Here is a 72,089-nt window from a genome sequence, read left to right on the forward strand (position 1 = left end):
GGATAATTCTCTACCTCCGCTGAATTGATAGGATTCCATACCTCCGCTAAATTCATAGGATTCTCGACCTCCGCTAAATTAATAGGATTTTCGACCTCCGCTAAATTCATAGAATCTTCTTGCTCGTGGTCATCTTTAGCTTTGGATGACTTGTCAGCTTTCTTGTAAATCCTACATAGAACCCAATCGTCGAGCTGCAATAACAAAAATGATAATGATAACTATAATTATAGTAAAATGAAAACTACTTAATTAAGTATACCAACACAGTATAATATTTTAATTAGGTTACCTACATGTTAACTAGAAAATAAAACAGATAACATGCTATAAAGATTTGTAAAAATTCTCTAGTAAACCTAATAATAGACCAAACAAGTAGACACTATAGAATTAAATTAAAATAGAAAAAATGAGAGATGAAATAGATAATTTACCCTCATGTCAGATGCATGTGTTTTGATCGTGCGCGATTCATTCACCCTAAATTCGTGCATAATCCAATTTGTTTTATTGCCTTTGGGAGGTTTACCTTCATAGAAAACCAAAGCCTTTCGAAATCCAACTTTAACATTTTTGTGTATAATAGGCTTGTCAGCTCCAGTAGCCTTCCAGTAGCCTGTTCCAGCAGCACGATTTGGCCTTTCACCATTAGGATATTTCCTAGCCCTTGGAGTAAAAAAGTACCATTCCTTTTCTCCCAAGATTGAATAGTTCTCTATTTGATTTGTCAAAAAAAAAAAAAGGGTAAAACAATTAATAGTTTTAAATGAGAAAGTTAAGAAAAGATTATCTATGATTTATATTAGAACTAAAAGAAATAAAAATGATTATGTTTTATTGAATTAATAAGGAATTGTTATAAAAAAAATAGCATAATTCAGTATTGAGCATCAATATCCAAGAGTAACTCAATAATGCAAAATGTAACAATATTATTGAAAGAACTATTTACGAAATTTTTCAAAAATAAATGGAAAAAAAAAGATACAAAAAGAAGTTTATACTAGGCAATTAATTGAGATCTTTTGTTGGAATTACTCTCTTATAGGCAGGGGTGGAGCATTCATCCGAATGAATTCAACGGAAAATATTACTTTTTAAGTATATATAATAGATATTGATTTCTTTTACTAGTTCGTGTGTTTACAATAGATAATTTATTTTTAGATATTTATAAAAAAGGTAAAAAGGGTATGTAAGTAGAAAAGATGTTAGATATGTATAATATAAATCTAAACAATCTTTTAGCAAAGAAAAAAGTAATAATTAAGATTTCGTGTTTAAATGTGATTAGAAAAGATTTCGTGTTTAAATGTGATTAGATCTAATGTCAAAAGAAATAAAAATAAATATGAAGAACATAATAAACAAATCTATGAACTACAAGAAAAGATTTATTTTACATATACATAAACTCTTAACAATTGAAAATTATTAGGCATGAACAAAACAAGACTAAAAGTTAATTCTTCATCATGTAGACAAAAACAACAATAATAATGAAAAATTGTGAATATGAACGAGTAAAACTACAAGAAAAGATTTCTTTAACATATACATAATCGGTAATTAGGAAGAAACAAAACCTGCAAGCTCATGAGGACAATACTTGTAGAGATTAACGTCCTTGATTATGTTGTATGGTAAAAGTTCGTTCATTACTTTTTTCTTGAGATAATGAAGAATAAGTTCTTCATCATGTGGACAAAAACGATAACCTGGTGGATAAACAAAGTTATTATTATCCCTTCTTCCAACCATATTAGGGTTAGGGGAATGAGGAGTACTCACATAACTCCAACTCTTGTTTGACTCCATTGATAGAGGAAAACTGTTTGACAAACAAACTTAATTCATAGACTTCTAATGTTTCACAAACAAACTTATACCTCATGGACTCTTATAATAGACTCCTTAATACTCTAATACGGTTAAAACCAATTATAAAATTCATTTGAATTTCAAAAAAAAATAATTATAAAAATGTTTGAATTTCAAAAAAAAGATAAAGATTAGGTAAAAATATTTAGGAGATATTTTCATCTTATCTAATTACTTAGGTTTTTTATATATTTTAAAGAAAAGAAAATGTGGCTATCTTCTAATTTAAAAAAAAACAGTCGGATCAACTCTTAATTAAATTTGCAAACGATCAACACAGTTTATCATATCGTTTTTACTAATTATCAATCATAAAATTGACCATTAGGGACTTTTAATTAAGATTTAGCTAACATCTAGAACTATTTAAAGTTTAGTTATTTTTAAATGAAAAAAAAAGATCCTTTATTTTCAAATCATTTTTTGGGGAAATTTTGTCATCTGATTTGTGTGTGTTTTATTTTCTTAAAATCAGTCTATTTACAATTTAATTACTTGATATGACTAGTATATATATATATAAAATTTAAAAGTAATTCTTTTTAGATTGTTAAAGTTAAGAAGCCCTGATAATTAGTTAAATATTTAATTAATCTCTTTTCAAAAGTTTTCAATTTCAAAAAAAATTCAAACATTAATTTTGCTAAAATATCAAAGGACCAGGTTTGATCCCTTTTAGGCAAATAAAATTGAGAAAATTTCATAAATAACAAAAGTAATTGACATGCTCTATAGCTATATTTTGCTTGTCGATATACAAACGGGGTAATTTATTATAAAAAAAATTTCATAAATTGTCTACAAATAGGTAGAGTAATCATAAACAAATTCTTCAACAAAAAAAAACCATATACAAATTCTGATTTTATACAATCAGGGATCGAAATATGCAAATTTTAGATTTATACAACCAGAAAACAAATTATACATATTCTGGACTTATACAATTAGAAAACCCAATAGCAAAATTTTACGAAACTATAACTACAGGTTAAAAATAATCAAAATTATAGCTATATTACATAATATACTCTAGATGTTTTCCAATAAAATTCAATACCTAATTTTATTTGGGACGGTCGACGAAAGCATAATTTGTGAAGCTTGGAGATTTAATCGTATATAGACATTTTTCATATGACAATTGCTACGTTGAATGAATTTAGGTGATACTCTTAAAAATTTAAGAGATTTCTTTAGTTATAAAATAAATAATTTACATCATACCAAGAGGAAGTCGGTCGGGAATTAATGCAATGATGAAAAGAAATATAATTTGTAGGGAATATTAATTGAGATGAATTAGGAGTTAATGGGGACTAAGACACTGGTAGTTGTAGTTTGCTCATAAAAGGGTGAACAGTTTTGGCACTGTATTGTTAGAAAAGGGTTATATGTACCTTCGTCATATTTTTTTGATATATTTTCCCCTGTAATTCAATTTTAGATACATATTTATTCTGGGACTATTAAATCGCATGTCCCCACTTTTATTAAATTAAATTAAAAGAAAATATTAAGTGAAAAAAAATATAAATATCCATGTAGACGTACCCCATAGGCATCACATAGGATAATAAAAGTGGGGACATGAGACTTATCAGTCCAATGGTAAATATGTACCTAAAATTTTATGGCAGGGGCAAATATTTTTATAAAATTATGACAAAGGGTAAATATGACCATTTTCTAAAAGTACAGAGACAAATATAACCCTTTTCCGATTAACCAATAAAACTAATGATCAATAACAAAAAAAGAAAAAGAAAATGAAGATTATCATTATATAACATTGTAGAAGCATATAAGAGGAGTTAAAAAGTTAGAACTCTATTTCGACTCAAATTCCATTTATATTTAAATTCACTTTATCATAATAATTTCTTAAAAGAGGATATTTTTAATTTCTCTTTCGTATCCTTATTCTTTATAAAATACAATGCACATTTTCTTCAAACGTGAATTGAAAAAAATACTTGAAAATCAATGAAATATTTTTTTCACACGCTTTTTTTTTTTTTTTTTTTTTTATCTTCTTTTCTTTCTTTTGTTTGTTTCTTATTTTCTCCAAAAAAAAACAACTAACATAAATTAAAAGCACGTGTAAGATATTTAAATTCAAAACATGATTAGATAAAATTAGTCGTGGAAGTTTTTACCACTATTGCTAATTTGCTATTATTAGGGTTGTGGTTGTTTTTGTTGTTGTTATTATTAACGAGACTTACCAGTCCAATGATAAATATGTACCTAAAATTTTATGGCAGGGGTAAATATTTTAAAACAAATATGACAAAGGGTAAGTATCACCATTTTCTAAGAGTACAGAGATAAATATGACCCTTTTCCGATTCACCAATAAAACTAATGATCAATAACAAAAAAAGAAAAAGAAAATGAAGATTATCATTATATAACATTGTAGAAGTATATAAGAGAAGTTAAAAAGTTAGAACTCTATTTCAACTCAAATTCCATTTATATTTAAATTCACTTTATCATAATAATTTATTAAAAGAGGATATTTTTAATTTCTCTTTCGTATCCTTATTCTTTATAAAATACAATGCACATTTTCTTCAAACGTGAATTGAAAAAAATACTTGAAAATCAATGAAATATTTTTTTCACACGCTTTTTTTCTTTTTTTTCATTTATCTTCTTTTCTTTCTTTTGTTTGTTTCTTATTTTCTCGAAAAAAAACAACTAACATAAATTAAAAGCACGTGTAAGATATTTAAATTCAAAATTAAAAAATTGCTTTTAATATTTTTTTTAAATATACGTATTTTTTCAAAAATAATTAAAAGTGAAAAGATAAGAAATTAATGAGTTTAAAGGGAGGAGAATTTAAATATTTTACAAAAAAAAAAGATGAAAATAATTAAATATATTTAAGTTTTACTGTTAATAATGATGTGTATTAACTAATTTCAAAATTTCCAATTAAAAAATGACATTTGTCTGATATTGATTAAAATTTCTCATATATTTTGCCTCTCACTTACTTCCAAGAGAGTGAACACATTCTCAATGCTGCGCCAACACAAAAGAAGAAGAAAAAGTATAGAAAATGTGTTTGGGGGGGGGGGGGGGGGGGGGATGAGACCCTAGTTATGTTAAGGTGTTGTCACGACCTGAGCCTACACCCTGGATGTGGCCGGCACTCGAGAACCATTGATGGTCCCCAAGTGAACCCTCATCCTGACTGACTACAAGTGGAAGACTAATTCAAGCATACAAAGCTTAAAACTGAATAAAAATTCATGAAACTTAAATACAAAGCTTTAACCCAAAAGAAAACTCTAAATAATATAATATATTCAACTCGCCCCAAAATGGGAAACTTAAGTCTTTAAAAACATTTAACAAAATAAATGAATAGACTTTTGAAACTCTATTGTTTATCTATGAAGCCTCTAAATGACAAAGATGGAAGTCGGGCGAGACCCACGACTTCCTAACAACTTATTTAACGGAAAGCTAAATGAAATATTCTGAAAGCAAGGAGGCTCACCGTAACTAGCTCGAACTACATGTGGTATCAACGAAGCTCTTGTTGATGACCCTGAATACCTGTATCTGTATCATGAAAGGATGCAGGCCAAATGGCTCAGTACGTGGAATGTACGAGCATGTAAGGGAAATTCTAAAACAAAAACATAAGCTTGAACTTGATAAAAAAAAAGGAAACATACTTACCTCTTTTCAAACTTACTCAACTCAAGGAATACTCAAGGAAAAACTACTCAACTTACTCAACTTAGAAGTACTCAAGGATAAGATACTTAACTCAGAGATTAGATACTCAACTCTGGATACTCAACTCAATATAAAACAACAATACACATGTAATATATGTAAAACTCTTAAAACAATAGAAATTAACTCAGTGTATTAAAGAATACAATAACAACTCAATTTATATAATAAAATATAATATAACTCTGTGGGAGTTTCTCTAACCGACAACCATCACTATGAGCCTAAGTGGTGATACAACGTCTTGCCCACACTGCTAGAACTGTCCTATACTTTGTCATCATATAGGACGTCTTAACTAAGTGGATCCACTAGTATATGCTAAAAAGCACTAAGGAATCATATAAAAAGTGTGATCCTTTCTACCCATGATGGCTACATGGTTTATGGAGGTCTGAGTTATCTGAACTCAAACTCGTCCCCATATTGGTGCTCAATACTACTCCCAAAATACTCAGCTCATATGTTTAAAGACATAACTTTTTCTTTGATTTGAGATAATTACTCAAAAATCTTTCTCTTAAAAGAGATGGTACTCAAACTTCTCAAAACTCTTTTAGAAATCTCAGTTTCCTCTCATCTTTAAATGTGAAAACATTTACTCTTGGGAATACTTAATCACCATATATCATTTTAAAGAAAATTAACTTTACTCTTACTCTTTACTCAATTCAAAGCTTAAGTCTTAAAACAAAGTTAAAACGTTTATAAGAGACTTCTCAAAATATGGTTCATGCCGAATTATGGACATGAACGACGCAATGCAATAACCATAGATAGAACTCAATTGGGACTCAAGAACTTCAATGATACTACTCATCTCTAGATTGCTCGACTCATAGGGTTCATGCGGAATTATGGGCATCAACAACTCAACTCAAGGACTTCATGGGTAACATGTAATAGTCCCATGATTAGAAATATAAACTCAAAAGGAATTAGGAACTCAATACTCAAGACTTAGAACTTGAAGATACTACTCCTCTCAAAGGTACTCAACTGATGGAGTTCATGCGGAAGTTATGGGCATGAACGACTCGACTCAAGGGTCAAAATATCAATAAGGAAATCAAGTACTCGACACTTCTCATTCTTATACTTACTTACTCAAAACTTAACTCAAATCGATAAGGGATCTCAAATGATTCACAATTGAACTCAAAGGCTTCCTTGAACTCTACTCTTAACTCTCTCTTGAATGTGAATTATGAATTCAAGAGTAATGATTCATGATATGAAGGGTCTCGTAATGACAAAATAAACTCATGAATATATTCTCCTCACTCTCATACTCACTTGCTCGAGTCTTGAAACAAGTTATTAGAAATTGTAAAAGACTCCTCAAAGGAATCAAAGGGACTTTCTCAAAAATGTTTGAGAGAACTCTCAAGACTTGACTCTCAACTCTTCCTTGAATGTGATTTATGAATTCAAGGTTGCAATTTGTGATAGCAAAGATCTCGTGATGTTTAGGAGTGTTTTTAGATAGTTAAACATGAAAAATGATCAAGAAATCACTGTCTAGAAGCAAGTCTGTGACGCCGAGATGCATTTTAATATTTGATCACGAATTAACTTTTGAGGCAGAGAGGTTCATGACCTCTCCGCAACGCGAAGAAATTTCTGTGAAAGGGGAAGGCAGGTCTGCGACGTGGAGCAAGGTGCCAGATTCGCCTGACTTTTTCCTTCTTCGTTTTCTAACTCTAATTCGCCTAAATTCGATTATTTTACTCAACTTCTCTTTAGATTCAGATACCCAACCTATGTAAATAAGAATCTACTCATAAACAACTCTACAATTGACATGATTTCCTCAAGAACTCAACAATCCCATCATAACTCAAGAACGACAACCAATTCCAAGAACACAATTCAAGATCATCAAACTTTCAACTTTCTACAACGAATTTTGCTGAAATAATCATGATTGGCGTGTGGGTGAACAAACCCAACACTATGAAAGCTTACATACCTGAAAGAACCATCTTCTTGAAGCAACTTGAAGGAAAATCTTGAAAGATAAACCCTTGCCTTAGCGTTTCTTGAATTCCTTGAGCGAAGAATTTTTGGAGTGGATGAGAGTTTGATTTATGAAAATAGATTTTCTACATGTTTAGGGCAATTTAGATAACCTCCTAAGGGTTTTTAGAACTAAAATACCCTTAAAGAAATAAATTAAATGAGCTGGGAGTCGGAATAATTTTTCACTAGGCAGTGAGGTCCGTATTGGCTCCGTAACGCGAAGCCATCGCACAACTGCTGCCAGGTTTGGGCGTCGTTAGTAAATCAGTCATCAATTTTTACTTAGAGCTTGAAATTTAGCAAACTCGGTGGCATTGGAAATAGGACTCGAAGGGCTTTAATTTTCCATCTTGTAGCTTACCTAACTCATTTTGTACTAGGAGTTATGGTCGTTTGAAGTTAACTCAAAACTTAGAAGAACTAGGAATGACTTGAATGCTTTTCTCTTTAGTTCTTCTTGGAACTCAAGGTGCTACATCTAGTGACCTTAACACTCAAGAAAATTTAAATTCCTTGGTGAAAACTTACTCACTACAAAGGATGGTTCGAGACTTAGCTCAAAATTTTCTGGGGTGTTACAAGTGTGTCGCTGAAATTTTGGATATAGTTTGAGAGGATCGAGGGGGGAGCTTACTTGTGCCTTATTTAAAAAAAATAAACTTTGACCTCCCAAAAGTTTGGCCAAACAGGCTATAAGGCCTCATTTGTTTTCAGATAAAACGTCTTAATGTGAATGCACATTTGAATATTAAGGTATGCATTATTATTTACATGTCTGAGTCTTAATACACATCTAAATATTAAGATCTAAATTCTTAATAATTTAGACTGTTTGTTTTTTTGAATATCTAAATGTATAAGATTTGCCTTTATTTAAACATTAATAAATATAAAAATTAATATTATAGTAAATTAATTTACTAGTATATCGATAAAATAAAAAAGTTATATGCCGATGGATAGCAATAATGGTTATGAATGTCAATTAGGGATGATGTTAGCTAATGATTGTGGTGTAGAAACAGTTAGCGGTTATTGTGTTGACAGTATTAGTTGATGGTGGTAGTAATTAGTGTTGGTGGCTAATAGTTGTGGTGGATAAAAATAATAGGTGGTGGTGGTGGTGATGGTGAATGACAACCAATGATACTTCAAGACCTACTGATGTTGTAGCAGTACCACATATGGTGCAACCTATAGCTGCCTGTGAGTCAACCGATATCTCAACTACAACAACAATCTACAGCTCAGCCAACAAGGAGGTCAACTAGAAGGATTCATCCACCATGTTGGATGACGGAGTTTGTCTCTCTAACTATTGATAATAATGCACCTTATGCACTATCAAATTAAATATCTTATGATCATGTTCATCCTAAGTATGGTGCATTCATATCTGTTATGTCTAGTGTTACTGAACCCTCTACGTATGCAGAAGCTATTAAAGACAAGCAATGGGTTGAAGCCATGAAAGTTGAAGTAGATGCATTACAACAAAACAACACATGGGACATAGTACCACTACCACATGACAAGACCTCAATTGGCTGCAAATGGGTTTACAAAATTAAGTACAAAGCTAATAGGGAGATAGAAAGATACAAGGCCAGACTTGTAGCAAAAGGCTACAGTCAACAAGAAGGAATAGATTATCAAGAGACATTCAGTCCAGTAATAAAAATGGTAACAGTCAGATCCATATTGTCTATTGCTGCCGCTAGAAAATGGCACATACATCAAATGGATGTATACAATGCCTTCCTTCAAGGTGACCTACATGATGAAATATACATGGACTTGCCACAAGGATTTCAAAGTCAGGGGGGATTGAGACAAGTATGTAGACTTAAGAAATCCTTATATGGACTGAAACAAGCACCACGACAGTGGAATGCAAAGTTAGCAGAAGCGCTATTGAGGTTCAACTTTGTGCAGAGCCAATATGACCATTCTTTATATACCAACAAGACAGAAAAGGGATTCACAAGTGTGTTGGTTTATGTAGATGATATGATTATCACCGGAAACAACTTACAACTGATCAAAGAAACAAAAATTACTTTACATTCAGCTTTCAAAATGAAGGATTTGGGTGAACTAAAGTACTTCTTAAGAATAGAGTTCGCAAGAGTTGAATCAATAATCGTAATGCATCAAAGAAAGTATGCATTGAAATTGATCTCAGAAACGGGACTCAGTGGTGCAAGGCCAGCCCACCTATAGACAATAACACCAAACTGACTACTAAAGAATATGATCAACACTTGAAGAAGAAGACAAAAGAATCAAGTGCTGAAGCAGTAGATGAAGTGATAGAGAATCAGGCAAGATATCAGAGATTAATCGGAAAATTGTTGTATTTAACTGTAATAAAACCTGACATAGCATATAGTGTGCAAACACTTAGCCAATTTCTATAACAACCAAAAAGATCACACATGGAAGCAACTCTCAGAATAGTCAGGTATCTCAAACAACAACCTGGCCTAGGAATTCTCTTGTCTAGTAACAAGAAAGATACAATCTCAACATTTTGTGATGCTGACTGGGCGTCATGCTCCTTCACAAGAAGATCAGTTACAGGATTCATTATAAAACTAGGTGATTCACTCATCTCATTGAAGTCAAAGAAGCAAAATACGATTTCAAGAAGCTCAGTAGATGTTGAATACAAAAGCATGACAACTACAGTGTCTGAACTAACTTGGTTAACTGGATTAATAAAGGATCTTGGAGTGCAACTACAACTATTAGTATGCATTTACAGTGATAGCAAGTTAGCGATTCAAATTGCTGCCAATCCAGTGTTCCATGAAAGAACCAAACATATTGACATTGATTGTCATTTCATAAGAGAAAAAATTCAGAAAGGGCTAGTTAGAACAGAGCATATATCAACCAAAGATCAACCAGCGAATATTCTTACAAAAGGCTTAAGTAGACTATAACATGAAGTTCTCATGACCAAGCTAGGAATGTTTAATATGTTAACCACTCCTAGCTTGAGGGGGGTTGTTGGATAGAATGAAAGCATAAGGCCCAAATGTAAACTGTGGACCAATAAACTAAGAGGTCCCATATAATTAGGTAGTTAGATTAGTTAACTATAAATATCTCCAATGTACTCCTAACGGCTGCCAAGTTTTCTTCTCTCTACACTCTTTAGTTCAATGAGATATTTTCTTCTTTCGCTCTTCCTCCTGTATGTTTCTCATACTTCACCTCATTCTCCACGGTGGTTAGCGACATATAGTAGTAAGTGGTGGAGTGGATTTGTTGATTATGATTAATGATAGTTATGATAATAATGGTTGGTAACAGTGAGATACAAATACTAACGAAATTCATCATATTTGTATTCAGAAGTTGTGTAATACCATTTATTCTATTATTAACACAATATTACATTTATTTTAATGTTAATTATTATTTTCAATAATTTTTTATTTATTTATTGTTTGATGTGATACACACACGCTGACGTGCAATGCATGTACACTAAAATAATTAGATAAAGGTGTGGAAGCAAATATAAAACACAAATTTACTCGTACAATCCAAAGTGATCAAGCCATGAAGATACTAATATTTGAAATACAAAATATGACATGGCTCGATAATATATTAAGTCTACTAAAGAGGAAGTATCCTCCAGGATAGTGACTCTTTAGGTACCCGACGTAGCTAGGTGCTTGATTGATGACGACTCAATATAATTAATAGTCTAAAGTTAAAATTTATAATATGTCATAATGTTAATTGTGATGACGACTCAATATAATTAATAGTCTAAAGTCAAAATTTATAATATGTCATAAATTTTAAGATAAAATTCGAAGTTATTTTTTTTAGTTCACTCTATCATTTTTTTTAGATGGTAAACTATAAATTTATAATTTTAAGATTAATTCTTACATACATTTTTTTAATGGACGTATAATCACAGTGGCAGATCCAGGATTTCCATTAAGGGAGTTCGGAAAAAAAAAGAATAGTGCCTAAGATTTGAACTTGGAACCTCAAGATGAGTTTTGAACCCCTCAATCACTAAGTCAACCTCTAATCTTTCATTTAGGAGGTTCAAAATCAATATATAGACATAAAAATTCTTTAAAATACTTTAAATATATAACATTATTTTTTGCCCAGGGGGTTTGGATGAACCCCTCGGCAACCTCTAGGTCCCCCCTGCGTATAGAAATAATTTATTCTTAAAAAAATAGTAAGTGAGTATGAAGGCGTTAAATATCATTTTCCAAGTCTTTTTAATATAAAATTTCATCATCTTCTTGTACATGGACATAAATATCATTTTCAAGACTTTTTAATATCAAATTTCATTATTTTCTTGTATATTGACACAAGAATGCATTAAATTTTCTTTTCAATGTTTTGAATTTTAATTTCTATATTTAGAATTACAATTAAGTTTAATTCTTAAGCCAAAACATTCTTATAACCATTAGAAAATTAATGTCTCAAAATATTACAATTAATAATTAATTTATATTGTCATGACATTAGAGATCTAGTAAAATCTTTTTCTAGTTTTTAAGTTTGTAGTTAGAAATTTTTATTTTTTTGTTTTTTTGTAGAACTTTGCCTACTATTTTAGAACCTTGAATTAAATTACTTAAATATCATATCTATAAATAAGATTTGTGATAACAAATTCAATGTATTGTATTACAATAAATGGCTAACATTTTATTAACCTAAAAGAATATTTTATAATATAAATAAAGTATAAATGACAAATATAATTTATTTTTTTGCTTGTTATATCCAAGATAGAGATTTTCTAACTATAAAAATACAAAATTCAAATGAATGATACAACCACATAACAAAATCTATATGGGTAAAGAGATCATGCATAGAAAACCTAAAAAGTTATAAATAAAAACCCTGTAAGTATGATTAGGATCCAAATATGATATTAAATATTATATCAAATCAAAATCATATACCATGGATATTATGAGTTAAGAGGAAAAAAGTTATAAATAGGATCCAAATATGATATTAAATATTATATCAAATCAAAATCATATACCATAGATATTATGAGTTAAAGTGAAGTTCACGATAGATTTTAAAGTAATAAGCCATAAAATAATAAATCATAACCACATGTTTTTAAATCATACATTAAAAATTTTAAACCATAGCATACAGATGTAGAGTAGATATAAAAATTACGATTTTTATCAAATTCATTATATGTATAATTAAAACCTAGTATAAGTGAGGTACACAAGTGTGTCCAAAGAATTTCCAATACATAAACCCTAACAATTAAAAGTTGTTGTACTTTAATCGAGATTAGTGAAAAGAGATTTAAGAAGAAAAAAAAAACTGCTCACAAATCTAGAGTAATATTATCAATCGGAGTTATGTGAAATTCACGACAGATTTTAAAGTAATAAACCATAAAATAATAAATCATAACCACATATTTTCAAATCATACAGATCTAGAATAGATATAAAAATTAATATTTGAAATTCATTATATGTATAATTAAAACACAATCTCCTTTAACATATATGTCACGTCCTGAGCCTACACCCTGGACGGGACTGGCACTCGAGAACCATTTCTGGCCCCAAGCGAACCTTTGGCCTGACTAGACTCTCAGCGAAGCATTATTACAAGGATCAAATGCATTTATAAAACAACTGTCTCAAATTAAACTCAGAACGTTTTAAGGATAAAACATTCAAACTAGCCATAGATGGCAACTCAAGTCTTATAGAAAAACATCTGAAATACAAGACTAAAGAATTCTGACTACTCGTCTATGAAGCCTCTAAAAATAAGAGGGATGTTGGGACAAGACCCCCGATCATCCTGACAACTGAAATAGTAAAACAATGTAAAAGGAGTCCTCCGAAAAGCAATGAGGCTCACCAACTGACTCTAAGTGCTATACTGTATCAACGAGGTGGTGGATGTTGATCCTGGTTACCCCTGTGTCTGCATCATAAAATGATGCGGGCCAAATGACATCAGTACATTGAATGTACTAGTATGCGAGGGGAATAATAAACAATACATAAGCTTGAAATGAATCTAAAAAGAACACTTACCTTGGCTTTACTAAACTCATGAATAACTCAACTCAAATGCGAAGTAAAAACAACAATAATGGTGCAGTTTATTGATGAGTCCACAAATTGGACTCATCTAGGGATTTACTTTAATTGAAATAGTGTCCTTGAATGCTTGTTTTATATCAATAACTGATTAAAATGCTTAAGTTTCAGGTATTTGAAGTTTAAATGGAAGCATGGGTACTTAGGCGCAAAACGGAGCAAAAAGGGCTGAAAAGAACAAGAAAGGAAAGTCTGCGGATCGCCGAGTCCAACTGGGCAAGTCACCGAAAGGACCAGTACCGCATTTTATTCCAGTACGCGAAGCCCTGAAGGAAGTGGATCAATAGACGATGAAAGAAGCAGTCGGCGAGTCGCCAAATAGTTCCGTGAAGCAGTGCTGTACCGCCTAATGATCCAGAGTGCAAGGATGTTGAGGTCAAAACGCTGAAGGCGATGTGCTGACTAAAGGGCGGATTGCCGAATCTGTCGGCGATCTCGACTAACGTCACCAAACAATCCTCCGCAGCACAATCCTTGAAAACTATAAATACTAGTTAGAGTTGTAGTCTTTGTGTGGAACATTTTAGAGTAAAATTCTTATTATTCTATAGTATTTTTATATTTTTCTCTCAAGTTTGGAGAGGGTTTAATGGAGACTTGAAGAAAGGGTTTCATTTTCCCCAAGTTGGAAGTGGGTCTTCTCTATTCTTCTTCCATCACTTAATTGAAGGTTTAATTTCTTATACCCAGTTGATTTCATTATCATGTTAGGTATAATTTTTTATTTCTTGATGTGTGGCTAAAAACCCCTATTCTTGGGGTGTGATTTAGCGAATATGTGTTGATATTATTATTGGGTCTTGCTTGCTGATAGTTTAGGTGTATTTTAATGGTGATTTCACCTAGTGGTTGTGGTTTAAGTTAAAGGGTTTGTAGTTGCAAATACAAAGTCACCCATGTGTTTTCGGATTGCTCGAAAGGGAGGTTGCGAAACCAAGACCACTAGACTGATGGCCTAAGGAGTGGGCCGACATGAGGCTCAGCCCGAAAGGGTGAACCCTAGTCCCAAATCCTAACACTCAGCTGGAGAGAGTGAGTGGGGTAAGGCGTACGCTGGTCTTCATGCGTCAAATGGGTATCCGAGAGGAACGCATTTGAAACGGGGTAAGTTTCCCGAGAGGGAACTTATTTACATTTAAAGCTTAGCCTATTCACTATTATCTTGCAAATTTCCTAACGATAGAGTGTACCCAACATCTTAGTATCAATATGTATTGCGTTCACGCCCCAAGAATTTCTCCCCATACTTGATTCGCCTTTGTTTTCATTGTTATTTTGCTTAACTTGTTACAAAACCCCCTTTGATATTTGACAATTTTGTGTCACCATCAATTTACCATGTTTTTAATCGCAAATATATATAACTACAACTAATTTGAACGAAACTCTAATTAACTATCAATTCTCAAATTCGCTCCCTTGGGACACGACCCCAACCCTTAGTTGGGTTAATATATTATCAACTATCGTAGACACTGGTACCGTAGGTTAGTGTCGTTGGTCACGATAAGCATCATTTATACAAAGCATTTAAAACAATAAGTGGTAACTCAATGTATTAGAGAGATATTATAACAACTCAGTTTACACATATAATAAAGTAATATAATAGTGTGAGAGTTTCTCTAACCGACAACCACCACTATGAGCCTAAGTGATGATACAACGTCTCGCTCACGCTGTCAGAACTGTCATATACTTTGTCGTCATATAGAACACCACAACTAAGTGGATCCACTAGTCTATGCTAAAAAGCACTAAGGAATCATCTAAAAAGTATGATCATTTCTACCCATGATGGCTACATGGTTTATGGAGACTTGATGTAACGACCTGATCCTGTCGTTAGGGAAAAGCCAATGGAGAAAGAATTGGGGTCAGAAAACTTTTTGGTAGTAATTTTGGATTTCCTGGCCTAGTCCAGATTCAGACGAAATCGAAGTCAGTGAGGTCTAGGGAAATCTGGTAACAATCGGGTGAATTATTTATGATTTTGATTACATGAGTGGTTAGATAAGTCGTTAAGGAATCTGTACAACTTTATGGAATTAAATTCGGGTGAGTAGAACTCTCGGAATCAATCTTAGTGTGAACGACATTTTCTGAGCGTCGTTGGTTAAAGGTGTGTTGTGAAATGGGGGTCTTGGAATTATTAAAATAGCTCACTGGTTCTGTGCAAGCCGCTGGGGTGGGATTTCTGCCGCCAGGGCGGGGTCGCTATAGCGGGGTGGTGGCCGCTGTGGTGGGCCAGACGTGACTTAAAGTCATAAATAAACCCCTAAACGACCTTATTTGGCATTTTTTTATTTTTAGAGTTAAGGAACAAACCCCAGTCAACTCCTACTCATTTTTCATCATTCTTGAGGCTAAAGGTAAGCTTTTCACTCCCCGAATCTATTTTTCGATCCGTAAAACGTAATAGAATGGGTGAAAATTGATGTAGGAGGATTTTGTAATAGATTCTATGGTGGAAACAACCCTAATTTGGGTATTAGGATCTTGGGTTTGGTCTAGGGTTATTGGGTTTGTTATAGTCCGGATAATTAGACCTTTGATTGTTGATCATTGCGTTAATTGTATATTTTTATACCATGAACAAGCGAGAAGTATCCGGAAAAGGAAGATTCAAGTGTCATAGGGATTCGAGGTAGGTGTTGATTGTGATTCTATGATTGTGTGATGTATGTTCGTCCTTGCTTCATTATGATACTTGTATATGTATGAATGTTGCAATGTTGATCACACTTGTTGTAAATGAGCTAGAAAATTGATGAATGCCATGAAATCATGACTTAAATGTCTGATCTTCATGATATACTTGTGATTGTGATTGTGATTGTGGTGTGTGAATAGGATCGGTTGACACGTTCCGGTATAACTAACTTGGATCGGTTGCCACGTTACGGCATAACTATGGGATCGGTTGCCAAGTTTTGGCATAAATATGGGATCGGTTGCCACGTTCTGGCATGCTAAATATTTAGGTTTGGGTTCCATGAGAGGACCAATGATTTGACATATAAATGTGAAGTTGTTTGTTGTTCGTTGTTCGTGAAAGTTGATAATATTGTATATGTTGATATATATGCATGTGATTATAATGTTGTTTGACTTATTTATGTTGCACTAGTGGGATAGCTGTGTGATCCTACCAGTACATTTTGGTTGTGTACTGATTCTGCACTTGCTCTTAATTTTGTTGAGTACAGGGCATCTTCAAGCGGCTATTGACAGACCTCGCTTAGGAGATCAGTGATTGTCACTTCGAATTCAAGGGTGAGTCAATTTTTTCGGGCTACCTTGGAATTCTTTTTCGTCTATGTCCACCATTTCCAGACTTAGTCCTTTGTTTTAGTTAGTTCATTAGTATGGGGTGGTATCTCTTCTTGTTTAGACTTGTTGAATTTTATATGTTTTGGTACATTGACTTTCAGGTTCTAGGTTATTCTTATGCATTGTTAGCTATTATTGTTAGACTTTTGTTAGAGTTTATGGGAACTCTATTTTTATTTTCTTAGGGTTTGATTTAAATGCCTTAATTTTGATATTACTTTCTTGGTTGGGTTGTAGTAGTGATTCTCCCACCGGAGTGTTAGTGTGGGTGTAAATCATGACGGTCTGGGTCGTGACAAAGTTGGTATCAGATCCCTAGGTTCGTTGATCTCATTGTACCAAAATGAGTCTAGTAGAGTCTTGCAGAACGGTACGATGACGTCTGTACTTTTCTTCGAAAGGCTATAGGACTTTAGGAAAAACTCATTTTTTTCTACTTCTTCGTGCTATGACTTGAATCCAATTGGTATATGGGTGATACAAATTGGTGTCTTTCCTCATTCACTCTTTGGTCAGAGCTAGAGCAACAACAACGGTAACACCATCACTAGCAAGAGATGATGTATATAGACTACCGACTGTTGAATAGGGTCACCATTCAGAACAAGTATCCATTGCCTCAGATTGATAACCTTTTTGACCAATTGCAAGGTGCATCGATTTTCTCTAAGATTGATTTAAGGTCTGGTTACCATCAGTTAAATATTGAAGCGGTTAAGAATCAGGTTCGACCAAGATTTATGATTGAAACTAGCAGTTTTGTGGGGCTCACAACCTACTATTGTCGCTTGTGGTATGAGTTGAGCCCAGTTGGTATCTCCCGATTCCAATTGGTATCTCAACGAAGTGAACTAGACGTCGTAGTCTCGGCTGAAGGGACACACGCAAATTAATTGAAATTGAGAAGGTTCCAATTGGTATCTAGCTTTAAGGTTCGTATAAGGCATATATGATAAGTAATGGTCGTCTATGAAACGAACTAATTAGAGAATTTGGACTTATCTGCAAGTTGTAACTGATTGAGTGTCGTGAAACTTGTTATGAAAAGAGAGTCATCACGAGATTAGGTGCAAGGGTCTAGATAAATTATGATGTGGTTCGTAAGCGAGAAATCTGAACGTGAGTTGCGACCAACTGATAACCGTGAGAGAGTCTGGGTATATCCTGGGGAAGAGGATGTTGTAGTGTTGAAGTAACGTAAAGGGATTTTGGAGCGTGTATCATTGGGTTGACTCGAGGTAGGCAACGATTATCCTAGTTAAGGGGATTAAGTAGGGGTGGGCATTCGGTATTTTGGTTCGGTTTCAGTTTTTTATTTCAATTTTTGGTTCTTGTACAATTTGTACTGAACACCGAACCAAAATAAATCGGTTCGGTTTATATTATTTCGGTTTGGTTTTTGTTCATTCGGTTTTTGTTATGGATTTTTTAAAATTTTGTAATTTTTTTGTTTGTTTATTTTATTTATACCTGATGGTGGTCGTCGGAAGTGGAAAGAGGTCAATGGTCGACGCCTGGCTGTATGGAAACTAGAAAGATCGGCTGACGGCAGGTCGACTAGCGACTGATGCGTGCTGATCGACACCGGTCGCTGATGTGTTGCGGCTGCCTACTGGTCGATTTGCGGTTGTTGTGTGCTGTTATTGGTCGACGTCGATCGCCAGAACTCAGAAGTGGGAACAGTCGCTGTTGATGTAGATGTTGGAACTGGGATCAGTCACTTTTGTCCTTTGGGAAATGGGAACGACAGAAGTGACGAAATACTTGAGATTGTGATTGTGGTGTGTGAATGGGAATGGTTGCCACGTTCCGATATAACTAACTTGGATCGGTTGCCACGTTACGGCATAACTATGTGATCGGTTACCACATTTCGGCATAACTATGGGATCAGTTGCCACGTTTCGGCATGCTAACTGTTTGGGTTTGAGTTCCATGAGAGGATCAATGATTTGACATATAATTGTGAAGTTGTTTGTTGTTCGTGAATGTTGATAATATTGTATATGTTGATATGTATGCATGTGATTATAATGTTGTTTGACTTGTTTATGTTGCACTAGTGGGATAGCTGTGTGATCCTACCAGTACACTGTGGTTGTGTACTGATTTTGCATTTGCTCTTAATTTTGTTGAGTACAGGGCATCTTCAAGCAGGTATTGACAGACCTCGCTTAGGAGATCAGTGATCGTCACTTCGAATTCAAGGGTGAGCCAATTCTTTTGGGCTGCCATGGAATTCTCTTTCGTCTATGTCCACCATTTTCGGACTTAGGCCTTTGTTTTAGTTAGTTCATTAGTATGGGGGGTATCTCTTCTTGTTTAGACTTGTTGATCTTTAAATGTTTTGGTACATTGACTTTCAGGTTCTAGGTTATTCTTCCGCATTGTTAGACTTTTGTTAGAGTTTATGGGAACTCTATTTTTATTTTCTTAGGGTTTGATTTAAATGTCTTAGTTTTTAGATTATTTGCTTGGTTGGGTAGTAGTAGTGGTTCTCTCACTGGAGTGTTAGTGTGGGTGCCAATCATGACAGTCTGGGTCGTGACACTTGAGTTATTATGAACTCGCGTCCCCATATTGGTGCTCAATACTACTCCCAAAATATATTCAGCTCGTTTTTAAAAACCCATTTGTTTCTTTGGTTTGAGATAATTACTCAAAAACTAACTCAAAAGCTCTATTGGAAATAAGTGTTTCCTCTCTTGTTTAAATGTGAAAACATTTACTCTTTGGGAAAATACTTAGTTTCCATTTACTCATTTTGAAGAAATGAACTTCATTGGTTACTCTTACTTAACTCAAAACTCAAGTCTTAAAACAAGATTAAAACATTTGTAAAAGACTTCTTGGAAAGTCTCTATGAACTTTCTAAACTTGGCTTTTAACTTTTCTTGAATTTGAATTTACGTATTCAAGGTTATTATTCAAGTTTATGAATGATTTCTAAGTGTTTAGAAGTTATTTAGAGTAGTTAGAATCAATAGGAAGTGTTAGTACACTTTAGAAGGACTTAAATGAGCTAAACGACGAAAATCGAGTGGAGAAAGACGACCCAGGCGCATTGCTGGCGTGCCGCGCCAACCCCTAAGTTACTGGGGCTCATTTCTAGCGCACTACTGGGGCGCCATCCCCGCCTTCCTAGCGCTACAGGGGCGCATCACGCCAGCATTCCCCCAGGCGAATCTAATGAATTTTTCCTCTCGTTTCCAAACCTTAATTTTGATTAATTTCAATTATTTTTCTCAATATCTCTTTAGATTCAGGTACCCACTACATAAACACAAGAATCTAACTCAAGGAAACTCTAATAATCGACATTAGACTCTCAAGAACTCCTCAATCTCAACACAAAATTCAAGAACGAAAGCAATTCAAGAACACCCATCAAGAACATTCAAACTTCCAATATTTTTAGGATGAATTCATGCTGAAATAAACATGTTTGACACGTGGGTGAACGAACCCAATGTTATGAAAGTCTCACATACCTCGTAGGATCAAATCCTTGATGAAATCCGCAATCAATTCCTTACGAAAATGATGAATCTTGATTTTTCTCTTCTCTTCTCTCTAAAGCCCTAACGTGAATTTTTAATTGTGCAAACTGAACCAATTCAGTGTTGACCCTAATTAATTCACTAAAAACGAATTAAATCAAGTGGGTATGGAAAAGACCAAAATACCCCTTAAAAATCCGGATTAGACTATCCTTATTTGAACAATCCAACTTCAAATGGGTATATCTCACTCATACAAACTCGGAATCGTGTAAATTCGGCATCGTTGGAAAGATAACTCCTAGATCTTTCCTAAGGTATCTAGAAGAACACCTAACTCCTCCTAAGCTAGGAGTTATAGTTGTTTGAACTTGACTAAAAACCCAAACTTAGCATAACTTAACCAATTTTTCATATTTTTCCTTCTTTCCAAAAACAACTCTTTCTAATTCTAGCTCTTTCTAGTTCTTTTAAATAGCTAGGTGTTACAATATCTCCTCCTTGGGAGCATTCATCCTCGAATGAAATTACTCCTAGTAGGCTAAGGGTGTAACATATACATTTAGCTAAAACATCCAACAAACAACTCGAATACATCAAGTATATAAATTAAAGAGTACTAAGAAGAGAATTAGTACCTTGGTCTGGAATTTCTCCAGGCTCAAAGAGATATGGATATCTCTTCTTAATGTCATCTTCAGCTTCCCAAGTAGCTTTCTCAACAAATTGATTCCTCCAAAGGACTTTGACTGATGCTACTTTCTTGGTTATCAACTTGCGAACCTGGCGGTCTAGAATCTAAAAATGAATCTCCTCATAAGACAAGCTATCCTTGATACAAATATATTCAGTTGGTATGATAAGTGAAGGATCTCTCATGCACTTCTTCAACATGGAAATATAAAATACCGGATGAACCACTGCTAACTCTTGGGGTAGCTCTAACTCATAAGTTACATTACCAATCATTTTGGATATTCTGTAAGGGACAATATACTGAGGACTAAGTTTTGCTCCCAAATCGCACACGCAAGTGCACGTGGTCGTTCAAGTATTCAAGTGGCTCTTATAAAGAGTCAGGTATCGTACCCACATGGACTTATGTTTAGAATCACTTAATTTCTCCAACTTTCAGCTAAGTACAAGTGTTATCAAAATTCCAATAGTGATTTATTTTATAATTCTAAAGGTTAAACAAAAATTAAACAGATGTGATTAAATTTCAAAGGTTTAAAACAATGATTGGGTAAAGTCCAGGGCTACAGCTTTTATCACGATTCATGCAATTAATATAATTTAAATGGGTAATATCAACTATTGAATCAATGAATCATAAGGTTAAATGTATGATCATGGTCTCCCGACCTCTAAACGCCTATGATAAATAACAACCTAACTACATCGTGGAGCAGAGATAGGCTGGATTAAGTACCGAGCATTACGTTTTTTTCATGTATAGTGATCAATCATGGTTTCTAGGTATATCCCTATCATAGATACAAATTAACCCTAGTTCTTAAGAATTAATCATGCTCTTTATGCCCCAAGTTTTATCCTCTTATTCCTCTCCCGAGTTCAATTCAGACACTGTATTTATTTCAATGGTGATCAGTCACGAAATACGAAAAATAAGAGCATAAGAAAGATTCATATGATAATTGATATTAACCCAATGAAAACTTAATATATTACAATCATCATGTAGCCACAGCCCTAGAACTAGGGTATTTAGCTACTCATAATCAAAGATTCGATCAAACAATGTTTAAGTATCATAGACAGATTGAAGTACAAGAGTTTAGGAAATAACCCTAAAAATGATGAAAACGTTCTCCCAAGTAGTCGTTCTTCAAAACCCAAAAAAAATCTCTAATAAAATAAAATATTTAACTATTTATACTAAAAGTCGAAACGGCCAAAACTGGGACATCAGGGCGCGACGCGGAGCAGTGTTAAACTTTCATTCGAACGTAGTTGCTCTTCTCCACGACGCGAGCACTCCACGGAGTGTTCTGCCTCAAAATCTCATCTCGCCAATTAATTCAAAATCCCTTTCCGCGATGCGGAGAGGATACGGCTATGCCTTAAAATTATTTTCTTCTTTTTTCTTCCTTGCTTTAATCTCTTGTGTTCCCCATTGTCCATTTTCATGCCCGTTTCTCTCCTACACAACTAATCATATTGGTTAGCTTATATTCCAGGCCTTTCCTCCCAATTGAACGGAACTTCACCAGGTACTTTTAGACCTTCCCCACCACTAATCATATAGGTATTATTAGATTTCTAGGCATATAATATGCCTAAGATCACTAAGTTTCCCCTTCTTACCGAATCTCATAACACCCTTCATGGGTGAAACTTTCAAGTATACACAATCATCTACTTCAAAATCTAACTCCCTTCCCCTAACATCAGTGTAGGATTTATGACGACTCTGCGCTGTTTTCAACCTACCTTGAATGACTTTCACTTCTCCATAACTTGATGAACTAAGTCTGGTCCTATCAATCCAGTTTCACCAATTTCAAACCATCTAATAAGAGATCTGTATCTTCTCTCATAAAGAGCTTCATAAGAAGCCATCTGGATGCTAGACTGGTAACTATTATTGTAAGCGAACTCAATAAGAGGTAGGTGATCATCCCAATTTCCCTTGAATAACATATACTAATGTCTTGCTTTATTATGTTTAGGGTGTCAAATGAGCAGGTTGGGTTGAAATCTGAGATATTAAAATGGGTTGAAATAATATATGGTTTGGGTCCTGACCCGTTCAATTTGCCCCGCTTAATTTCAATAATTTTGATATATTGTTATTTAGGCCTCATTTGTTTAAACTTAATAGAGGTCTGAATCTTAATCATTCAGATTCAATTCATTAAGTGTGTTTGGTTTTTAGATCTGAATTTGAATGATTCAGATTCAGCCCATTAAGTTCATTTGTTTTTTTCAATAAGCCTCTTAATGGACCTAAAAAGGTTTGAATGGATCAGATCTGCAGGAGAATCTTAACACCATTCAGACTTATTTAATAAGTTATAAATTAATATTGTATAAGTAAAGACCCTCCTGATCATTTTTGTATTTTGCCTTTTGTGTGTCGTTTAGAGCATTCTTATATTGACCCCAAGTCATTTATGACTTGCTAGGACTAACAGTTCGGTTACCTGGTCGTTCGTTTGGTTATTGTGCAAGTTTTAGTGTTTTTGGAGCTTATGAACCTTGAACAATCATTTTCGATCAAAAGTTCAAGAAGATGACATAAGAATTCAATTATGACGATTCCATCAGCTCCATAAGGGTCATTTTAGGCTAATAGCATGGTCGACATGGCTCCCGAGGTTTTCAGTGTGAGTCGGTGCAATTAGAGGTTTTAACTTTAAGTTTAAGCCTAAGTTTAACTTTAATCAACATTCTGAGTAAACGCGCTCGGATAAGAATTTTGTCAATGCGGTTATCTCTGGAATGTCGAGTTTAGTCTAGATTGACCCTTCATTCATGTCTCGAGGTTTTTGATATTTTTTCAAGCCCTTTGTGGTATTTGACTTAAAAAGGCGATTGGGTTTGAGACCCACTTTTTATCAAGATGACCTCATATGGAAATTTCAACTGGTTTATTGAGTCCAGAATATCAAATTTGGTGTATTTGCATATCTGGTTTGCATGCATGGGGTTCCGAACGAGTTCAGAGCTCCCCGTCAGAGTTTTTAAGTTTTCAAAAATATGCTAAAATATGGTTTATTTGATGCAGAAAATTAGCATCCTTTTCAAAACTTTAAAACCTCTTAACTCCCTCATCTCTCAACCGAATTAGGCGATGAAGTGTGGGAGCTTTGTATTTTTGGTGGCTTTGCTGTAGGGTGTTCGGAAGTTGTTGAGTACGCATCGTTCGAGGTAAATTTGGTTATAAACCCGACTGTTAGGCCCTTTTTCGAGTTTTTGTTTTTGGCCTTCTTGTTTTGGTCATATTTCACTCATTTAGCTCGGTTTTGGGTGATTCAAAGTCCCACGTGTTGGTCATTATCGTGGATACGTTGTGAAGTGTTCAAGGAGTGATGGGAACCATTAAATTCTTGTAAATTTGGAGTTTAGACTGCTACATGTTCTCTTTTAAGTTGATTAAAGTGTGGTTTTCTTGCATGTTGGGTTTTGCTGCATTTTGAGCCTCGAATTGCCTTCCATTTTGGAACACAAGCTTGGGGCACTATTTTGGGTCTATTGACGGAATCAAATTCGAATAGTTTAGTGCGGATCCCACGATTCTCATTTTGACTTCAAAATTAATCCGTCTCCATTTGTTGTGATTTTGGTGTCAAAATGACCGTACTAACATTGTGATCGTATTTTTGATAGAGTGACAACGTTCAAAGGTCATCCAAGAAGGAAAACTCTTGTAAAGTAATTTGGAGCGCGCGCGATCGGCCTTAAGGTAGGCTACGACTTCCTTTCTATTAGATTGAGCTTAATTGTGTAAAAACATGTCGATTGGAGTGAATTAGGGGTAGGTACCAATTTTCTACTTTACTTTGATTAGATACCTTATATTATGATCGATTGGCCATATTTCGGGTGTAGTACGATGTTAACCGATTTAGTAGAATTGCATGCTTATGTGCTAACTGTTATTGTATGCTATGTGTTGTATGTTTTGTTCATCCTTAACCCTAATCATGATGTCCTTAGTCTAGGTTAAGCTAGCTTGCATTAGACTTATGACCTGTGTGGGTTGGATAGTCTTGACATTTTGTTGACGTCGTTCGGATGACTTAGCTCATTGTAGACTGGAGTGGCAGACTTGAGTTTGATAGTTTGAGCCTTAGATTAGGTGTTATCACTACTTGCTGCACTTCTATTTCTGCTCCCTCTAATTCTGCAGTTTTGACGCGTTCTTAAAGGTACGATAAATCATTAGAGGCGTGGGATTGAGATAGTATAAGCTTGGAGCCTTTTTGTGATTTCTTAGAGTGGACGGCGTTCCACGATGGATGTTGTTGGATTGGATCCTATTGGAGATACCATCACCCCCGAGGTCGTTCTTTCTAGCTGGGTTGGGAGCGTATCGCTGACTAGGTAGACTTGGTGATTTCGGTGATTGCCCTCGGGCCTCTCTTTCTAGCAGGGTTGGGAGTGTGTTGCTGACTAGGTGTCCCCGGGTCACTCTTTCTAGCTGGGGTGGGAGATAACTGCATGGTAGAACGACTCACGTTATCTACCTTATCCACGGGTCCCTCTTTCTAGCTGGGCTGAGAGTCGACTATTTGGTTGGGTGCCCCCTAGGGTCACTCTCTCTAGCTGGGCCGGGAGTGCACTGCTGACTGAGTGGAGTCTGATGGATTATCTTGGTTACTTTGGACTGAAAGCCTAATTTTCTTCTTTCTCAATAGACTTAGCTATTTTGTGTACCTGTCGGGCTTATGGGGGTTCGTTCAGGTTTAATTTATACTTGTGCACGAGTGTACCTTCTGGGCTTATGGGGGTCCAGTTAGGTTTAGTTTAGTCGTACTTAGTTTATTTCTGGTATGCTCGTGTGCTTTCTTTTCATATCCATTTTGACCTCTCTGTGTCTAGATTCTATCATTTCTTATAGTTTTTACCCATTTTGCTCAGTCAACCTTTGATGCCTACGGAGTACCCTTTTTTTTTGTACTCATGCTACACATTGCATTTATTTCATGATGCAGGTCCCAATACCAGTTACCAGCGGTGATCATGATGGAGTGTTGAGATTCATCGGTTACATCTATGTTCCGAGAGTTGGGGATTTGATATAGTTGATACTTTCTGAGGCCCATGAGTCTAGATACTTTATCCATCCGAGCACAGCGAAGATGTATCATTATTTGAGGCAGCATTACTGGTGGAGTGGGATGAGGAGAGATATTGTTGACTTTGTTTCCCGTTGCTTGTGCTGCCAGCAGGTAAAAGCCGAGCATTTGAGGCCTGGTGGTGAGTTTCAAAGATGACCCAATCCGAAGTGGAAATGGGATCGCATTACTATGGATTTTATGGTTGGCCTACCGCGGAATTCTAGATGTGTTGATAGCATTTGGGTCATCATTGATCGACTGACAAAGTCAGCACGTTTCCTTCATGTTCAATCTTCATTTAGCGCCAAGAGGTTGGCTCGTATCTACATTCGGGAGGTGGTTCGACTTCATCATGTGCAAGTTTCTATTATTTCATATCGGGGTTCTCAGTTCACGTATAACTTTTGGAGGACTTTGCAAGATGAGTTGGGCACCCAGGTTGACCTTAGCACAACTTTCGACCCGCAGACTGATGGTCAGTCGGAGCATACTATTCAAGTCCTTGAGGACATGTTGTGGCTTGTGTTTTTGAGTTTGGTGGTTATTGGGACCAATTCTTGCCTTTGGCGGAGTTTGCGTATAACAACTGCTACCATTCTAGCATTCAGATGGCCCCATTTGAGGCCTTGTATGGTTGGCGTTGTCGCTCTCCAGTAGGTTGGTTAGATTCTACAGAGCCCAGGCCGTGGGGTACGAATTTTATTCAGTAGGCTTTGGACCAGGTGAGAGTGATTCAGGATAGACTCCGAACGGCTCAGAGTAGGCACCAGAGTTATGCGGATCAAAGGCGTCGACCTTTGAGATTCTCTGTTGGTAATCGAGTATTCCTCCGTCTGTTTCCCATGAAGGGCGTGATGAGGTTTGAGAGGCGGGGCAAGCTTAACCCCAGGTACATTAGGCCTTTTGAGATACTCCGGACAGTTGGGGAGGTTGCTTATGACTTAAACCTACCTCCAGCATTTTCAGCCATCTACCCGATTTTCCATGTCTCGATGTTGCGCCGGTATGTTCCTGATGAGTCTCATGTGCTCCAGTATGATGCAGTTGAGTTAGATGACCGTTTGACATTTGTAGAGGAGCTAGTTGGCATTCTAGCCAGAGATGTGAGGAGATTAAGCTCGAGAGCCATTCATGTTGTTAAGGTCCGTTGGAGGCATCGTCCAATCAATGAGGGTACCTGGGAAACCGAACAGGAGATGTGAGAGAAGTTTCCCGGCTTGTTTGAGCCTTCATATACTTCTTGACTCTTACTTTCATGGATGAAAGTCCTTTTTAGTAGTAAATATTGTAAAGACCCTCCTGATCATTTCTGTGGTTTGCCTTTTGTGTGTCGTTCAGAGCGTTCCTACAGCGACCCCAAGTCATTTATGACTTGCTGGGACTAATAGTTCGGTCACCTGGTCGTTCGTTTGGTTATTGTGCGAGTTTTAGTGTTTTTGGAGTTTATGAACCTTGAACTATCATTTTCAATCAATGGTTTAAGAAGATGACATCAAAATTCAATTCTGACGATTACATCAGCTCTAGAAGGGTCATTTTAGGCTAGTAGCATGGTCGGCATGGCTCCTGAGGTTTTCAGTGTGAGTCGGTGAGATTAGGCGTTTTAACTTTAAGTTTAAGCCTAAGTTTGACTTTAGTCAACATTCTGAGTAAACATGCTCGGATAAGAATTTTGTCTACGTGGTTAGCTCCGAAATGTTGTGTTTGGTGTAGATTGACCTTTTGTTCGTGTCCCGAGGTTTTTGATATTTTTCCGAGCCCTTTGTGGTTTTTGACTTAAAATGACAGTTGGGTGTGGGACCTACTTTTTATCAAGAAGACCTCGTATGGAAATTTTGATTACGCCATTGAGTCTGAAATATCAAATTTTGTGTTCTTACATATCTCGTTTGCATGCATGGGGTTCCGAACGAGTTCAGAGTGCCCCGTCGAAGTTTTTAAGTTTTCAAAAATTATGCTGAAATCTGGTTTATTTACAGAAAATCAGCACCATTTCCAAAACTTTAAATCCTCTTAACTCCCTCTTCTATTAACCGAATTAGGCGATGAAGTGCGGGAGCTTCGTATTTTTGGTGGCTTCGATGTAGAGTGTTCGAAAGTTGTCGGGTGTGCGTTGTTCCCGGTAAATTTAGTTATAAACCTAACTATTAGGCCCTTTTTCGAGATTTTGTTTTTGGCCTCCTTGTTTTGGTCATATTTCACTCATTTAGCTCGATTTTGGGTGATTCGAAGTCCCAGGTGTTGGTCATTATCGTGGATACGTCGTGGAGTGTTCAAAGAGTGATTGGCACCATTCAATTCTTGTAAATTTGGGTGCTGCATATTTTCTTTTAAGTTGATTGAATTGTGGTTTTCTTGCATGTTGGGTTTTGCTGCGTTTTGAGCCTCGAATTGTCTTTCATTTTGGAACACAAGTTCGGGGTACTTTTTTGGTTCTCTTGACGGAGTCAAATTCGAACAGTTTAGTGTGGGTCCCACGATTCTCGTTTTGACTTCAAAATTTACCCGTCTCAGTTTGTTGTTATTTTGGTGTCTAAACGATCGTACTAATGTTGTGATCCTATTTTTGATTGAGTTACAGCGTTCAAAGGTCGTTCGGGAAGGAAAAGCTATTGCAAAGTGATTTGGAGCGCGCACGGTATGTCGGCCTTAAGGTAGGCTACGACTTCCTTTCAATTAGATTGAGCTTAACGGTGTAAAATTATGTCGATTGGAGTGAATTGGTAGTGGGTACTAGTTTTCTACTTTACTTTGATTAGATACCTTATGTTATGATCGATTGGCCATATTTCGGGTGTAGTACCATGTTAACCGGTTTAGTAGAGTTGCATGTTTATGTGCTAAATGTTATTATATGTTATGTGTTGTATGTTTTGTCCATCCTTAACCATAAGCATGATGTCCTTAGTCTAGGTTAGGCTAGCATTGCATTAGACTTATGACCCATGTGGGCTGGATAGCCTTGACTTTCTGTCGACGTTGTTCAGATGATTTAGCTCCTTGTAGACTGAAGTAGTAGACTTGAGTTTGATAGTTTAAGCCTTAGATTAGGTGTTATCCCTGTTTGTTGTACTTCTTATCTTCTCCCTTTAATTTTGTGGTTCCGACGCGTTCTCAAAGGTTCGGTGCATTACTAGAGGCGTGAGATTGAGATAGTATAGGCTTGGAGCCTTTTCTGTGATTTCTTAGAGTGGACGGCGTTCCACGATGGTTGTTGTTGGATTGGATCCTATTGGAGATACCATCACCCCCAAGGTCGTTCTTTCTAGCTGGGCTGGGAGCGTATCACTGACTGGGTAGACTCGGTGATTTCGGCAATCACCCCCGAGCCTCTCTTTCTAGCTGGGCTGAGAGTGTGTTGTTGGTTGGGTGTCCCCGGGTTGCTCTTTCTAGCTGGGCTGGGAGTTGACTGCATGTAGGACGACTCGTGATATCTACCTCACCCACGGGTCTCTCTTTCTAGCTGGGTTGGGAGTGGACTGTTTGGTTGGGTGCCCCCTAAGGTCACTCTTTCTAGCTAGGCCGGGAGTGCACTGCTGGCTAGGTGGAGTCTGATGGATTATCTTGGTTACTTTGGATTGGAAACCCGATTTTCTTCTTTCTCAATAGACTTATCTATTATGTGTACCTGTCGGGCTTATGGGGGTTCGTTCAGGTTTTATTTAAACTTGCGCACGAGTGTACCTTCTGGGCTTATGGGGGTCCAGTTAGGTTTAGTTTAGTTGTACTTAATTTATTTCTGGTATGCTCGTGTGCTTTCTTTTCATATCCGTTTTGACCTCTCTGTGTCTAGATTCTATCTTTTCTTATTGTTTTTACCCCTTTTGCTCAGTCAACCTTTGATGCCTACTGAGTACCCTTTTGTTTTGGTACGCATGCTACATATTGCATCTATTTTGTGATGCAGGTCCCAGTACCAATTACCAGCGGTGATTAGCTTCGGCCTTCTTTTGCAACTGTTATTCGGAGACGAGGGTGAGCACTTGGCGTTTTGGGTTTGTCTTGTCTCCTTCATTTTTTTTAGTTAGTTTTGTTGCTTTTGAGACACGCTTTATTGTGGTCCACTTTTAGGACTTGTACTCTTTATTAGATAGATCTGTACTAGTGACTTCCAGGTTCTGGGAGGGATTTCTGTATATATTTATTTTGGCTTGCTTTCGCCTTGTTGTCCTTGTTTAGATTATTGTTTTCGCCTGTTTCTGCCCTTACGCTCATTACTTGATGTTATGGGTTACGGATTGGCTTACCTATTGGTAGGTATAGTAGGTTCCATCATGACTCGAGAAATCGGGTCGTGACAGTATCACCTCTTTTTGTCTTTGTGTGACTTTTCCTCTCACAACTACAAACTTTCTTCCTCTCTTTTATCAATCAAACACCAATTTTTTGCTTCTTGAACTGGTTAGTTTTCATAGTCTTTACATGTATTTTTTTTATATCAATAATTTTCTTAGGGTGTACTGATATTCGTCAAGAACACTTGTTGCAATAATATTTTTAGTGTATTCATGTTCATCAAGGTTTTTGAGTGAAAAAATAATATTCATAATTAAATTTAATAACTATGTATACATATTTGAGGTCTCTTATTAGAATTTTGTCTTGGACAAATAATTTTATTGAGACTCTTTGATCATCAAATCCATTTGTGAGATAACATATATTATTGTTGTTGAACAAGGTGGTGACAAAAATAATGGAGCTCTTAATAATTCTTCATCCCAATCTTCAGTTTCAGCTGGAAAAAAAAGTTTTGGAGAAGAAAAAAAACTTATTCGTCTGAATTGGAAATTGATGAGAAGATGATTATTGCTCTAGAGTTATTGATTAAAATAATAGTGCACCTACATTTGAAGAATATATGGAAAAAATTAGATGGACTTGGATGGGAAGAGTCATTATACAGTACATGTGTTAGTATATTTTGTGAAAGTGTCCACTACAAAAAAGCATGAATGACGTTAAAGGTTCACAAGTTAGAGAATTGGATTAAGTTTATCAGAAAAAAGATAAGAATTCTTTAGTTTTTCTAATTAGCCAAAATATATGTTAGGCGCCGATAATGTGATACCTTATTTATTATTTTTTAACTAGTATTTATAATACTTATTGAACTTTTTGATATTATATTGTGCCTATAAAATACTTTATATTCGTGTTTTTTTTTTATGTTATGCTTGATGATTATGATATTTTTTTAATCAAAAAGTAATTGTTTTGTTGAAATGAATTTTTTATAATATTTTATTAATATAATGTTTGATTTCATATGCACATTCAGATATTGAAAACAAACAATAATCATTCAGTGTTCAGATTTGGAGACAGCATCTTAATATTCGGATGTGTATTCAGATCTAGACACCTAGCTCTTAATGCAAATCTTAATGTTCAGACGTATATTCAGATTCAGAGGTCTTAATCTTAATGAAAACAAATAAGGCCTTAAATTTTATAACCACAACTTGAATTTCAACTAAAGAATTTTTTTAAAAAAAAGTTACAAATAGATAGATAACTTCTAAAAGATATAAAATAGATAATAATTTATACCTTTAATATAGGAACGTACATTACATCAATGCAAATAGATAGTCTTGAAACGAATTGAAATTGGAGATTAAATTGAACTCAATTGATCAGGATTCTCTTAAAATGGGTTAGGACTTGAATGGATTGAAATTGTACTCAAATCAAATTATCTTGAGTTCAACCCTTAAAATTATGGACGAGTTAAGTAGGCCAATTTTGACACCTCTAATTATGATTATTACAATCTCTTTTGTAGTCAATACTCAATACACTAGACAGTTGTATTTTCATTTCTCCATTTCCACACGCTTTTGTCATTTTCATTTCTCCATTTCCACAAAACTCTTCCCCTTTGATTGTAAAATCCAAGTATAGTTTTCTACAATCTAATGAAGATATCGACCTAATTTATTGTTACATGACTATCATACATTATTGTTGGTTGTTGAACGTCTCTATTTTCTTTCCTCTTTAGCATGTTCTCCCTAGATGTGGCATTACTAGACAAGGACATATTGAGAAATAAAGGGTGTATTTTACATTTTTTTAAAATCATGTTTAATTGATTAAAATGTTTCACAAAATCAACGGCGCACTACCCATAGTATTTGACTTATATATAAAAGATAACCACACGTTTTCGGCGAAATAGTCTAAAAAATATTTTTTTTTCAGATCTTTTATATGTAAAAATAAAGATTTAATGGACATAAAACTAAAAACAAGTCTCTCCCCGTATTTTCGAAGAGAGCTTCTTTTTCAAACCATCACACTCAAAAAGAAATTAAAGCATCTTGTACTTAATTTATCTCCTATACCACCAAGCTTATCACTTGCCCCATATGATAACAACAAATCAAACACAAGAAAGAAAGATTCTAATCAATATTCATCATGGCTTCCTTTCAATCATCTCTCACCAATCCCAAACACAAAAGAAACCATACTTCCCTAGAAGTTTTTCCATTATGGAACACATTCAAAGCCAAAAACCTCTCTTTCCCAAACAAAAGACTTTCACCAAACCTATCTTTGAAAACATCTTCATGTCTTTCAAATTTAGACTCCAACAATATTGAACTCCAACAATATGATCAAGAAGAGAAAAAACCCCTTCATGAGATGTGGAGAGAAATTCAAGGATGTAACAATTGGAAAGGTTTACTTGATCCTATGGATTCTCATCTAAGAAAAGAAATCATTCGTTATGGTGAATTTGCTCAATCTTGTTATGACTCATTTGACTATGATCCTCATTCAAAATATTGTGGTACTTGCAAGTATCAACCATCACACTTTTTTGACAAGATCAACATGTTGAAAAAAGGTTATGAAATGAAAAGATACTTATATGCAACTTCAAATATCAACTTACCAAATTTCTTCCAAAAATCGAAAATGAGCAATGTATGGAGCCAACACGCGAACTGGATGGGGTATGTAGCCGTAGCCACAGATCCTGAAGAAATAAAACGTCTAGGGAGACGTGACATAGTGGTTGCATGGCGTGGCACGGTGACTTATCTAGAATGGATCCATGACCTACAAGACATTTTACATCCTGCTCATTTTCGCGATGATCCTAACATCAAGATTGAGACAGGGTTCTTCGATATGTATACTAAAAAAGAAAATAATTGTCACTATGCTTCATTTTCAGCTCGTGAACAAATTTTAGCGGAGATTAATCGATTAATTGAAAAATACCAAGGTGAAGAGCTAAGTATTACTATTACAGGACATAGTCTTGGTGCAGCATTGGCTTTGTTAAGTGCTTATGACATAGCTGAGATGAAATTGAATATTTTACATAATGGTAAGTCTATTACAAAAATTATTCCTATTAGTGTTTTTTCATTTGCTGGACCTAGGGTTGGAAATCTTAAATTTAAAGAAAGATGTGAAGAGCTTGGAATTAAAGTTTTAAGAGTTATAAATGTGCATGACAAAGTGCCAACAGTGCCTGGAATTATTACAAATGAGAAATTTCTATTCCAAAAGCAATTGGAAGAGAAATTTTCATTTGCTTGGAGTTATGCTCATGTAGGGGCGGAGCTAGCCTTAGATCATCATCGTTCTCCTTTTCTAAAGCCCAATAGTGATTTGGGCTGTGCACATAACCTTGAGGCCCATTTACATCTTGTTGATGGGTACCATGGGAAGGTACGCGCTTTTCGCTCTGCCACTGGTAGGGATGTTGCCCTTGTGAATAAGGATTCGAGTTTCTTGAAGGAGGAGTATGGCGTGCCACCGTTTTGGTGGCAAGATGAGAATAAAGGTATGGTGAGAACGAGCGATGGGCAATGGGTGTTGCCGGAGAGGCCGGTAATTGAGGCCCATCCACCCGATACGGCCCATCATTTTCAACAAGTTCTTAAACTTGCGAGAGCTAGGCTAAATTTACCATAATTATTAATCATTATGTTTTTATCTTTCAATAAAGTTTGCTTTTGTAAACAAAAATTACATAAATGGATTTGCTAGCTATGATGAGAATGTGTGGATTTCAATTTAGTGCTTTGAAGAATATTGTGATACTCAATTATTAATTAAGTGACTAAGAATTGTCATTTCAAAATTATGCTTGCTTGGTTTAATTTATTTCTAGAACTTTTATTTATCATCTACATTGACTACTTAGTTTGTCTTTTTGTACATAAATCATCTATCCAAAAGAAATCAAACAAGGGATCCGGAAATATCAATAATATTTCTATGTTTATTCCTTTCAGAAAAAGATTACTTCCGTAGAAGAGGGGGAAAGGCTGCTTAGATAGGGTGATAGCCCGGTAAGGTGGGATAGTTTAGAATTAAGTTTTAAGATCAAGTTTATATAATATTTTATTCATAAACTTAATTCTGAAAATTTCACATTATCTCATCCAACTTGATAGTATTTTCACCTTCTAAATGAGAAAAATTAATCGAAAGATTATAATCTCAAAAGTCAAAACGACGATCTCAAATAGTTATTACATGAGATATAGTACATAAGATAAAAGGAAAATAATCTTTCTTTCTCTCTTTTCTTTTGTCTATATTATACATATATGCATAATTTTATCATCAATTTTCTTTATCTCTTTATCGTAAATAAAGGAAGGGATCAAAAGATCGAGCCGAGAATAATATTAAGAAAAATAATGAAGTACTCTTTTCTTTGTCTTGATTTTGTTCGAAAAGATCCTCTTATTCTCATGGCCTGATTGGTTAGTACCAAGTCGGGCCTCTTTTATTCCAATGTATAATTTGAAAACCAAAATATTCGTAGAATAACTTTGTTTGAAAACCAAACTACCTTTGTTTTGAGCAAAAGGAAAAATATATTTGACGTACCTAAATTCTACCTTCTACGGCTCTACTCCCAATAATTGAGAAATCTAATTTGAACAAATTTTCATTATGAATTTTCATCAATTTGAATCAATAATAGTTGGTCATTGTTGAGTTGGGTCACCTATTGTTCCAAATAATGACAATAAGTTAAGAACATGATGATGATCTAAGTTAACGTTTTTGTACATGGACGGTATAATGAGAAAACAAACTAGTTTAGAAAATATCCTTGTCATTTATTTTTTTATTTCTCACCTGGTATTCGATGTATGTATTGAAACTCGATTAAATTAATTGAATCACACATTACAAGGCCCATTTTGATGGTAATGCTTTCAACATAATTTTCTTTATATCCAAAATTCGAACTCAAATTTTTTATTAAGAATAAAACAATCTTGCTATTGCACCACAACTCATATCGATAACATTCGTTTCATTTTATTTTTTAATATATATAAGTGGTTAGGTTGTTGTTGTTGTAGAGCATGGTGTCACATAAAGGAGGCTATTTTCGTAGTGAAGTATTTTAAACAACCCAAAAAGTTGTTATATTGATTTCTAGTTGTAGCCTGAACTTAGTCCCAATTCTCAAATATTCTCTTTAGTGACCTAACTTGGATTCTATCTGTTTGGATCCAAAAAATATCTAGAACAACGATTTTTTATAACTATTTATAAACTAAGTTTGAAATGATTTTTTTTAAGATTTTTTGTGTGTAAATATGAGATTTTATGCGTAAAACTAAATAAAACTAAAAAAAAAATCATGAAAAAAAATAGACCAACACCTATGTACAATCCTACTAATGGGGACAGAACTTAAATAATGGTCTCAAAACTAGGGATAAAAATAGGGTGGCGGTGTGACAGGATAAGGTTGACTTGTTACGATTTTGACTTGTCATGTTCTGTCCTGTTTAATATTTTTAAAATAAATTATCCTACTCCGCCCACCGCTAACCCCTATCCCACCATGTTTATGTTATTTTTCATTTTTCCTCTTTATATTCACTTCACAGTATGAATTTTTAAAAGAACTGTTTTGATATCTATATGACTATATCTCTTTAATTGGATGAACGATCAGTTTCAAATTGATTGTTTTCTTTTTGATTATTTGATATTTCTAAATAGAAAAATTAGAATGACATATTTTATTATGTTTAGCATGGGATAGACAAAAAAATATTTGTAATTGCAACATAACTAATGCTAGATGTACATTACGTGGATTCAAATGTAATAAGGATAATTTAATACGGATATTATTTGGAGTAACCATACAAGATTAGATAAAAACATATATTATGTATACTAATTTCTTTGTTCTTGTTTCAAATTATAACATTGCAAAGAAGGGTTTTGGTGAAAAAGTTAGTAATATCCGAAATGCATTGCAAAACCAATAACAACATAATATCAGACTTTGTATTTTTCATTTTTGGAAGTTAAAAAGCTTGACAACAATTTGATAGAATGAGCAGATTTTGATTTCAACTAAGGTATGCAAAAATCAGTTTAATCGAATCGAAAACTATACTATTAATTTATTGATATTGAATTATTGAGTTATCCGCTTTTAAAAGACTTCGTAACAAAAAAAATATTAGGTTTTATCAATTTAATTTATGATAACCCAATAAAATTCTATTAAAACTATTATTCTACTCCAAATTATATACGAATAGTGATTTTCATATTTTACCAATCCTATTTTCGAAATTTTAGTATTACTTCAAACTAGCTTCTTTGGTTCTCTATTGTGACACATTTTCTCTTCTCGACACAAACTAGTATTACTTTCTATATTCTCAATTTTAGATTTGAGTGTGACAAAGAAAGACAATTAATGTTGTTTCCGCAATTTATTGTATGAGTGTTTATAAGAAATTCAAACATTTATCTTAAACAAAAGTGATTAATATAGAAATTTGTGTTGCACTTCTATCTTGCTACTATTTCTATTTTATGAACATTGTGTGTATAACATTTTCTTATCTGTTAAATCAAAAATTGAATCATTAAAGAACAAAAATTGATTAACCAAAAATCGATGATTAATATCTTATTGGTTTAGTTATCAGTTTAGCATGTTCACAAATCAAAAAATGATAAATCGAACCAATAATACATAAAATCAGATCGAATCGATCGATGCACAACCCTAATTTCAACTATGAAAATTGAACGATTGAACCAACTCCAACTGTGTTCAAACATGAAAAGACGGGTCAATCCAATTTTGCTCAACAATAACATACTCAGTGGAGTATAGTACTACCACAAAGTGGGCCTTAATAGCGTAGAGTACTATACGTAGACTTTACGTCTACTTCAAAGGTAGAGAGATTGCTTTTAAACTCACCTCAAGATAAACAATCCATAAAAAGAAATAATGGAAATACAGGAAACGGTAGATACTAACGAAATCAAAAGACAAGAAACTACAAAAGTAACAGTACTACGATCACTAGTATGGACGAACAACAAAACAATGCACTCGCACCGACAAACCTTTTACTCAAATTTGTATCCTTTAAAACCTTCTATCTAAGGTCATCTTCAATAAACAAAAATTGTGTCATGTCATATCTAATCGTCTCTCCCATTACTTCTTCGATCTATTAAATTTTCCTTGCCCCCACCCTATTTATCTACTCCCTACCCTCCCTTATTATGTGCCCTACCATCACCACCACCACCAATCCTACTCAAAAGAAACCATTTTCTACATATGCCCCACCCCCACATGGATATAGTTAAGGGCCGTAAATGTAAGTAGTACCACATAAATTGCTAAATTTTCTCCTTCAATAAATCTTAAACAGATTGTACATAGTTAATGTCAATAAAAACTTTGCGTCCAATTTACACGATTTGTTATGTTTCAGTATATATTAATTAAAATCTTTGAATATCCGGATATCTTTGGTATTAATAAGTCTCTAACCAATAAATGTGTAAGGTCTCAAAATATAATTTTGAAAGATTCTTAAAATTCATAGAAGTTTGTTTGATTGGAGAAATTACGTGGATAAGCAAACATATAATAGTTAATTAGCTAACATAGTTATAGTTTGAATTAATTACCACTCGCAACCTTTTTTTAGCTATAATTACGTGTGCCTCTTCATCTCTTCCTCTCTTATACATATACAAAATACAAATTATACAAATATAAATTATACAATTATATGATAGACATACAAATACAATTCGCTTCTCTCCACTCTTTGCCCTTTCTCGCTCGTCTCTCTCCTCTCTCTCCCAATATCGCTCATCATATACACAAATACATATGTATATCAGTTACATATATACAATTATCTGACAAATATACATAAATAATTCGACAGATATACAAATACAATTCACCTCTCTCTACTCTCTGCCCTCTCTCACTCGCCTCTCTCCTCCCTCTAACATGACTATATGAATCGTAATTAGCAAACTATAGCTATGAAGCCTAATTAAGATATTTTTAGTGGTTGTTTGCGAAATCTCCCCATATTAAATTCATAATGACCATTCACAATAGTACCAGGGACGACTTAATGCCTTTAAAAATGAGGCATCCGCCTCGGGCCCCCAAATTTGAAGGCCCAATCTTTTAGTATTACTAAATTTATTATAAGTTTGTTTTAACAAAAAAAATGATACTATATCTTTTATTTATTTGTCTTTTTTTAGTTCGTTTCGAAATATTAAAGAATGTTTCTCTTTGTTTTGTTAGTTTTTAAATTTAACTTCCACATGATATGTTGAACACCACAAGATTAAAAATATTTTGATATTTTATATATATATATATATATATATATATATATATATATATATATATATATATATATATATACATTCTTTGCTTTTTAAAAAAAATAATTCTTAGTTATAAATAAGAAATTAGGATCCCTTAATATTGGACATTTAATAGGAAATAATTGATTGATCTCCTTTTCTATTATTCACTCAAGCAAAATACAACACATAGCACAAGTCTGTTAATTCAATAAACATACAAATATAATTATTTTCACACCCTTCTCGTACTACAAGAAAATTCTCAGAGTAAATATAAAAGATTGTAATGTTAATTAAAATATTTTACACCCATTTTTTTTAGTTTACAATATAGCACAAGTCTGTCAAGAGAATATTAATGCCCTAAATATAGGATGACAAATTTGCTTAACAATATTTATTTAAGTAAAATGTTGCCATACATTATTATAAATAAAAATTATCATGAAAAGATAGCTAGGTGTTTATATGAATGAGGTCAAGCTAGAGTTTCTTCACATATGAGTTTGGCAGAAAATAATAGTTTTGAATCAAATCATATATTTATATTTAGAATTTCACTTAAAGTATAAATAATTTATCTAAAATTTAATAAATCATACTTTAAAAAAAATCAAAAAGCATAAACTCAAAATTTTAACTTCGCCTCTCTGAATATATGAAAAAGTATCACATGTTCAAGTGAATAAGAGATTATAAAAAAAAATTGGCATAGTGTACCAGGACGTCGTTCCCGTCCCTTGTGGTGCTTTTTCAACCCCTTGCTTTGACTTGGTAAATTGCATCTGGATTCGCTCCAATTCCAACAGATACCGCATTATCTGCATCACCCAAGAGAAAAAAATTGGCTTTTATTATTCTACTAATTAGGAAAAATGGGCACAAAAATGTCATTTAATAAAAGTAACAAACAACAACCCATAGAGTGATAAAAGACATCATATCTTGATTAACCATATGATTTTTTTTTTCAAATTGTTTCAAAAAATTCTATCATTTTCTACAATTAAGGATACACGATTTGACATTTTCTTTAAACGATTTTGGTGAGTTCTATTACAAAGTTGATAAGAAAGAAAGTTCTTCAAAAAGAATTTTCAAAAATTGAGCTAATGACTTCAACTTTGAAGATTTCTCATTCAAAACTTTATGTTCAAAACGATGAAAAATCTTCTCAAATAAAAAATTGAAGTAAAGTGACAAAGAAAGTTGATTGCAATCTAAAGGTTGTATACATATATTGTATATATATGCAAATTTATTGCATACAGTTTGTTGTTAGTTTAATTGTTGTTAGATTTGCACACATGTATTTTATACACCTTTTGATTTGGATACATATGATAGTGTACATAATAATATGGTGAAGCTGAATATGTTGTGTGTGACAAGCTGATTTTTTATACAAATAACGTACACATCATATTCTCTCTTCTTTTTTTTGGTTTCTCACCCGGTGTCCGGTGTCCGGTATCCTCATTGGAGTCCGACTAAATCCGAATTCTCGTCGGGAAGTCCCACATTGAGAGTAAAGCGCTCCCTAACAAATGTGACTCCGTATCCAAGGAGTACACATCATATTCAAATGACAAAAAGATATTTTTTATACCAATCTAAAATTTAATATGTTTACAATCCTAGATTTAATCAGCAAATGTATAAATTTAAAAAATGATTCTAATTATATTAAATTCGAGATATATTAGTCCAAATAAATATTATGAATTGATATAATTGAGTTAATTTTTTTAATTTGATAAATATGGATTTAATTAAAGTTCAAAATCATTAATTTGGGCTACAGAATACCAAGCCCACTTCGCTAAAGTCTAATATGTCATGTCACTTAAATTTGATTCGCCGGAGAGAAGTTTGTTCTTGTCACAACTCATCTTCCACAACTATAAATAGGGGTACTTATAATTCAGAAAAAACATCGAAATTCTAATAAGAAGCCAGAGAGATCTCGTGGATCAAACGACCAGATTTCTCTACAAATTCAAGAATTCAAGATCAAGACTTGAGCCCTTGAATTCAAGTATAAGTCAAGATCGAACTATAAGAGCAAGCTCAAAAACACTTGAATTCAAGTACAAGTCAAGATCGAGCCCTAAGAGCAAGCTCAAAACCACTAGACTCCAGATTCAAGAACAAACTCAAAACCACCAAACTCATGAACAAGCTCAAAGGCCCTTGAATTCAAGTACAAGTCAAGATCAAGTTTATCAAGTTCAAGTCCATTCCAAGTTCATCAAATCCACAATATAAGATCAAGATCAAGATCACAAGATTAAGAACAAGCGCAAAGACCAAGATCAAGCCCTAAGAACAAGCTCAAAACCACCGTACTCAAGAACAAGCTCAAAGGCCCTTGAATTCAAGTACAAGTCAAGATCAAGTTCAAGTCCATACTTCAAATCCACAAATCAAGATCAAGACCACAAGATTCAAGAACAAGCGCAAAAACCCTTGAATTCAAGTATAAGTCAAGATCAAACTCAAAGACCCTTGAATTCAAATACAAGTCAAGATCAAGTTTATCAAGTTCATCAAATCCACAAATTAAGATCAAGATCACAAAATTCAAGAACAAGCTCAAAGCTTTTGAATTCAAGTACAAGTCAAGATCAAGATTTAAGAACAAGCCCAAAAAGCCCTTGAATCCAAAGTACAAGTTCAAATTCAAGCTCAAGAGCCCTTGAATTTATATTCTAAAAGATGAATCAGATGATTCATAGAGATTGTAACGCTCATATTTTGAAATTAAATAAATACGATTGTTACGATATTTTTCCGTTCTTGATTATTATTTTCTCGATGCGAATTTTATTGTCTTCAACAACATGTGCATGCAAAATTAAACAACAACAAATGTCAAAGGACCAATACTTTGTTTTATACATTGTATGTATACAACTTTCAACTACAGTCAACAAATGTATACAAAACGTGTATATAAAATTCAACAACATATACACATTTTTTTAATATTAGATTGATATGATAAATAGTTATATATTTAAAATTGTACATTGGCAGGTTTCTTCGGGAATAAATAAGGTTTTGCTCCTAAGAAATAAAATATTGACACTACATAACGAATCAACAAATCTCCACAAATCATCAATATGTGTATACTTAATCAAATTAATGTGTATACAAACTTAAAAGGTTATTGAGATTGCAGACAAAACATATTCGAGTAATAGACTTCTTCTAAAAATAAATATTCTATTTTTTAATATTAGATCGATGATGAAAATAAATATTCATATTTTTTAATATTAAATCGATAATGATAAGCGACTATAATTGAGATAGCTAAACAAACTTGATTTTAAGAAATGAAAAAAGTTGTGCACAAAAAGGTTAAGGACATTGTGCCAATATTTTGAAGTCTAAAATATGATACTTCCTCCGTTCACTTTTACTTATCACACTTTGACTTGACACACTCATTAAGAAAATAATTATTGATATAGGCATGATATCAAACTATCCCCTATTAAATGATATCTTGAAAAATAAGTATTTTATGTTGAGGGTAAAACATGAAAACAAAATTATTGTCTTTTCTTAATATGTCAAAAGTGACAAGTAAAAATGAAAATCTATTTTAGAAATAAGTAACCAGTTAAAGTGAACGGAGCAGTAAACAATTTTATATTTAGAAAATATCATTTTTACGTAGGACTTTAGATTTGATTCGTGGATTAGCAGACTATTGGGCCATCTCTATAAATGGCTTGGGCTACTGACCCTAAATAACAGTCCATTTATTTCACAAAACTACACAATTGTCCTTCAAATATATTGGTTTTTAATTTGGAGAAACTAACTAATTAGACAAATACTCTTATCATATTTATTAATTTTTTTATAGATTAAAAAAATTACATATTATATCACTAATTAATAATTTCATACCAGATTTGAAGTCAGATACAACTAGATACATGTTTTATACACCTAGATACATATATTTTGCTACCAAATACATTGAAATAGGGAAAGAAGCGAGCAAAAAAGGAGGGAAGCAAGCAATTGTCTATGTATCCTAGATACATGTAAATTACACTAAATACATGTATCTCTATATATCTGGTGTGATTCATATGTATCTGGGATACTGGATACATAGGAGAGTGGCGAGCGAGATTTATCTATATATTCCAGATACATGTGAATCCACTTGGATACAGTTAATCTATAGCAAATTATACTTAATTTTGACCCCACGTATTCCGAGATACATGTATTTGGATGTATCTGTACTCACCAAAATCTGGTAAGATTCGCAAACTAGTGTATATCTAAGTAGCTAACTCCTAAACTAGTGAGATTTTTGTAAGTTACCTTTTAATTTTTGTCCTTCAAGTAAATTGGTCTTTAATTTTTTTTCTTGTAGCAATCAAACTTATGTCTAGTGGAACATAAATTCTTTAGAAACTGAAATCATGTCCAGACATATTTGTCAAATATTATGACATAAAAATATAAACTTATTTCCCGTAAAGAAAAAAAATTATTTGTTATCAAAAACAAAATTAAAGACCAACACAAAATAGGCTTAAAAGTGCAAAAGAGCCTTAATTTTCTTGAATTGATTTTGGGGGTTGACCTAACTCAACCATTTGGCTTGCGTAACTAGATCAACTGATTAGAGAATCATAAGTCTTAAATAACACGAAAATGAAAATCACTTCCCCAAGAAATTTGTTGAACTTAGAAAGAAATATAATTTTTTTTTTAGAGAAATAAATAAATTAGAAGTAAAGAATAGCAAGTAGAAAAAGAAGTACGTCTTCATTTGTTATTTAGATCCCAAGCCTTCCAATAGGCTCCCTTAATCGAATTAGTCGAGTAAATTTTTCAGATAATCACTTAACTAATAACTATTATCTTAAAAATTACATTTTTTAATTAAAAAAAATCGAAATGAAGAAAAAAGATATTGTAACTGGTCACATCACATCTAATGCCATATTAGTTAGTTTACAAATTTTAGAGTGTTAATTTTAATTTTAATTTTTAATCCATAAGATATAACATGTTTAATCTGTTCAAATTAGGTTCAACTAAATATATATTTATTGGATGGTCATGCATGTGTAACTTGACTTGATCTATGACAAAACTTAGAATATTAGAAATCTAAGTTTTTAATTTCGACAAGTTGATAAAATCTTACCAAAAATTAGTAATAAAAATATAAATAAATAAATGTGCATCTAAAAAGTTAGGACATTATTTTTCAAATACGATATATACGAAGTTTGTTTAGATTTTAAGCCTTTAAATTAAAATTTTATTTTAAGATTCCAATTAATATTTGGTTATTTGATATGGTGTATAAGAAATATGATGTTTTAGTAATGTTCGATTAGTTATGTCAATATTATTTTTTATCAATTGTTTAATTTATTGTCTTAAATAAATAGTGTATTAGAATAGAAACAATACTGAACATGATGAACTAAAATAGAAATAGTATTATGTATTGTTAATAAGTTTATTATAAATAAGAATAATGCTAAAATAGATACATAGATTGAAAACACAATCAAATAATAAATTAAATAATTTCAAAATTAATATATATTATTTTTTCTAATACATCCTACCAAACGACAATTAATTACAAAGAAAAAGAGTATTTTATAACATGAGACTAGGTTTGCACTAACTACTCCACCCCTCTATTCTTTCAAAAGCAAGACATAGATCAGAGTATACTCATAGTTTTTGCTCAAATAATATATTAACACTTGATATAATTATTTTAAAATTTAAAATTTTGACTCCACCTTTCATCATGTCTCGTGAAAAGAAAAAAAAATGATAAAGTTTTAGATATGAAGAAATTCATGTTAGGAGTGTCAATGCGTCACCTACGAATAAACCTTATAGTAAACGATTTAAATTTAGTCAAAGCTTTAATATAGACTTTGAACACCGAATGAAAAAACGAAAAATAAATAAATTGTAACGTGAAAAGGAAAGGGGAGCCAATGAGATAAAGTGTAATAGTATATTGTCTAATAATACTCCAACCATATTCGACTTTTCCACTAAATGACTAATGTTACGATCCTCCCCAGACAAAGACCCAACGTACCAACGCGTCTGTCTCCCTATGTGACTCTCACGGCGGACAACACAAAGTTTGCTAATGCTAATGGCTCGTTAATACGAGAGATACGAGATAACTAATTTAAAAATTAATTTTAAGATAAAATTATTTTATGTTTGATTGAAATCATAGAGTAATTTATTTGAAATTAATTATTTTATGATTGTAATATTGTTTTTATCTTATATTAAGAATAAAATAATAATCTTGAGATATAAGTAGTTTTGGAATAACTTTTTTCATAATCGAATGAGCCCTAAAAGTCTTTTTTCTTTGACGAAAAAAGATCTTCTTTTGAATTAGAATCTGTTTGGATTGACTTAGAAGTTTGTCAAACTTATTTTAAGTCATTTTTAATTTTTGGAAGTATTTGATAAAGTTAAAAATAACTTAAAAATCAAAAGTTGAACTCCCCCTACTTTTTATTTTTTAACCTAAAAGTCATTTAAGTATAACTTTTTTATTTTGACTTAAAAACTATACATTTTCGGCCTATCCAAATGTGGCCACGAAACGAGCACAAAGCAATTATTCTTTCAATTTTTACTAAAATAATATTGAGTACGTATGCGCTTTGCATAAAGTAGCATACGCCAATATTTGGAGATTTAAAAAAAATAAGTCTGTGTTGTATTTTTATATTTGTATTATTTTGTCTTTTGAAAAAATTATAAATATCTATCACTTTACTTAAATGTGAGAGTACATTATTCTTTATCTATTTGACCAAACTGTAATAAATATATCTCTCAATTTTATAATTTAGAATAAAATATATTTTTTGTTAAAAAGTAGTGTTATATTATCGAATTATCGTCTAACAAATGATTTATGTATATCAACATTATCTTATAAATAATGCATATTTACCTTTTTCTTTAACAAATTGAATTCAAAAAATAATAATTCTAAATCTGATTTAATAATTACAAAAATTACCTCACTCATTTTTTTATCCATTCAGTTTCGGCCTAACTAAGAAAAAACTCATTTCATTTTTTATTTGGATCGGACCCAAACCCATTTTATGACCGAGTAGTAGAGGGATTTGATTTTTTCCCATTTGGATCAGGTCTGGACCGATGAAAAAAATGATTGAAGTAATTTTTGAAGTCAGGTGATATTTTTAAAATTAGAAAATCAATTTTAATTTAGAAAGAAAAAAAATCAGTAAATATAGATTCAGAAAAAGCAAACACATATTGTATTATTTATTAGACGATGAGATATATATACACTACTACTTTTTAAATTAAAGATACATTCATTTTTTGACTCGCAAAACTAAGAAAAATATTTTCCCTTTTTCCCCTTTCACCCTAATTCGCTTGACAAAAAAAGATAAAAAGTATTTTTAAATATTCTTATGTGTATATAAATTTTGAACTTTCTAAATACAAGATTAGAGGCAGATTTAGTAATTGAAAGAGTTTAAAATTCACTTTAATGTTTCAAACTCAATTTTCTATCACTATATTTATATTTTCTAAATATTTTTAATAAATATTTTGAATCTACTTGCATTACCTTCAACCTCTATTTTAATTTCTAGGCCATTTAAGAGAAGCTAGCGGTAGAATATTTCAAGTATTTTTTTTAACAATTTTAAATTAAAAGTGTGATAATTGAATATGAGTTATCTTGAGGAAGGCTAATAAATGACGATAATAAAGAGTAAGATTTGAATTTGTTTTATAGTTAGATATGACACAATCAATTACATTGTTTGATTCTACTAATGACTAATCCTTATTTCTTATGTTTTATTATTGTAAATTGATTTTGAGATTAATTAATTTAAACATAGTATACTCTGTTCTCTCTTTCATTCTCTATTAATGAGATTTTATTTTTTGGTTTAGTATTTTCAACGGATTGGCATTGAGATTTTAATTAATTTAGATTTTCGCTCCTTAAAATCTATTACAAGAAGTAATATTTTCTATTAAGATTTTCCATTCATAAAGCTCAAATTTAAAAATTTTAATTAAAAGGGGAGAGAATATACCTATCTTAAATTATGATAAACATTTTTCTTCAACTTCACAAAAAGAGGAAGGACAACTTCCATCAGTTGTGAAAGAAAGTATTTTGTTTACTAATATTTCTAGTTGTGCTATTTATTGGGGGGGGGGGGGGGGGATAAAATCGAATAAAAAACTGCATCAAATTGTAAATTGAGTAAAAAATTTTGACTAGTAATTTAATTTGACTTGATTTGGTATTGAAGAAAAAAAATTGAATTATATTGGGTTCGTTTGGTTTTAACTTCAAAAAGTCTTCTCGAGATCAAATCATCCGACATATATATATATATATATATATATTTGTATGAATATTTTATCTGAAAAATCCAAATTTATTAATTTAGTTTGATTTATAGATTTAAATAAATGATTCGATTTAATTTGATAAGGGACCATGTGAGTTGCACCTAGTATATAAATTATTCTACTAATACTAGTATACATACGTGATAGTTGTAACATTGTGATTCTAATCGTGATGTTATATGAGTCAAAGAAATATTTGGAACAAATCAATAATAGTAGATGGACACTTCATGCTCTCAAATTAGTGATCTTTGAGTTTTTTTAATTGTTCCTTTAATAAAAAATTGTGGATCAATAGCCTTAACTACGATCTAATTTTGTAGACTGCGTTTTTTAGGGAATGTTTACCTAAAACCTAAGTGCAGTGCTATTTAGTAGAATAAAAAATATATACACATGGTGGCGCGTGTATATGACACGACACTAATTAAATTAAGTTATAGTTTTACGTCCTAATATAAGGTGCGAATATATATATATATATATATATATATATATATAAATAAGTTTAGGAGGGACAATAGGATACCCGTAAAGATAGAACGTCTTGAGATTACGGTCATAGTTCAAGGGGTACTTATTATGCCTTTTTCCTTATGATAAAGTGAAACGGAGAGAGAAATATTAATAGTACCATCGACTAGAAAAAGTAATAGTCAGACACCTGATGCTATGAGGGATCCCATGTTAGTATCCGCTTTGACTCATGCAACTACTATGAATAACAATTGACGTTTTCATAATAGTAATGTGCTCCCTTTCATTTGAATATCCACCTACGACTGTGATTGTTATTATTTTTGCAGAAGTTATAACGTCATTCCTTACGACAATCACTGAAATATCACAAAATGATCTAAAAGAGGAAAAAAAAAGATAAATGTAATCCGAGATCATAGAGAAGTGCCACATTACTTTGTATATATCTTGCTTTATATATAGATGGAGTATAAAAATATAATTTATTTTTTAATATCTTGAATCCCTAAAATAATACTTACAATTTTGAGATAAAAGAAATAATTTTTAAAATTTATATCTAATTAAATGGTACAATATAAATTAGAGAAAATATTAATAGTGGCTTGACTTTAAACAACAATCGTAAAAATGGCTCCTTGGTGCATTTAGCCCTATAAAAAAAAACATATCTAGTAATTCAAATTATTCACGAAGAGCCAAATTGAATCGTATAGCATAATTGATGATATGTCATAAAAAGAATCACTTACTTTTAAAAAGGGAATTTGAATATTTTTGGTGAAAAAGTATACCGAATCGCAATAAAATCATAACTGTAAACTAAAGTTGGTAAACATGACTAACAAAAGATATAGTTCCTTTAAATAAAATTAGAATTAATCGAACTTTAAATGCCAATAATGAATATTTCATCTGTTTCTATAATTCTATTTACATGTCCTTCTTACTAAAAGTAAATAGTTCTTAATATTTGTTATTTATAAAATCAATGCATAAACAATATTATTTTTTCTATTTTACTCTCAAGAGTTACTAATTAGTCTTGAAAGTATGAATTTGATCAATATACAAAAACTAAATGACTAGTTCATGTTTATTGGTCAATTTAATTCATCAAAATAAATTAATCTATGCTCATTTACACCTTGTTTGAATGGTTGTTAACCGCTTAGTTTAAATACAATATTTATTTTGATTATTAATTAATTTCTATTGTATCATATCGTTTAAATCCATCGTTAAATAACGATGAAAAGGTAATGTAACGATTATTAGTCTAATTGCGTCGTTATCTTAATATTTTTTTCTCATTTTATCTTTATTTATTATTTAATAATCATATTTTTTTCCTACCTTTTCATAATAGCTCTACTCCGTTCCCTACTTTTTTGATAAGTTTGTCACTCAAATTATAAATATGTGACATTATATAATGACGTACAATTTAAAAATATAAAAAAATAGGTAAACGTGCAGTGCACTTAGATTTGGTGTGCGCGTGGTTTACATTTGAATTTGCAAAACCTACACACACTCACATTAAACACATCTCCCCTTCTGTTTCTGCAACCATTGTACTAAACGTTCATTCAAACAGCTTTACTCTGTTCCAACAAAAACATATATATATATATATAGCGAAGAAGTAGAAAAGCTAACAGTGAGAAGAAGGAGCAAGCAAATATGCCAATCGCCGCCGCCGTCAACTTCCACCCGGTGACGACACGATATGGCGGCGCACTCGCCTTACAACCATCTCCTTCCTTACGTACCTCCGTATCTGTTTGTAATAACGCCGTCAATACTAACGCGGCGCGTGTTGCTTCCCTCTCGCTTTCCATGAATTCCAGCCCTAATTTCACCTCAGGCCGTCGCACATTTCTAATGTTATCCTTCGCTGCTGTTGGAGGTGGCGGTGGAGATAGTGATGATAATTTTAACGGTGGAAATGGAGGCGGTAACGGTGGAGGTGGTGGTGGTGGTGGTGATGGTGGAAATGAGGAGAGTGGCGATCAGAAAAGGAATAAAAAGGAGGCTTTGATGGCGTTGACGGAGGCAGGTAGCGAAATCTACTTCATATTGACTTAAAATCCTGAATACATCTTCGGTAGTTTTATGCATTTATGATCTACAGCAACATATCCAGTATGATCTGCATTTACTGATCTAAATTCTTTGCAGGTAGGTCGTTGGATAGTTTGCCGAAGGATTTGAAGGCGGCTATTGAGGATGGGAGAATACCTGGATCCATAGTATTGAGGTATTTTGAGCTAGAGAAATCTCCATTAATGGCATGGTTGCTTCAATTTGGAGGGTTTAAGGAGCGGCTATTGGCAGATGATCTCTTCCTCGCTAAGGTTGGGATGGAGTGCGGCGTCGGTATTTTCACAAAGGTTGGGACTGGAATTGTAGCTTCTCTAAATTGGCATTTTTAGCACATATAATTGATGGAAATGATCAGTTTCCTCCCTAAAGTTCAATGTTTTCTCTGTTTCATTTGCTCCTTGATTTTTAAAGATATTTGTCATCTTCCTATACTTCTAGCACATTTGAAAGGTGGATCTTTAGTGGTAGGCATACATTTCCGGGTGGTTGGATACTCCTTAACTGTCCGGACCTAACAACTATAGCACTCTCTTTATATTAGTCTTATTTTCTTGTTTACTTTTCAAAATTCGAAGAAAGTGATAGATGGTTAATTTTTTTTCTTTCTACATGTACTTGTGTTATCATTTGGAAATGGAGAAAATTGTAATTTTTACTATAGTTAATAAGTATCCCTCTTTTATTAAAAGTTGAATTAATTTAAGTCATTTAACTTTAGAGGTTGGTCAAAATTGATTTAATTATGGGATGGATGAAGTAATTTGATTGTCCTTTTTGACGCATTTGTATTGTCTTCCTGGATGGGTGGGAGGCATATTATTTTGGATATGGAGAATTCCATTGACTTAGAATATCTAATATGGAAGAACTAGACACTTCTTTTTGGAAAATTAAGAGTGCTGCAAGAGGGTAGAGATATGGGCAGTAAAAGTTGAAGTTTTGGGAGGATAGTTGGCATGTGGCTATTCTCTGTTTGCTGTGAGGTGTTGGGGTAGATGAACAAACCGTCACTAAGAGATTATCAGTAGGTGAGCTTATACTTGTAGGTTATGGAATTGTCTGTTCAGACGATATGAATGCCAACTCATAATAAATGAATAGCACGGGTGATTCATCGACATCGAGCTCAAATTCTGTGTTAATTTGTACTATTTGAGTTTTAGGATGCATTCTTCTTGAAGCACACTTGGGTATAAGAAAAAAATGTGTACTTTGAAGACTTCTGTTTTTCTCCTTTTTAATTAGCCTTTTTCCTTTCATTGTTTTGTGTTAAAATGACTGGATCTTTTGCTGGTGTTTTAGTATTAAGACTTGAGTTAAACCGTGATTGGGATGAGTGCAGGTGAAATTCTACTCATATTGAGGACTCAAGAATTTTTTGGGTGAGTGACAATATAGAATTAGCTAATCGTGTAGGAGATCAAGATGATTGAATGTTGGGAGTGCTTTGTTCTATTATCGTGCAACCTCTAAAAAATAATTGAACCAGGGGAAGTCTATTTATCTTTTCAAGCTGGCTTCTTTAAATAATTGCCGATCATTTTTAAGAATCCTTTGAAATCCTTGAAGTACACTGTGGTCACTCTGACAATAAGAATATTTAATGTTTCTCTTTAGCTATAATAGAATATTGGGTTTTCTAGTTTTTATTTTATCTATGTTATGCTTGGTTAAATATCTGTCTTTTTTTTGGGGAACAATGCATTGTATTCATCCAATAGTGTTCAATACAAAACAAGTAGATGCTAACTATCTACACTCCTATCAATTACAAGAAGCCTATACATGCTACAGCTACAAAACACGAGAAACAATCTTACATAGTGAATAAAAAGACAATACAACAACTTCTCTAATTACAAGACCTAAGGGTATGAATTTGAAGCAAGTAAAGGTCTTTGGAAGCTGGAGATGCTTCTGCCTCTGGTGTGTATATGCAGAACAATTTCCTTGCATAATCTGTCTGCTGAGATACTCCTCCCCCCTGGAATCTGATCACATTCCTGTCTCTCCAAACCAAGTAAACCAGCATGCCAAACACACAGGTAACAATCGCCAGTGTCTAGATTCTTTTAGCTCCTTTGTTTATCCATTGAACTCAGATGACCAGTCACAAATAGGTCTGTGATGACCCTAGCCAGACTAACAATCTGGACCATAGTTCCTTCACATAAGAACAGGCAAAAAACAAATGCTCAAACAATTCATCAGAAAGACCGCAAAAGACACAAGTTTGAGGCACTTGAATTCCATATTTCAGCAGCCTATACACTATAGACAATCTCCCTTTGAGCAGCAAGCCAAAGGTTGAACTAAACCCTTGGGTGCAAATTAGGCTGCAGAATCATACTCTTCCAGGGAACTCTTTGATACTGAGGTGAGATTATGCGATAGCGATACATCCTTTTAATGCTAAAGCCTCCACTCTGCTGGATCTGAGATCCCCCACTGCATTTTTTTTAGCCCTATAATAAGGCCCCTAGTGTCCAATATATTTCTGACAACCTAAGCTGCAGTCTTGGGTATAGGAGAAGATTCCATTGTTTGGTGCTTGATATAGAAGCTATGGATCCATCTGATCTAGAGGCAGTCCTTCATTGCTATAGCCCACAATTGCTTTGTCACAACAGCCTTATTCCAAATATTTGTCTGTTTGCCGATCAGGTAAGAAGACATTTTATGAGAGTAGTGGATTAAATCTATCCTTTCTTTCTGCTGTAAAGCGGGTATATTTGGGTTTGCAAGTTGGATAGCCATGCTCTCGGATTGCAGTGATCCCTCATCCAGTTGAGGGTGGGTGGGGTTGGAGTGGGATGTTTCAGTGGAGTATTTCTGAGGTTGTTTCGTTGGATTCTTATTTGGCCAAAACTGGATTTCCTGAGTGAGATCAACCACTTTTCAGGAAAAAGGAATACATTGAACAAGAATTATATTCGCATAGACCTAACTGATAAAGTTTCCTGTGATGACTAGTCAGAGAGGCATTCATAGCAACTATGAAAAACTTGTTTCTCATGGTGAATAATTTTTAGTTCATAAATGACTCTTTTTCTTGTGCAAGCATGCAATTATTTCATCTTTGCTTTAGGAAGTGCAAAATTCCAATGCCATTTCTCCCGATTATGCTTTTTGTACTGTTAGAAGGCAATCCTCATTGGTCGAATCCTCTTTCTTTCTTGGTCGCTTGCCAAACTCCAACTACTATATTCCTTTTTTGGATTCATGTCCATTCCACACTGTATAATCTACCAACCTTTATTCCCCACATATTACTTTCCTTTTGGGATAAGTCTACTTTTTGATCACTATTACTATGCTTTGTAACATCACCATGGATCCATACATATCCATCTTTATATCTGTGGATGTATGGATCGATAAGAACTTGAGTCAACAATCACCCAAGGGTGTGGCGTAGTGGTCAATGAAGAGTTGAGACAAAAAAACACTAGGTGATTCTTCTCATCTGTCCTAGTTTTGGTGGATAGAGCTATCTAGTACTTGTTGTTGGTGAGAGGTGGCAGCTATCCCGTGGAATTAATCTAGCTGCGTGAAAGCAGACCTGGACACCATGGTCGTAAAAAAAATAAAAATATATAGTCAACAATGTTATAATTTTAAATAATGTTCTATAGAGGAAGTGATTGCAAATGTTCCAACCACCCAATTAACCAGGGACTCTTCCCCAAAGATCTTAAAGGTCCAGCATGATAGGCTGTTCTGCCTGTACTTCACAAAAAAAATAAAAATAGCATCGTGTTACTTCGTTGTTGCAGATCTTTTTCATGCGTCTCCTATATCTATTTATATATGAAATTTGACATTATTTGTCTGTGCTTTTAATTGGTGACTCATTTTTCACCTGCTCTCTGTTTCTGTGATACTGTTAAAATAGTACAGATATTTATCTGTTATTTTGTCTGCTTTGTTCCAGACTGCTGCTGAGTATGAGCGCCGCAGGGAAAACTTTTTTAATGAGCTGGAAATTGTTGTCGCCGACGTGGTACATTGCTCTTCTCATTTTAGCTATGTGTCTCTCTTTGTTGATAATCTCTACTAGATGTCGTTCATCCTTGGTCAATGAGAAACTCAGATTTTAAATGGAAAGTCATTGATGATTCCCACCTCGGTGCTGTTTTTCCTTAGTGAACGATATTTTCATGGATAATCATCAATAATTCTCTCAAAGGTATTGTTAATCCTTGGTAAATGAGACGGTTTGGTTTTAAGATTACATGCTTATCCAGAAATGTGTATCATCTTGTCCATACATGTACGGCTGAAGATGGTTAGCTTCCTCAATGCGGTTGAGTTGCATGATATCCATTCCCTTCTGTGCAACTTTTACTTTTAGGTAGAACAACTACTTGTTTCCAAGCAAGTTTGTGTCAGCTATATATTTCATATTATCATCATACTAAATAAATAAAATAGAAGTGAAAAATTAGTTACACACACATATATAGTAGTAACAATAATAGAATTGAAAGTTCTCTAACAAGTCTAAAACCTATCCTCAACTAGTAGATATCACCTATATGGATCTTTTTCTTGCGTTGTGCCCTATCTTTAGCTATGTTTGCATTGATACCAAGGATTTGTAGGTCTTTCGAGACAATTTCCTTCCATATAATGTTAGGTCTATCCTTCCCTTCTAACATCTTCATTTATCTTAGTTTCGCACCTACGACCGATACATCTGTAGGTTGACATAAAACATGTCCAAACATGGACTTTAGAGCGGCCCAACATTCATTACCATATAGCATTACCAGTCTGTTCTATAGAACTTGCCTTTTAGTTTGGTAGACGTCCTTCTATCACATAACACTCTGGTAGTACTTCTCCAGTACAACCGTTTGATTCCATTCCGTTCTCTTGAAACACCGAGCCTAGATAGCAAGTTTTTTTGCATTTTGCACCACAATTCCATCTAGTTTCACCTCAACTTCTCTCTTCTCAAGCTGATTAAACCTGCAATGCATGCATTCTGTCTCTCTTCTACTTATCTAAAAATCCTTACTCTCTAAAGTGCTTCTCCATAGTTCAAGCTTTAAAAACCCTTGCTAGTTTCGTCAATTAACAAAATATCATCAGCAAATAGCATACACCATGGGATCACTTCTTGTATTGTGTTGGTTAAGCTCGTCCATAACTAAGGCAATCAAGTGTGGACCAAACATTGCATTCGGTCACACAGTTCTATCATTGATATTTTGTGTTTGTTCTGCTTAGGTGATGGCCGTAATAGCAGATTTCATGCTTGTCTATCTTCCTGCTCCAACTGTTTCTCTCCGACCGCGAATGGCTGCTGTTAATGCTGGACGAATTGCCAAGTTCTTTTACAACTGCCCAGATAATGCCTTTCAGGTCACTAATGTTTATCATGCCAAATTTTGTTTGGGTCATACTTGGTTGTACATTAAGTAAGGCTAAACGATAAAATCTGACTCCCTATATTATATGCAGATGGCCCTGCCTGGAACATCATACTCAGTGTTGCAAAGAATAGGTGCAATAGCGGTATGTAATTCTTCTGTTTTCATGCCTCATTCTTGAGAGCTAAAAAACTTCAAAAAGGAATTATTGACTGAATATCTGGTTTATGTTGGATAAAATTTGCAGCGCAATGGGTCTAAACTTTTTGCTGTTGGAACTGCCTCTTCCCTGGTAATATTCACCTCTTCATATTTCATTCTAGATATCTCTGTTACTAATACTTGTTTGTGTTTTCCTTTGTCCTTATATGTTCCAAGTAAACTCATTGTTGATGTTGATTGTTTTTCTGTTGAAGAATACCCTATCACCATTCATCATTTAGTGAAGTTTTTGTTGAGGTTTCCTTGTTAAAAATTAAAAGAGTCTGTTGAGGTTTGTCATTTTTTAAATGGTAAGTGATTTTATTGCTCCAGCCCTAAGGATGTGCTGTAGTTTACACATTGAGTAAAATATATCACATCTCTAGTCTTCTAGGGATTCTATGAGGTCTAAATTTTTGTCTGATTCTTCTACCAGTTCCTCCTACACCAAAGTAAAACAAAAGTATACAATTGAGCTTAATCTTTTGAGTTTTGAATGGAATTGACTGTCTTGAAAATATCTCATGGTACTTTGCTTCTACATTGTCCATCATATGCATTTGCGGTGACTGTGTTCCACCCTTTTGTCTTTCCTTGAATCCTTCTTTTCCTGTCATTTTAGCATCTGTTCTTTAGTCTTAAGCTGTTAAGCATAACTCTGAGAAGATTTACAAAGTTGAGGAAGAGCTTCTATAGGACACTGTAGAAAGAGGTGGCTAGCACTTGCAGTCTTCTCACCACATAAGCAACACAGCAAAATCTCCCTTGAGAGGTTGTTTCTGACACTTCATAATTCATGTAGCACACAAAAGGTTCATATCATCTAAACCGCAGCATGTACCATACACCAACACCTTTTGGCATGTTTTGTTCTCCCAAAATTAATTGCTTTATTGTTGTCCAATGCCTCGACTTTTGGTTGGCCATATCTTCATGCCCTGAAAATACCTACATTTTGTACCTACTCTACGTCTACAATGTACTGATTTCTTATTGGACCTCAAAGACACTGGGTTTTCCTTTATGGCTAGTGAATTGCTATTATAAGATTTCACCCAAGTCCAATTGATCCATCATACGAAGCTTAAAGTTATCTAAATTTAGAAAGACCATGTTTTACACAGCCCATTGCACCATTAAACTCAGCTTAATAATTGACAAATACTTGAAACATAATGGAGTTTTATTTTGAGCTGGTTTTCCTAAGGAAAAATTGCTCTGAGAAATAGTTAAAATTTAAGGAAAGTGGAAAATTTGCTCATTTATGCAAGTGTAAGAGGCAACACTATTTGTCGGGGTTTGGGTAAAGTCACGGAATGGATGGAAATTTTGAAGAGTGTTGCACTCGTTAATATGACATGCAATCTGGGCTCCATTCCTTATGCTGAGGTTAGTTGTTGCACAAACGGATCTCACTGCAGCCTGGTTTAGAACTTTTGTCCTAAGATAATCACATTGACCCTAGATTATTTTGGAAGTTTCTGGAAGGGAAATGAGCTTTTTTTGGGGACTTGAATCACCTACTGTCCCGTGATTATTGTTTTTGGCTTGACCTCTTTCATTAATATGGAAAAGAGAGTTGTGGCTTCTATATTTGTAAAATTTTTTAACTTCACTCTGTACAACAAATATCACTACTCTTTTCTTTGCTTGCCTTTTGTTGAATAATGTCTTCTTTCTTGGGCAAAATTCTTTCACAAGGAAACAAGAGGTCCCAGAGGGTCCTAAATGAGTTAATTTCTTTATAACCAGGTTGGCACATTGGTGACAAATGCAGTACTAAATGCTAAGAAGGCTGTTAATAAGTCTGCTGCTGAAGAAGTGGAGAATTTGCCTGTTGTATCAACCAGTGTAGCTTATGGTGTTTATATGGCAGTTTCCAGCAACCTTCGGTGAGTGTGATTGGATGATTATATACATGTGTTTCCACTATTTTGAGATCTTCATCGTTTATGATTTGTCCCCTCATATTATAGTTTTTCATGTCCTAGAAGCAAACTAGAAGCTTTACCCCAGTTATGCATATCTCTCCACATTGTTATATATTATATTTCCAAAAGATATTCCTCCAAGATAAGCATATTAGTCCAAAAGAGATTCTTCCAAGATAAGCATCTTTCTGAAAAGAATTTGTCACTGGTCACAATATTGTAAAGTATCATGCAAAGTACCCGTTTACTTTCTTAACTTCGTATCTAGAGAAATATATTTCTTTTCCATCTAAAAGTGCAGTATGACTTTTCTGGTGTTGTTATCTTGTGTGCAAAGAGTATTGTTCATAGTTTCAATGAATACGGATTGGTGTTCTAGTGCAGCCATTTGGCTTCCATCTCCTAGCCTGTTATCCCGGAAGGGTTTACTTTTTTTTTTGGGGACTTAAGGATCTTGATATGGCTGCATAATGCGAGAACAATCTTAATATGAGTGGTATTCATGTCATATGTAGTCAGAGAGATCTATGTTGCAAAGTTATCTGTGTACGTAAATACCAGTATAGATGCATAGACGTTAAAATATTTTCCCTTCCTTTCTGCAAGTAAATTTATGAGCACATTTCTTCTTTCTCAGATATCAAGTTGTAGCTGGTGTAATTGAACAACGGATTTTGGAGCCCATGCTACACAAACACAAGTTGATGTTGAGTGCAATGTGCTTTGCTGTGCGAACAGGCAACACATTCTTGGGTTCACTATTGTAAGATCCTTCACTTCTTTCACAAACATCTGTCCTAATTTGCCCAATTTCTTCAACTGATTAATCAACATAACAAAAACTGGAAAATTGGTTTACAGGTGGGTTGATTATGCCCGTTTAATCGGAATTCAAAAGGCTCACGACGAAGCTCCTAGCGAAAAGGCTCATGAGGCATAGGTGCATTCGCTTGGTTTTGAATTTCAGAAAGTCGATGTCTGATTGCTAGACCATTTGAACATTACATGGAGATAGGTTAGTGGGAAATAATTTGCTTTAGCAGAGGTTATAGACCTAGCATCTTCTTAGGCCTCTCAAGTATTTATATGTGTGTTGGTAATTTGAAGATCCTATTCTTTTTTGGGCTGAGATGCTTGTTGCCAAGTTTTTTCTTTACACTCTGTCATTTTTGGTAAACTTTTATAAGTACCAATTATGGGATTACGAAGATATTTGTAAATCGAATGCATCTTTTTTCGCGCTTGGAATTGGTGATATGCATTCATGATTCATGAAAATGAAGAGACTTGGGGTGTGTTTGGTACGTAGGAGAATATTTTCCTCCATACCAAACACACCCTTATCTGAAGTTCAAGCTCAGCATGATTTATATTAGTATTCATAGTTGCTTTTGATGGATTTGTTTCTCAATTCTAATAATTGTGTCCCTTTAATTAATCATACTGGCGTAGGGGTGATTTTGCAAGAATGGCCTTCATTTTGAACTTTTGACCTAACTTATCTCATCGGAAGACTTTTTTGACTTTTAGCCTTGAGGGTTTCCCCAGTGGGGCAAAATGGGGTACACCCTCCGTCTACTCTTAATTGTCATGTTGCGTTTTTCGAAAGTCAATTTGACTAATTTTCAAAGTTAAGTTAGATTACATTAATTTGATATTTCAAAAAAAATAAAATAGATATCAAAAACTATGCGAAAAGTACTATAAATTGCAATTTTTTGCATATCAATATGATGAAAAAATATATCATAAAATATTAGTTAAAATTCTTATAGTTTGACTCTAAAAAAAGGAAACCATGACAATTAAAAGTGGACGGAGGTAGTAATTTTCTGTTGCGCGTGGTTTGCTTTCAATATTATATTGCAAACTTTGTTGGCATTTCTGTTCCACAAGTAAAGGTGTCGAATAGGCGGGTTAAAATACATTGAATTAATAATTAAGGAAAATTATATATGTATTTACAATAAACCGCTTAGTTTAAAATATTACAATTTGTAGCTATAAGTAGGGGTGGGCAATTTAGGGGTGGGCGTTTGGTTTTATCAAACTTCGGTTTGGGTCGGTTCTTCGGTTTTAGAAAAGTGTGCACCGTATTTCAAACCAAACTAATTCGGTTTGGTTCGGTTTTTTCTACTTCGGTACGATTTATTTAGGTGTTTTTAAGTCGATTTTTCGGTGCGAATGAAAAATAAAATGAGGACAAAATCAAAATATAAGATACTTAAAAATTTAAAACTTCGTTAAGGAATGATGTGTCTCTCCATGGAACACTTATTGTGCTAACTAAAAGACTATATTTATCTTTGTAAAGATCATTGTGTCTCCAACTACTTCTCGAGAAAACAAGGACGAAGACAGGTTCCTTTACATAATGTACATTGATAAAAATATGTTTGAATTCCTCTTGGCGATTAATATTTGAAGTTAACTATTGAATTGTAAATTTGTTGCCACTTTGATTTGTTCATGAATGATTTAATTGTTAGTTGAGTTTTTATTTTTAGTTAAGAGAATGCCCATATATATATATTTATTTATTATTTTTTTAATTTTTTTTTTTTTTAAATAAAAGTTCGATTCTTTGGTGCACCGAAGTTGTGAGACCTTTACATTGAACACCGAACCGAAGAACCGAACTTTTGAAAATAACACCAACACCAAACCAAAAAATCAAAACTGTAGAAATTAGTTTGGTCGGTTCAATTTTTCGGTTTTCCGGTATTTATGCTCACCAGTGCGCGCGCACACACACACACATATATATATATATGCGCACGCATTGTCTTAACTAAAAATAAAAAAATCAACTAACAATGAGATCATTCATGAACAAATCAAATAGCAACAAATTTACAATTCAATAGTTTAAAAAAAAAAAAAAGGTTAACTTCAATAGGTCTAGTTATATTTGGTGGGCTAATTTGCCAACTCTATGTATCCATGCATGGGGTCACCCAATAATAGGTCCTAATAATTCCTAACTAAACTTGACAAAAATGTGAGTGAGAAAATCTGAAACAAAAGAAATGACAGATGATTCGAAGGAATTTCAATCTTAAAGCCAAATGTTTAGTTAGCTTATTTAATTTCTGCTCTTTAAATAAGCTAACTAACATCCTTTCTGGTTGTAACTTATGCTATATATGCATCTTCTTGATGCCTATGTGGGCTAAAAAAGTTGAATATTCAAATCTCTTAAGAAAAAAGATCTTGAAAAGAGAATTAAGCTAATATATTTTAAAATATTTTTGGAAATCAGATTTGAGTGAACTTTGGATTAACGTTTTAAAATATATTTGGTCATAGTTTTTGAAAACATATTTCACATTTTTATTTTTGAAAAAACATAAAACGTGACTTATATCAATAAGTTCTAAAAACTATATTAAAAAATACCCACAAGTTTGGCACAAAATTATCATTTTTGTAATGAACTAGATAATACATATTCTAAAATCATAACACGATATTTTTATAAAAACTACTAATAACACAATTATTAGCTACTACAACGCTCACATCAATGCTCATATTAGTTACGGAGATCCATCCGTAAAAATAATCATGATAGTAATGAGTTATTATTTAATATGATCTTTTCACATTCTACAAATAATTCCTTCATGATGAATATAAATTTTCAGATTAGATGACCGAAAAGGGTAATACGTATTAGTGGGAGTCATAAATAGATGAATTGTCTTGTAAAATATAATATTTTGGGATAAGTTTAAATTTTAAAAAGATTTTGCCATAACTTTTTGGCCCAAAACAAGTTTTTAGGAGATTTGACTTTTAAAATTTCACACAAAAAACACAATTATATGGTCAAACAAATTTTGCAAAAAAAATATCTGTTTGCAATATCGATGACTGAATAGATCCTAAGTCTGTACTTTTATCACAATTACTAGGCTAAATTAATGTTTCATACGTACGTAGTTGACTTGGAGAAACTAAAAGTTAGTACATTATTAAGTAATACTCGAGCATCAATATGAGTTGTGATGTAGTGATATGACTGCTTTACTCTTAATTAGAGATCTTGATTCGAGCTTAGGTACGGAGAAAATCCTATTGAGAGCACCACTCCAAATGGTCCTGCATAGGGATGGCAATGAAGCGGGGCGGATGCGGGGCAGAGTGGGTTTAAAGTTATGTGGGGCGGGGCAGGGTAGGTTTAAGGTTGTGTGGGGCGGGTCGGATGCGGGTGGGTTGAAGTGAGTTTTTTAAAAATTAATGTGGGGCGGGGCGGGTATATGTGATTTTATGAGGGTTCAAACTTAATTTTAACTTTTACATGTTATGAGAGTGATAGAACATTATTTATTAAGATAATTTCATTAAAGCTACTAAAATATTCAACATAATAAATGAAAATGGTTCAATGAAAAATAATACAATTTCTTACATATTTCCCTATTGACCTCTAAAAAATAAAATTTTAAGTCACTATCCTATTAAATTAATACAACTTAAAGAAAAAATGAATTTATTTTTATGAATTTTATTTTTAGTATCAAACATAACTAGAAAAAGAAAATATTAAAAAAATTATGCAGGGCAGATCTATGCGGGACGGAGCGAGGTGGGTTGAAAATGAAAAGAGTTGTTATGCGGTGCGAGGCGGGTGGATTAAAAATTTTATGGGTTAAGCTCAACCCACACCATCCCTGCCCTACACCGCCCCATTGCCATCCCTAGCCCTGTAGTGCCGAATGCGCGATCTGAATTTAGTTGAAACTCAAGGGCTCCAGACAAACAAAAAAATTAATACTCAAGCCAGCTGATTAGTGTTTTCTAAAGCATTTAATTCTCTGTTAATTGTTATCTTGTGTTGCACGAAGGGCAGTCTTATTAAAGGAGTTAATAAAATTCACTTCCAAGAAATTTCCAACGTAAAGAAAAAACGTTGACTTGCTTATATGAAGCAACCTTAGTCAGAAAAGAATGTGATCATTTAATTAATTAGTTAATCTTATTTTCTTTTTACGGATTAAAATGAATTATTTTACTCATCAATAATATTTTATCGTGTTGATAAAGTAAAATGAATAATATTTTCAAAGTTACTAGTGATTTATGAGGGTGACTGAGTTGGTGCAATAGGTGATATCGGGAAATCATGGATTTTTTATTTTTTGCCATTGGTTACTGGTTGAGCCACTTGAATGAGATAAGAATCTCTGGAGATCTTTCCTCTCCACTTACTCGTAACGGGCTTTCTTCTGTAGAAGACTTCTTCCGAATGACATAATTGGCCGACACTACGTTCCTCGATCTTCAAAGAAAACTGACTCCTCCTACTCCTTCTTATCCTTTATGATAGGATCCTCCTTGGTCTTACATCCCATAAAGGACGCTAGAGATTGATTTTCTTGTCAACACCGTTTCAACCGAGATCGTCAAATTTACCGCATGCACGTAGGCAAGGGCGGACCCACGTGGATTCTAGGGAGTTCACCCGAACCCCCTTGGCAAAAAATTACACTATATATATAAGGTAAATTTTCTGTGTAGATATATATATTTTGAACCCCTTCAATAACAAGGAGAAACTGATGGTGCAATGGCAAGTCCCCCTGAAATCACGTCACCAATTCAAATTCCAATGATAGTGTTTTATTTTTTTTCAGTTTTTTTTTTATTTGCAGTTCTGTTTTTCAAGTTTTTTTTTAGTTTTTTATTTATTTTATAAAATGTGCTAAAAGTGTGGTTTTAAACCCAAAAGAATTCAAGGGTCCCATTTTTAAAGGCTTATTTACACGTTTATACTTTTATTTTTGAACCCCTGAATAAAAAATCTGGGTCTGCCACTGCACGTAGGTTCCAAAAAAATAAAAATAAAAATAAAAGTTCCTAGATATAGGGTGTGTTTGGTATGAAGGAAAATGTTTTCCTAGAAAATATTTTCTTGGAAAACAAGTTGATTTTTGACTTATTTTCTCATGTTTGGTTAGTGAGTAGAAAATATTTTCCGGAAAAGATTTTTAGTGTTTGATTTATGAATGATTTTTTTTTTTTTGAGAAATATATTTTATTTTACTAGGGTAGAAAATAATTTTTGAAATTGAAAATATTTTTTAAAAACAAACTTAATTTTTTTTGGGGGTGGGTTGAGGGTAGGGGTGAAAAATTGAAATTTTGAAGTTGAAAATATTTTTTAAAAACAAACTTAATTTTTATTTTTTTTGGGGTGGTGGAGGGGGTGCTGGTAGGGGGTCGGTGGGTGGAGGGTCGAGGGTAGGGGTGAAAAAATGAAATTTTGAAATTGAAAATATTTTTAAAAACAAACTTAAATTATTTTTTTGGGGTAGGGGTGGCGAGTAGGGGATGGGTGGGTTGGGGGGGGGGGGGATCGAGTGTAGAGGTGAAAAAATAAAATTTTGAAGTTGAAAATATTTTTAAAAACAAACTCAATCTTTTTCTGGGGAGGGGGGGCAAGCCGGGGGACGGGCGTGGGTGATCGAGGATCGGGATGAAAAAAATAAAAAATTGAAGTTGAAAATATTTTTTAAAAACAATAAAAAAATTGATAGGGGGGGGGGGGGCGAGGGTAGTGGGTGGGGGTAAAAAATAAAAAATTGAAATTAGAAATATCTTTTAAAAATAATTTTTAATATTTTTTTGGGAGGGGGTGGGGGTAGGGGTAGGGGTAGGGGTGAGGGTGGGTAAAAAAATTGAATTTAAAAACAAGCTTTAATTTTATTTTTTTTTGGGGGTTGGTTGGGGGGCTGGTTTGAGGATAGGAACAAAATAAATTGATTTTTTCAACAAAAAAGTAATTGTAGTTTGAAGTTGGAAGAGAGTTTTGGAAAATGTTTTCCTTAAGTTTTGAAGGGAAGTCATTTTCCTTAAATTTGAGGAAAATGAGTTGATTTGGAAAACATTTTCCAAAATATTTAACCCAACCAAACATGAGAAAATTGGAAAACATTTCCAGAAAATATTTTCCTTCGTACCAAACACACCCATAATATTAAAGTTTTAAACGAAAAAGTATCTTTCCTAAATTTTATAAAGTTGGGACTAGAGATACTAAAGTTTGTTTTACATGTTTAGCTCATAGAGTTCGTCGAAAGCCAATAAGACAAATACATTAAGACAAACTATTAGGTTCCAAAAGAAAATGATTGTGTAAATTACCTTTGTCATCTACCTTTTTATTTAGGCGTTAGAGTATTCATTTTGGAGTCCGATTAAATTTTGAATTCGTATATAACAGTATCTTCCCCATACTTTGTCATCTAAGTACCTTTTTATAAGTTGGTGCTCTGTATCTGCATTAGAGTCAAACTAAATTCTGGATTCGCATATGGTAAGGCCCATATTTGTGATGCTCCCAATAGGATTATTTCCATTACCAGGAATTGAACTTGAGACATCTAATTAAGAGTCGAGAGATCTCACCTATCTCATCACAACTGTGGTCAAATTATGAACTAAGTTAGAATTGTTTTTTTATTTAAAACTTGCCAATATATATAACACATAACTCATGCCATAGAACCACATGAGTATATGCTCACTATTTTCCCTTCTTCTTCTCCACCTAGTATTCTCTCAAACATGTCTACATGTGACAAATCTAAACTGATTAGCATTTCCAAAACAATGTTAATTCTTGGTTTAGTTCTATACTTAAGCTTCATTATCTTTTTTGGTGATTCTAATTGTCCATCTTCTGAACTTTTGTCTTCTTTTAGATTGAAACGGACACCTTTTAGTTCTCAACCAAATGTTGCAAAATCCAAAAGTTCCACTAACATTAACCACCTTCTTTTTGGACTTTTAGGGTCACAAAAAGCATGGCACCATAGAAAATCATATATTGAATCATGGTGGAGACCAAATATTACAAAAGGATATCTTTTACTAGATGTTCCTCCTCAAGGTGATGATCTTATCCCATGGTCTTTAAATTCACCTCCTTATAAAATATCAGATGATGTTCCAAAACTTGTTAATGAGACCAAACATGTCGATGCAACGGTTCTAAGGTTGGTTCATGGGATAATGGAGGTGTTTAGAGAGGGACATGAAGGTGTACGATGGGTAGTTATGGGAGATGATGATTCAATATTTTTCGTGGATAATATGGTTGATATTCTTGCACAATATGATCATACGAAATATTATTATTTTGGAGGACATTCGGAATTTATATTATCGAATTATTGGTTCTCATTTAATCAAGCTTTTGGTGGAGCTGGAATTATATTGAGTTATCCTTTGGCTAAAGCATTGGCAAGAGATATGATGTCTTGTTTAAAGAGATATGCTTATTTGAATGCTGCTGATAGAACAACAATGACTTGTATTGCTGATATTGGTGTCAATCTATCTCCTCTTCAAGGCATTCATCAGGTAATTAAGTTAACCATATAATATACAAGTCGAATATTATACATAGAAATAGAAAAAAAAAGGGGGTTGGCCCCTCTTAGAGTAAAGAATGAGATTATCGCGGTTACACTTAACAATATAACATGCTACCTCTAGTGGTGGGTGTATCCAAGGAGTGTCAATTGTCATCTGACACTCTTTTATTGAAAAATTACGTTGTATAGCTAGATGACTAAAAATTCTTGATTGTTTTTGGTATTTTTACTTTTTCTTTATTAATATTTATTTATTATCTTACAGATTGATCTACGTGGTGATTTATCAGGATTTCTATCATCCCATCCAAAATCCTTACTAATGTCTCTTCACCATTTTGACATGGTTGACCCAATATTTCCCTCTATGGATCGTGCACAATCAATATTCCACCTTCAAAATGCTGCACAATATGATCAATCACGTATGTTACAACAAACTATATGTCACCATAGGTCTAAAAGTTGGACATTTTCAGTTTCTTGGGGATACTCAGCTCATATTTATGAGAAAATTATGCCTAGAAGTTGGATACAAAGACCAATTGAAACATTTAAACCATGGCAAAAAAGTCCTAATCCACCACGTTATATGTTTGATGTTAGAAGTACTTCGGCGGATCCATGTGAAGCTCCTCATGTATTTTTCTTCAAGTCCGTTGAGAGAACACCAAGAAATGAAATTCTTACAACATATACTAGAGCATGGCCTCGAGGGATTGGAACTTGTTTGTATGCTGGAAATCATTCTGCAGAGTATGTTTCTGAAATTCATGTTTACTCACCAGCAATAAAACGTATTCAGGTAATGCCTTTTCATTTCCTTTTCCTATCCTCATAAATTCTCAATATATATAGGAGTAGTATATATTAGTTTTACGATAAAATATGTTTTTTTTAAAAATAGTTCATTCAAATTAAATAGCTTTTTTTTTAGATTACTATTTAAATACCATCCCCGTTAGTTCAATGGACTAAATTTGTGTGCAAAAAGAAAAAAAATCCTCTGAGTATTCTTCATTAAGAGTGCACGTATACTCGATATTGGGACTTTAAGCCATACTTGTATATATAAATTTGCAAGTTTTCTACCTCAGAATAACTTTAGATATGTTTGAAATTTTATATGGCATCAGACATAAAGTTGAACTTGAGGCAGAAATATCTAAACTTTATAAAGTTTAGCTTTGTCAAACCTAACTTTTGACATTACATATCTGAAATTATTTCGAAATAAATAAACCTTCAATAATTTTAAAGAAATTGGGTACAAATTAATACTGATAATCAAATATGATACCCCATGATAAATAGAAACTAAGCAATGATATGTGCTATTTGTCAAGAAAGTTGAAATGTACTATTCTATTTTGGGAGGTACTTTCATTCTACTTTAGTATAGCATGCCACTCTTTGTCTTGTAAGTGCTAGTCTAGCTCCCTTTCCTTGACCTTTTATTTTTAATCGGATATTCTCTATTTGCTATAAGTATATCCGATTAAACTTATAAATTGGTCAATTAGTTTATAAATACATTTTTATGACATAAAAGTGCTTATAAGTCAAGTGTTTACTCTCAAAAATCATCTAACAACCATAAGTTAGTCACCTCTAATTTATGATTTAGTTTTATACCTTATAAATATTTTTGGTTAGACCAAACCTTTTACAATTTTATTCATTAACATATATTTTGTAATTTCCAAAATACTCTTCTTAAAACCGAACTTTTACTTATCTATTTATTCTATTTCCATCACCCATTCCTTTTTAATATAATTTTATTTCAGTCATTTTAGTAGAAAAATGCTTAATTATTAGGAATTTTTTTAACTAAAAGCAATAATTGTTTAGTTTGGTTTCAATAATTTTATTTAAACACGTTTTATTGCTTATTTATAAAATCAATTTCAACATCTGAGAGTGCTTTTAACAGTTTTATATCTGCTTATCAACTACTTTTAGAGCATGTTTGACATTGTTGTTGGGAGGTCAAAAATGTTTTCTTTTTGAAAAAAATAGTGTTTGACAAATTCTCAATACTGCTATTAATTAGAAGCAGAAACAGTTTTTCTGCTGTTGAGAAGAAACTAAAAATTTTTGCTTCTTAAAAATAGCAGAAGCAGAAAATGATTTTCTTGAAGACAAAAATATCCCTCCATTTATACATTATTATCAATATATCTCTTATTAATTAATTAACATATCTCATAAGTTTGGATAAGTCTTATTCAAGAATTTTGTTTTTATTTTTTATTTTTTATATGATAATTTTTTATTTTATGTTTATATATTATTATTATTTTGCATGGATTTCATCGATAAATGTTGATGTTTTTTCATACAGAAATATTCTAACACAACTTTTTCATAAATGACGGACATATTTTGTGATTATCTCCCTTAACATGTTTGAATATATATTATATTGTAAAAGAAGCATTGTTTAGTGAAAAAAAACAGATTATAGTATTAGCTTGTGTATGTTTTAAAAATAGGTCATGCCAAATAAAAAATAGTATTAGTTTGATAAGGACTTTAATTTTCTGTAATTAAAGATTCCTTAGACCTTTTGGATTTGCATCAACATCATTTAACGTGTTTTTTTTTAAAAAAGAAATCTAATCATTGATAAATTATGACTTTCATAATTAAGACAAAAGATTGGCACCAAATGTAATAAGTTTATCTATCTTATAGTATATGTTAGCTAATTTTTTTAGCCGTCCAAACTACTACTCTCTCGTCCTAACTTATACGACACTTTTTTCTTTCTTGATATTCAAATTATATTAAATTTGATCAATATTTTTAAAATGTATTTTTTTATATTGACATGAAAATAATTGCAACTTATAATAATTTTCGTATAATTTTTAACTATTTAAATTTAAATTTTAAAATATAGAATTGATTTAATGTAATTTATCTTAAAAAATTAGTTAAATTAACTCTTAATAATCGAATGTATCACATAAATTGAGACATATAACGTAGTATAGATCATGACTCTAAGCATCGCTTGATAATTTGGGACAACAAAGATAATTATGTAATTCGTGAGTAGAAAAAAACTCATTTCATAAAACTAAATATGATTATACTCTTAACAAGTTATTTAATTCATTAGCTGTATTTTCAAATCCTTGGTTGAAATTACACCTAATTAGATCTAATTAACAAAATTACATTAATTTTCTTTATCATTTGTGAATGCTCTTAGGTTGAAACCTGTGACATTTTATTTGGTGGTGGTGGTAGTAGGGGCGGGGGGGGGGGGGGTTGAAAATATTTACATAATATAACCCATCATTATACATAGTATATCAATCTTGTATAAAGTGTATACTAGTGTATACACAATGTTTATACATAAATATGGGTTAAAAGGAAAATATAAAATTCTCGATAGTAATTAACTTACAAAAATCACCTCTATAATTATATAGTTTTATTTATTTTAATTTCTTGTTATTTTAATCTTTTTTCCAGATTGATAGATGTGAATGTTGTGACATCGTTCACAAGGATGGATCCAATAAGGCCGAGGTCAAGTATAGGGAGTGCAAGGAAGATGAGATAATAGCTTGATCGATTAATACTACGTTAATGTTGATTTTATTTTCTCATTTTTCAACCAAGTTTTCTAATATCTTAAATAACTCAAATTAATAAATATTTGAATATGTTGAAAAGAATGTATTCATTTTTTTAAATTTTTTTTGATGAACAACCACTTGGGATCTTCATTTTTTAATTAAAGAAAAATAGAAGCAAAGCTTGAAATAAAAAACTGTACAATTTCAAGTGAAGAAAAAAAAAAATTAAATTTAGAGAAAATATACATAGTTGGTTGTAAAATAAACGTGGCATACAAAAAAAGATTTCCATAATCAAATTGTTGGTATATCCTGGAATAGGAGATTTTTTGGTTCATATATATAGCCACAGAAAATGAAGGGGTGCTTCGGGATGGATCAGTTGGTTTGGAGGATAGTCATTCACACGGATGACCCGGGATCGATCCCCCCTTAATGTCTTTTGAGTCGAGTATGTTGCATAGCACTTGCCTAGTGCGGTTTACTTTCCCTCCTCAAATACCTTTTGAGTCGAATTTGTTGCATAGCACTTGCCTAGTGCGGTTTACATTCGAGTCTGTTGCATAATACTTGCCTAGTGCGGTTTACATTCCCTATGTGATTTGCAACCACTATTTGCCTGGTGCGATTTATATTCCCTATCTGATTTGAAGTAAATTGTAGCGGCTATGGATTATGTAATCAAATATGTTTGCTAACTAAGGTGACAAGCCTATACAAAAAGGAAAATTCCTTTTGGCCAGAATGGTAAAATAACATATTACACACTATGTTATTTTACATTTTTGAATATTTTTACCCTTTTAACTTTAATACCTTTTAATTAAAAAATGAAAAAAAAATAGTTTATTTTAAAATAAAAAGGATATTATAGACTTTTTAAATTTCTGACCAAATTATAACCAAATTTTCTGGCCATTTATCACTACTCGAATGGAAAGACTACAAATTCTCTTGTTTTATGGGATTTTTTTTTATATTCTTTAATCTTTCTAAGAAACTTTTTTTTATGATCTATAAAAATTGAATTGACGCTTCAATATGAAAAAATGTTATACGTTGTGCACTAAAAAGGTTGTCAAGTAGGGGTGCGCATCGGTCGGTTTGGTTCGATTTTATGTGTTATTGGTTCGGTTTATCGGTTTGTAAATACGTCAAACCAATAACCAAACCAATAACATATTTCTTATCGGTTTTTGGTTAATCGGTTTTTGGTACTTAATGGTTCGGTTTTCGGTTTAACCAATAAGAAAATACTCATAAATATTATATACACGATAAGAAAATTTTCATATAAACCATATGATTTTTCCAGCATTTGGCATGAAAGTATTAATCATAAAAGTAACAATCATTTTTCTTGCAAGTTTACACACTAGACACATTCAAAGGAAAAAGTGTGAAAGTAACAATCGTTTAACCATTAACACTAAGACTAGTAAATTTAGTATACTCTTATTGGATTATCGGTTTAACTATTAACAAAAATCATAAAACCGGAAACCGAACCAATAATCCAATAATTTTTTTTGTAAAACCGTTTAAAAACCGTTAGTCCAATAACCCAATATCAATAAACCAATAGTGTTTTTTCGGTTTAATTTATTGGTTAAATCGATTTTTGCACACCCCTATTGTCAAGTAGCATACATATGTGTTCGATGCTTCGCTTGAGGCTAATTGGGACCAAATTGATGTAAACTTGTATATATAATTTTTTATTTGAAATTTTTGATTTGTCGTTCAATATTTATATTTATTAGATTGTATTAAATTCTTTTTCATTTTGAATTTTCTTTTCTTCTTAAATTGATACAATTAATTGTATTTATGTATCAGAATATATATATATATATATATATATATATATATATATATATATATATATATATATATTCAAAAAAGTTGTTTGATAACAGAAAAAATGATAAAACCATTATCAGATTGTATCGGTGTATTGAAAAATAATAATTGATACAACTATTATTAGAAAAAATTATATTTACTTTAGGGGTTATACAATATTCAAACATTGTATTGATGTTTTTTTGCGTTTGTGTATTTATTTTAGAAGTGATACACTGTATGTGTATCTACGTTTCAATTTCAAAGCCAATGCGTGTATCTGTGTGCAAGTTTGGGAAAGAGAGAACAAAAGCGAATGAGATTTGAGAGAGATATATATGAGATTGTATATATATGATCTACGTATCTATGTTTCCTTAGATGTAAGTTGTATCTTCGGTTCTCTCTTTTAATAGATATCTCTCTAGCTCGATCCCAATCTCCTATCTCTCTCTAAAATTGTTGCTATGACTTGTATTTAGGCAAATTATGGTTGCTATTCATAATTATGGTCAAAACTATACTTATTTATGAAAATTCCCTTTTAAAAAAAATTAA

The 72,089-nt window shown here is 33.0% G+C and overlaps 4 protein-coding genes across 4 annotated transcripts in view; 3 read left to right on the forward strand and 1 right to left on the reverse strand.

Moving 5' to 3' along the window:
- LOC125818390 (NAC transcription factor 32-like) overlaps nucleotides 1-1,764 on the reverse strand; it is a 2,020-nt gene extending 256 nt beyond the window's left edge. The window contains exons 1-3 of the mRNA XM_049497912.1: nucleotides 1,590-1,764; nucleotides 438-718; nucleotides 1-194 (exon numbers count right to left, since the gene is read on the reverse strand). The exon at nucleotides 1-194 is cut by the window's left edge and continues 256 nt beyond it. Coding sequence (XP_049353869.1) covers nucleotides 1-194; nucleotides 438-718; nucleotides 1,590-1,764 — 650 coding nt within the window. The remainder of the gene's footprint in view (nucleotides 195-437; nucleotides 719-1,589) is intronic.
- A 31,097-nt stretch (nucleotides 1,765-32,861) lies between these two features.
- On the forward strand, nucleotides 32,862-34,412 carry LOC125818005 (phospholipase A1-Igamma3, chloroplastic). Its single transcript, XM_049497505.1, has one exon. It carries the CDS (start codon nucleotides 32,893-32,895, stop codon nucleotides 34,405-34,407), a length of 1,515 nt encoding a protein of 504 aa, XP_049353462.1. The 5' UTR covers nucleotides 32,862-32,892; the 3' UTR covers nucleotides 34,408-34,412.
- Nucleotides 34,413-49,751: 15,339 nt separating this feature from the next.
- On the forward strand, nucleotides 49,752-58,951 carry LOC125818014 (protein RETICULATA-RELATED 4, chloroplastic-like). The gene is made up of 9 exons (XM_049497516.1): nucleotides 49,752-50,146; nucleotides 50,269-50,480; nucleotides 54,128-54,196; nucleotides 55,429-55,563; nucleotides 55,663-55,716; nucleotides 55,819-55,863; nucleotides 57,525-57,664; nucleotides 58,341-58,466; nucleotides 58,565-58,951. The coding sequence occupies exons 1-9, from the start codon at nucleotides 49,771-49,773 to the stop codon at nucleotides 58,641-58,643; spliced, it is 1,236 nt and encodes a 411-aa protein (XP_049353473.1). The 5' UTR covers nucleotides 49,752-49,770; the 3' UTR covers nucleotides 58,644-58,951.
- Nucleotides 58,952-65,722: 6,771 nt separating this feature from the next.
- Nucleotides 65,723-69,678, forward strand: LOC125818391 (uncharacterized). The gene is made up of 3 exons (XM_049497913.1): nucleotides 65,723-66,073; nucleotides 66,353-66,892; nucleotides 69,580-69,678. Exons 1-3 carry the CDS (start codon nucleotides 65,723-65,725, stop codon nucleotides 69,676-69,678), a joined length of 990 nt encoding a protein of 329 aa, XP_049353870.1.
- Nucleotides 69,679-72,089: the final 2,411 nt, after the last annotated feature.

Source organism: Solanum verrucosum, unplaced genomic scaffold, assembly GCF_900185275.1.
Source record: "Solanum verrucosum unplaced genomic scaffold, falcon-dt-bn FXZP01000253.1, whole genome shotgun sequence".
Taxonomy (NCBI): Eukaryota; Viridiplantae; Streptophyta; class Magnoliopsida; order Solanales; family Solanaceae; genus Solanum; species Solanum verrucosum.

Bases quoted from the DNA above. Each gene is read 5' to 3' on its own strand.
- LOC125818005 (XM_049497505.1), top strand. From the start codon at position 32,893: ATGGCTTCCTTTCAATCATCTCTCACCAATCCCAAACACAAAAGAAAC.
- LOC125818014 (XM_049497516.1), top strand. From the start codon at position 49,771: ATGCCAATCGCCGCCGCCGTCAACTTCCACCCGGTGACGACACGATAT. The intron at 50,147-50,268 runs GTAGCGAAATCT...AATTCTTTGCAG, and splicing joins GATGGCGTTGACGGAGGCAG to GTAGGTCGTTGGATAGTTTG. The intron at 57,665-58,340 runs GTGAGTGTGATT...CTTCTTTCTCAG, and splicing joins GCAGTTTCCAGCAACCTTCG to ATATCAAGTTGTAGCTGGTG.
- LOC125818391 (XM_049497913.1), top strand. From the start codon at position 65,723: ATGGAGGTGTTTAGAGAGGGACATGAAGGTGTACGATGGGTAGTTATG. The intron at 66,074-66,352 runs GTAATTAAGTTA...ATTATCTTACAG, and splicing joins CTCTTCAAGGCATTCATCAG to ATTGATCTACGTGGTGATTT. The intron at 66,893-69,579 runs GTAATGCCTTTT...TCTTTTTTCCAG, and splicing joins CAGCAATAAAACGTATTCAG to ATTGATAGATGTGAATGTTG.